The sequence below is a fragment of the Meleagris gallopavo genome, chromosome 1 (assembly GCF_905368555.1).
Source record: "Meleagris gallopavo chromosome 1, MGAL_WU_HG_1.1, whole genome shotgun sequence".
Classification (NCBI taxonomy): Eukaryota; Metazoa; Chordata; class Aves; order Galliformes; family Phasianidae; genus Meleagris; species Meleagris gallopavo.
The window spans coordinates 104,170,256-104,226,239 of record NC_139404.1 but is presented as its reverse complement, the minus strand read 5'-3'; the positions used below and the strand labels follow the sequence as shown (position 1 = coordinate 104,226,239).

The 55,984-nt window shown below is 38.8% G+C and overlaps 1 protein-coding gene across 2 annotated transcripts; it reads left to right on the top strand.

Annotated features, from left to right (window-relative positions):
* The first annotated feature begins 4,262 nt into the window (after nt 1-4,262).
* Nucleotides 4,263-45,013, top strand: RCAN1 (regulator of calcineurin 1). Of its 2 annotated transcripts, none has more exons than XM_085242587.1 (4): nt 4,263-4,686; nt 38,295-38,468; nt 39,408-39,567; nt 42,271-45,013. In XM_085242587.1, the coding sequence occupies exons 1-4, from the start codon at nt 4,456-4,458 to the stop codon at nt 42,432-42,434; spliced, it is 729 nt and encodes a 242-aa protein (XP_085098713.1). In that variant the 5' UTR covers nt 4,263-4,455; the 3' UTR covers nt 42,435-45,013. The 2 variants fall into 2 exon arrangements, with proteins under 2 accessions (XP_085098713.1, XP_085098722.1); XM_085242596.1 differs by lacking the exon at nt 4,263-4,686 and adding an exon at nt 35,971-36,196.
* The last annotated feature ends 10,971 nt before the right edge of the window (nt 45,014-55,984 follow it).

The window sequence follows — 55,984 nt, the reverse complement described above, 5'->3', positions numbered from 1 at the left end:
GGAAGGAAAGAAAACGTGCTGAGGAAAAAGAACGTGTCAAGGGTGAGACTACTTTCAACCACTCCAAGAGGAAAACATGCTATATCTTGAGAGATTTGCAGGACAGGATCTGCTTACCTGAGCAAGAAGAATAGTGAGGAGGGACTCCAATATAAAACACCAAGTACTGGGAGAGTTTTTTTATAACAGCAAAGAAAAACGTCACAAGAACAAATGTATGTGAGAGAGAATCAGGCAAAGTTAAGCTAGAAATTAAACATACCTCTAACAGCATTTAATATCAGGTCAAATTGTTATATGAGATTAGGGATTTTCTTTACGTCTGCTTTCTCTTTGAGGCGTATAGTTTGCTCAAGCTGAATTTAAAGTAAAAGCAATGATATTTTTTATTCTTTATATGTTCACTTTAAGATATCTGGTTTGCCTTAATGAGACCCAGACCTCACTCTGTCTGTGGGAGGCTGTTTTAAGGGGAACATGTCTATCTGTGATAAAGTAACTGAGAGGGGCTGCTCAGCAGATAAAAAGCACTTGAAAAAGGTAAATTAAAGTCTTCACTGGGGTAGATTCTATAGAAATCTAAAGAACATGTACTCCAAGATAGTTGTAGGAAATAACAGAGGCAAAGTTCTTTGAACAGTTGGATTTCCTTGATTTGGGGAGAAAACAGTAATGGGCTTTTCCGTTCTGGCAGAATAACTGGATTTGAAGCAAACTGACAGAAAAGTGACCGGCACACTTAAGTGAGTGAGTGAGAATTTCTTCCTTTGACATTGTTAATAAAGAAGACCTTCACAAGCCAGTTGGACTGCTGGGCTTTTATGAAGTTCATATGATCTAACAAGGAAGATTAATATCTAAAATAGCATACCGTACAGTGTGTCATACTTGATTGTGGGGAAAGTATGAATATGGATCAGGTTCTTTCGACTATATTTTTGATTCAAATAGATGGTTGGGTTTATTTGAGCTTTGAATCTATTGGATTGGATGTTCATTATTGTAAGTTTAGTTATCTGGATAATGCTTAAAATGCCAAGATTTACTCTTACAGATACAAGCAACTAACAGTACAAGTGTCAACGTAAGCAGGTAACGGAGGATACGCGCTTTTGTACTTGTGGTGCAAATTATCATATCACATGAAAATATAACTGTGTTATCGATATCCCAAAATTATCTTGATTACATATGTATGTACTAGATATGCACATACAGTGAATGAATGACTACAGCATCGAGTGAATAGGCTTCTCTTCAGGAAAAATAAAACTATCTTTTCTGAAGTACTGTCACCGACATCAGTGCCATGTGTTTGAACAGCTAACTATGCCTGCTTGCATGCGGCCACTGAATAGGTGCAATGAAAATCTATTTTGAAGAATATTGAGTAAACTTATGGTTTACATGAGTGTCCAGGAAGCAAAGTCACCCACAGGGACACAAGATCTTTCTACAAATATATTCCATTTTATTGTAATGAAGTTATATATAGTCTTGTATTCTTTTTTCTTTTTCCTTTTTTTGTTTTGTTTTGTTTTGTTAGATAACGGCTTTTCACTTGAGAAATGAGCATTGTGCGCAGATACGTGTAAGATGTAAAGGTTTTTTTTGAGATGCTTTCTTCCTTTCTTTCTACCACTAGATGGTAGTGTGCGTTGTTTAAAACATTTGAACGACAGTGGGTGTGCATTTAACGATTTATTCTATGAACGCTTTTTTCCTGAGTTCAGAGAAATCATTATCGTCAATTATTCTCATTCACATTAAAGATGCATTCCATTCTCAAGGCTGAGCATTGTGGTGATGTTGTGTTTCTCTTGGCTTAGCAACTCTTCCAGGCAAAAGCATAACTTGCATTCTATTCCATTCATACATAAAAAAAAGAAAGGAGGAAATCTGGTCTGAAACCTTTAAATAAGGGAAATTCCAGCTTAATTTTTCTTCTGAAATCCATGACTGAATAAAGCAGGGAGTGGTAGTGGTGAGAGTGTTTATTTCATATTAGTGTTGTTCACTATATTTCTAGAATGTCAGTAATGCTTTCTTTCTCTGAGTTGTCTGAACTTTACAGTTCTTGGGCAGATAGGTCCTTTGACATGAAGTACTACAGTGCTTGGTATAATATGATACTGATCTCATTTAAGCTTTGGGTGATGTTATCATACAAATAGCATTAAGAACTTATTTTCATCCATTAATCTGACACCTGGTTACCATGACCAAGTGGAGGTGGATTATGCCATCAGACTTGCAGAGGCCAGATTAATGTTTTTCAAGGGCTTTTATAATAGTAAGATGGTAGATGGCAGTCATAGAAATTTACTGCTGCCATGTTTTGCTTTTTCTCTGAAAGTTTTTAAGTAAGAGTAACAACAGATTTCCATTCAGGTTCCTCTGCTGAGGTTTCTGTAAAGGAGCAGAATTCTTGGTGTAGAGAATACAGTCAGCTTATCCTCAAAATAGCAAGTGTCACCACTCAAGTCAGGAAGCAACTGTGAGAGCAAAGAAAAAGATTGACATGGCATTAGCTTCTCTAGCTGTCTAAAAAACGTAGCACTAAAAAGTTTCAGCAAGTTCATATATGCACTTCTTTCTTTTTGTAAGATACCATTTGTCTGATTTTATTGTAAAAACCGATATGAGAATACGTCACTTACAGCAGTCATGAATATATCATTTATCTATGATGAGAGCTCTGAGGAAGACTCAAATGGTTCAAGGAAGACAGAGTACAAAGTCTGAAAACAATTGTAATAAAGAGGACAGAGAATCATAGAATCATAGAATACCCCCATTTGGAAGGGACTCCTAAGGATCAAGCCTGGCTCTGGGTTCCACACAGGACTGCCCAAAGATTAGATCATATGTCTGAAAGAAGGCAAAGAAACATGTATTCTGCAAGATGTCATTAAAATTAACTGAGACCAGTAATTCATCAGTGTAAAGTCTTTGATGTGTTGGGGGAAAAAAAGGCCAACAGTGATAAGTAAAGACAGAAGATAGATAACTGTGGTATTTCAAGTAGCGAGGCCATTGTCTCTGCTGTAAACCTTGTACAGTGCAAATCAGTAGGCAACACAAAATATCCAGCTATGAAAGTTGTTAGTTTTTTTTCGGATGTTCTTTCCTTCACCAAAACGTCGCTTTGTCTATATATATATATATATATATATATATATATATATAAAGCATTTGTCTAGATCAGCTATGTTGGAGAAAGCAGCTCAGCATGAGGTAAACTCTGTTTTTCTCTGTAGGAATATGACACAAGGAAAGGTGCAGTTGTCTTTTAGAGATTTCTGGCACCAGGAAAAAGAGAATGGTTTTAAGAAAATTCCTCCTGCAGGTCCAAAGTAAGGAGGAAAGGACACAGACACTGCTTAACTCTCTAAATATTTCTACAGCTTTCTTTTTTCCTCCCTCAACTTCCTTTCTTCTGCTTGTTCTGGGAACAGTTTGCAGCAAACAAAGGGCCAGTCAGCTTGTCCTTCAGGCAGGTGAGAGAACTATGAGGCACCACACAGTGGTGACTTTTGGCTGACTGACAAGTGTTTGAATAAGTGTTCTTTTCTTCATTTTTGTTGTGTAACACTCCTGCCCTCTACACCAAGTCAGCTTTGCCCTGGGGTGCTTGCAATTACCCCCAGCCTATGGATTTGAGTACTGTGTTGTTTTGGGCCCCTCATTACAATAAAGATGTTGAGGCTGTGGAGTGTGTCCAAAGAAGGGTAATTAAACTGTGAGGGGTCTAGAGCACAAGTTTGATGGGGAGCAGATGGGGAAACTAGGATTTTTCAGTCTGGAGGAGGATCAGGGGAGGTATCATTGCTCTCCACAGCCACCTGAAAGTAGATTGGATGTTAGGAAGAATGTTCTAGGAAAGAGCGGTGATGCAGTGGCACAGGCTGCTCAGGGAGGTCGTGCAGTCACCGTCCCTGGAAGTGTTCAGGAGCCGTGTGGATGTGGCACTGAGGGACGTGGGCAGTGGGCGTGGTGGGGGTGGACGGTTGAACTGGGTGAACTTAGTGGTCTTTTCCAACCTTAATGATTCCGTGATTCTAACACTAGGTCACAGACACTACGCTCCACACTACCCCTAATGCTCTGACCACCCACCCCTGTGCGCGCAGCTGCCCCACGCCGCAGGGCACGCAGAGTCCCTCACACACACGGCTGGGAGAATGAGGCGCGCCCCCTGCCCTCAGTCAAGATGGCGGCAGCGGCGCCCGGCTTGTGCAGGCCACCTGTTGCTGCGGCGCCGCGTCCTATTGGCTCAGGCGGCGCCGTGTGCCGTGCGCGCGGGGAGCAGGAAGAGCAGGAAGGAGACGGTTAAACGCGCGCAGGGGTTAAGAAACGCGAAGGTGGGGGGGAACGGCTGCCGGCGCGAGGCGCTCGAGGCTGCCTCAGCCGCCGCCGGGCCCCGCCCCGCGGGGGCTCCGCTCGCCCCCGGCCATGGAGAGCGGTGGCCGCGGCGGCGGGAGGGGCCCGGCAGGCCGGGAGGAGCCGCCGCTCGGGGAAACGAGGGAAGAGGAAGAGGAGGCGGAGGCGCTGCCGCCACCCGAGGCCGAACCGGACTGGAGCTTCGCCGGCGGCGAGATGGAGGCGGTGGTGCTGCAGGATCTGCCCACCGCCACCATCGCCTGCAACCTGGACCCGCGCGTCTTCCAGGACGGCCAGTGCCGGGTGAGAGCGGCGACGCGGGCGGCTCTGGGCCGGCTCCCTCTGCCGGCGAGGAGCCGCCGTTCGGCTCGGCCCGGCGCGGCCCGGCCCGCTCCCGCCCCTCCTTCCCTCCGTCGTGGCCGCCGCCTCGGGCTGTGCGGGCGGGGACGGGCGGGCGGGCGGCGGAGCTGGGAGGGGGGGGGGGGGAAGGACGGGCACCGTCACTGCTCTGGCCGCGACTCGGGGAGCGGGTGGTAAGCAGGGGGCTGGGGGGTCACGGAGCTTTCCTGCCAAGAAGGCAAGGATGCGAACAGAATGACGAATCGCTGCTCCGGAGCAGGGTGGCAGCAAGCTGTCAGAAGAATGGTGTAAACTCGTTTGCCTGAAGTCTAATGCAGCTCTAAGTGTAATAAATGGATGCAACTGTTTCAGGATTGCTCCTCATCTGCGTTTTTCTTGGTGGAAGACCAAGCCAAGCTTCGTTTTTCATTCTTCTTTTACTTGTTTCATTGGTGTCTAGGACTAAAGAATGACTGAAGTCTGCCTTGCTGTAGGCTTCTCTTATAGCTCATTTTGCCATCAAGATCATATTTTCTACTGCCTTTGATACTTAAGAACACGTTTACTTTTTAAGTAGACAGAAATTAACTGAAATACGCCGTTCCTGATTTTTAAAATACTGTTAAAATAATTGTCAGTCCCTTGGTGGAAGGCAGCTAAGAGCTGTTAGAGCAGTAGCTCAATATCTTAACCCTACCAACAGTCTCATATTAAAAAGGTTCCGGAAAGTGGAATACAATGTACCTCCATCACTACTGTTACTTTTTCAAGTTCTGTAACCTCCAGTGCCAACCTGATTTTTCTGTATCGCTTAGGGCACCTGCTGGTGTGACAGAAATGGCACTCTTGTACGGATTTATCCTACTTAAAATAAATTAACTCCAAACCTGCCTGGGAAAATATCAGTAATCAATTCTATGTAGTATCTTCAGCTGCAGGTAGTAATAGTATTTTCTTGGATGGATTCTGTAGTCTTAAAATGAATGGATTGAAAATGGTTAGATGCATGACAACACAGATGCATAGTTGCAAGCCAGACCGGGAGGTACTTACATATTTAAATGGTTTTTCCATCTGTTTTGGTTCCAAAGATTCTTGGTCTTGTGACACTCTTAATTTAGATCACAGCAAAGCCTTGTGTGTCCTTGAAATTGCAATAATTTTTCTATGCTTTCTACTTTTTTTTTCTTGCCAAGAGTTGCAGCAGGAAGGAATGCAGATTAATTAAAATAATGGCAAATTAATTGGAGACTGATCATCTCGCTGTGATCTTAACTATGGATGCCTGTATGTGTGGTTACTTCACCACCACTGTTGCTCTTCAAATTAAATTTCAAAGACAGACAATAGAAGAATTATTTTGAACCTGTGTAAAAGTGATATTTATGTCCAACAGGGAGGGATATTCTTACTTATAAAACTTCAGGAAAGATTTTTGTGGCACTTGGTAGGTGTGCTGTCTTCCAATAGACTAAAGAATAGCTTACTTTTTGGCTTGCTGAACCTCAGCCATGGAATGCATAAGTTACCCCCAATTAATGCAGAGGTGGCTGAAAACAGACCACTACTTTGTATGAGAACAGTAGGTTAATAATGGACTGGGTATGTTTTCATCATGCCCTGTTGACCACCTGTCACTTGCAAAGAGAAGAGGCGGGATGAGGCACTGAGGCTGCATCTCTGTTTGAGTAGGGAAGGGGTGGATTCAACATAGTGCTGGTGGGTGTTGTGGAGAGAATAAGGTTATACTGAAATGGGAAAGAGATCGGAGCCTCCCATGCGTTCCATCCAATTCTCCATTAGCAGTTACTGATTCTGCTATCTGGGAAATGAAGGTATTTTGGTCTAGAGCGATGACTTAGTGTTTGGAAATGGTCATAGTGTAATAACTTTAAAGACTGTGCTTTAAGGAGTAAACTTTAAGAAAATTTCCTTTTTTTTTTTTTTTTGGTACAATAAGCTTAAACTAGCAAGTCTTTGCAAATTCAGTAAGGGCATTTAATTTTATCTCTGTGCTAAAGGAATAAGTAAAGGTATTGTAAAATATAACATCACAAGACATGGTATTTTTATAAATATCTATGATTTTTGTTTGTGTAATGTGTTTTCATCTGTTCTGGAAAAGGTAGGAAATTGCGTGTATGTAACAGTCTTAAAATACCTTGTCTACATAGTTGTGGATTTTTTTTTTTCCGCTCTCGTAGGCCACTTAATAATCCTGGATTGCCCTATTTGAGGAGGGTGAGACAGGGCAGCTAGGAGATGACTGGCAGCATCTATTTCCATTTTGCCCTCCTGTTTCCAGTGATTTGTGCTTGTGTGAAAGTACTGAGGGTTAGGTTGGCATGTGGCTGCAGCATTTTTTTAGATTACTGTTGCCACCAAATCATGTGGGTAGAGATGTTTAAAAAAAAAAAAATAAAAAATGAGGCTGTTCAGAGTCGATTCTTTGAAATCAGTGATTTGTTTATGGAATATTTCATTGGAAATGCTTCATTTCACGTCACTGTCACTGCTACTGAAACGCACCACCCACCCCACACTGCACTCACATCCACTGTTTGGTCTCCATAAATATTCAGCAAGCATCAATGAATGTCAGTGGGTGCCATTTTTTCCATACAGAGGAATTCATTGACACACCTTTTCTCGTACACACTTCCGTATCAAGCACCATTGTGTCAGACAGCCCCTCTGCTGCCATCAGTCTCATGGCAACAAAATGTAATGGAATATGGGTGGGGAGGTCCAACCTCTACTGCCACACAGCTGCCTCTGATGTTGCAGGCCAACATAATAAGACAGTAGGCAGTACTTTCAGATCATCCCCTGTATAGTATCTTATCAAGTGAGTTAATAGTACTAGTAAATGACAATTTCTTTCCTGTATTCTTGTAAGAAAGAATTTAAATCTCCCATGGATGTTTTTTACAGTGTCATTTTTAGTATCTTTCAGAGAATGCTGCAATACTTATTCTCAAGTTTCTTCCAAAGTACAGTTGGAGAAATTCCTATAGACATTATACTTTTGTCTTTGCTTTCACAGAAGTGTCCAGTAAATGATCTCTGGTAGAAAGCCTTTATGTGATCTTCAGGTTAGCTGATTGCCTTGAAAAAGTGCTGGTTTGATGTTCTGATACATCTTCTACCACATTACTGCAAGCTGTTCGGTAATCTCGTGTTGGCTTTATGCTTGAGAATTTCTTTTTTTTTTTTTTTTTTTTTTTTTTTTTCCTTAAAGCAGCATTTATTCATACAGCATGCAAAAGGGTTTGGTTTAACTGCATCTGTATACTCACTTAAATAACAACAATAAAGTCAGTAGCTAATTACCAGGGCCAGCAATTATGTTTTTGCCCATTTCCATTTTCCTTATCTGGTATTCATTTTTTTTTAATCTTTTTTTTTTTTTTTTTTGTGTCAGTAGAGGACACTCTGTGTTTTAAATAGAACTTCTACTGTCAAATGGCAAGTGTGGGAGGTAATAGGCTTGCGTGTATCTTGTAATCCTGGAGGGATGTGGCATACTTCAGTGATGATTTTAAACTTCAGTGCGCAGCCACAAGGGGGGCTAAATAACTTCGTTTATACCCGGGCAGTCTCTTGCTAAGTAGGTTACCTGGGTCTGTTCTGACTGCTTTCTATTTTAGCTGAACTGTAGATGAGTATCACTCGTTTAACTTGTGAGGAGGGAGAGAAATGTAAAGAGTACTTAGAAAGAACTCAGCTTGGGGCTACTGATAAACTACTCTTGGTTGTGCTTTTTGCTGCTTCTTGTTGAGTTGATGGGCTTTTTTTGTTTCTTTTGGGGGGAGGAGTGAGTGCTAAGAAACTGGAAGGTTTTCCTTGCAGCTATTTTCCTTAGAATGGCTTGAATTCCTTGCATTACTTTAAGGTATCTATAATTGCCTTAATCTACTAAATCTTTCAAGTTACTGCAAACTAACAAATATAGGAGATTTTCCTTGATGGAAAACTTGCATTCATAGATAACATTTGGTTATATTGCAATAATAGGTTTTTCTCCAGAACCTGCTAGAAAAAAAACATCGCTGAAAGCTGAACTTTTAAAGGACCTTAGCTTGATCACTTTTAAGTGTATTAGTAGGAGTAAGCCAGTCTCCTGCAAGCATTACAGAGAATGTGTCCTCACGTAACCTCCAATAGCAAGCATGCATAAGCTGAGCTGTGATTGTTATTATTATTTTTATAAAAGACCATAATAGTGCATGAAGATAAGGTCTTCAAAATGAACAGAATTCTCTGCTGTAATATAACCAAGAGGAAAAGCACTAACGGCAGATAAACTGCATCTTGTTAATGATTATCATAGCTTTACAATTCTAGTCTTCCTTCAGCTTTGTATAGTTTTAATATGGAAAAAACTTGTTTGTGAATTGATCTGAAAATAAACTCATTGTTAAATGAGCCGTGCTTCTGGAAACTTTTAATTGACTTTCAGCCTGCTGAAATAATAATGAGATGCTGAATGTATTTTGTATTAAATGCTTAGAATTACTTCTGCTTTACAGGAACTTACTCAAATATCTCAGGAATACTTACAAAACCTTCCTTACAAATTAGTACTTGGGTTTTCTGGTAATCTCTTCCTGTTTTAGTCACATGCCTGTTAATCCTTTTACTTAGTGTGTTAAACCTCTTAAGTTACATTAAAAAAAAAAAAAAGTAAAAGTAAATTTCAAGAAGGTAAATGTTTTCTACGTGCTTACATTTTTGTGACCACAGGACTGCTTTTGGTGAAATGTTCCTTTAATGAAAACTGTATGGAATCCATACTTTCCTATGTGCTTTGAAGACTCATTCTTTCTCTGCCAGTGTTGTTTTTTTTTTTTTTTCCTCAAATAATCTTTGCAGCAATGTTTATAATTCTTTCTGTTCATTCAAAAAAAAATGCACTGGCTTAAGATTGTTAAAAATCATATCCCAGTGGCCCTGTTTTTGCATTCAACAATAAAATAACTAAGCATGATTCAGGTTCAATAATAGGATCCATTTTTTCTCAGCAAGAGCAGTGAGGCAGTGGCACAGGCTGCCCAGGGAGGTGGTGCAGTCACCGTCCCTGGAGGTGTTCAGGAGCCGTGTGGATGTGGCACTGAGAGAAGTGGTCATTGGGCGTGGTGGGGGTGGGCTGATGGTTGGACTGGGTGAGGTCTTTTTCAGCCTTAATGATTCTGTGATTAAAAAAAAAAAAATCTTCCAGGATGAAAGTTCTTGTGGTAAATTAAAGATCCAGAAGTATTTAGCTGCTCTACTTCCAGATGATACAAGTTTATTCTGCAGCTATTAACAATTTAAGACAGACTTCTGAGTGACTCCAAGTCTGGAGCCCATATAAATGCAGTGCTTTGGCTGATGTGATAATCTTTGATGTTACTGTAGAGCATAATATCATACTAATGCAGTTTTATGGCTCCTGGGATGCATCCAGTCTGCTAAGTGCACAAGCAGAACTCCTGAGAGTCATTGGGATATCTAATCACCTGGGAATCTTTGGAAAAACCTTGTCTTATAAGCTGGCGTACTTTATGAATAATGTGAGCATTTTGTACTGTATATACAGTTTATATGGAAATCTTGGTAATAGTCATCACGAGATGACTGTTTGGTTATAGATGATGTCTTCAGTCTTCTCACCTGAGTAGCTTTTTCTGGCCTTGTGAGCCCAGACAGACTTTTCTACTTGCTCTTCTCAGTGCCCATGTGGGATTCTGCTTTGGTTCCCATCACAAAGATGACTTGGAGAAATCGTCTTTTGAGCCAAATACTCTTTCTTCAGCTGGAGTAGAAGGGGCTGAAGAGACTGTACAGCACAAAGATGTTTGTTCAAGCAGTGCTAGACTGCTTTATCATATACTTGAATTTTGAACCATTGAACAGCAATTCAGATGGCTTCCTTTAAATATTACCCACATTTAGTTATCCTTGTGAGAGTACGGATAGTGCCGTGAAACAATAGTAGAGGTTGTGATTTCACAAGGGGAAGGCAAATTACTTCTGCTTCTACAGTTCTGGTTTATTCTGCTGTCTTCAAAGCATTTCAGAGTGCATCATACCTGAATACTGGTTGAAATTTTGATTGAAATAAGGTACTCACAAGAAACCTCATGCTGCAGCTTGCAGTGTCTTGATCTTGTTCAGAGGAGATATTTGGAGCAAATGAGGTTGATATCACACTTAGAGGCTTTGTAGGTCACCTAGGTCAGGGGAGAAATGTAAAATACTTATTTCTACATCTGATGCTCTGGTACAAGTGAAGTCCTTAAAGTGCAGCAGCCATCCATCCATCCTACTCCTCGAGCAGTGATGCAAGTCCCTCCGTATGTAGAAATAAAATGGAAGTATGTCACTTATGTAATATTTTAAGGAAAGCCATATCTGTAAGGTGAAAATAAGAGTAAGTGACATTCATATTTGGTGTGTTTGGCTATAAATGGGAAGTTTTTCAGCAGTGCTGCACAAGATGGTTTTTGGGTGGCTTAGAATTACTTTGCACAGAGTAAAAATAAGTATTTTAAAACGGTCATTAATAGCGTAGGTACTGCAAATATTAAAGAAAGAAGTTTAAAGAAACTTAAACTTTAGTTTTTCTTCAGAATCAAATGGAAGCCTTGAGGAGTTTTGTCTGGTTTAAATCACTGTGCTCCGATCGTACCAATAAGTTTAGTATACGTAGTAATGCTACAGAGTACATTTCCTTATGTTCTTTGTTATTGATGTATTTCAGGAACAAATTAAGATCTGTTCTCCAGAAATTTCCTGTAAAAGGAAAGTGTAAAAATAACTACAGAATATTAGGTGTGGTATGAACTTAAAATCATCCCAATTACCTCTCAGGAAGACGCCTTAAGATTTGCTGGTGTAAGCAATAATGTTTATGTTAATTGGTAACAACTAAACTCTCTTCTGCAGAGCAGGCTTAAAATTATAAATATGCTCTTTTTGACAGCAATCATAGGGAAAGCTTAGGTCTCCAGCAGTTTGTTACTGAAGATAATTGTTCAGTTGATGACACTGCAATGGAAAATGTTTGTAAATGTATATACTTTTAATAATGTTGTTCTTCAATAAAAGGCTTTCTGGTCATGGGTGAGTGTTAGAAAAGGTTGGAAAGAAACCCAGTAAAGCGTTTAAAAAAACAGGTAAACAAATTGTGAAGTTCAAATCGTGAAGTTGAAAGCATGTTCAGACTTCAGCACATGAAGTACTAAAAGAAAGCCTAAATTAATGTTATTTCCTGGATGTGAAAATATACTGTAAATCCTAGTGCATGATGTTTCTTTTCCTTTCTTTTTCTGAAATTGTATTCCAGTTATCAGATGTGTCACCTTCTTCAATAGGGATAATAGGTAGTTTTAGTTGGAATTGGTTTAGGTGTTTTCCTCTTCTTCTAAGTATGTTTCTGTACTTCAGACTTTGCATGGAGGTGCTTCTCAAGTTCTTGTCCTGTTATTGCCTCTTCTGATAAATAATCCACAAGCTGTTTGACATGGGTGTAGCAGGTAAGATACAATGTCAAAGAACAGTTTCTGAAGCTTGTTAATATTTTCCACAGACCGGTTGATAGAAACAAGGGAATTCAAAGCCCCTTTTATAGTGAGACTTCAACAAGGTGAAGTAATCTCAAAAGTGCAATTTATGGTTTGTTTGTGCTCTTCCCCCCCCCCTTCCCCCCATGCCCCTCACCCCCAAGACTTGATACAACAAATGATAATAGTACCTCATAAATGGAGTAACATAAGGACTTTGCTTTCCTTGTGACGGGAGCTTTATAGACACATCTGGCCTCAAAGGAACTAGGAATGGCTTTATAATTAGTTACGGGTTTTTCCATTCAGATAGCCAGAACCTGCTTGCACCTCCTAATGGAAACTGCATTTTTAAGTTTGAAGAGATCATTCATGCAGTATTAATTATTGTAACCTGGTATTTATGAAGGATTTGCAGACTTAAGGGGAAAAAAAAAAAAAGGGCTCCATCACATTCTACAGAATGTAAAGAGCAAAGAATTTTCATTCCCATGGGAGAGGGGAGGTGTGGGAGTAAGCCACCACACGAAAAATTTCCAGCATAGAACATACACTGGAAATAAATTAGTGAAGCTGAAATATCCAGCTGTCTTTAGTGAACCCGAAGTGGGAAATGAGGTCTCAAATACAATTATTTTGTGTGTGTAGTGCATAATTAAACCATTGATCTCATTGCCCTAGAATGTTAGAGGCCAAGAGCTTAGTATTAAGAAAGGAGTGGAACTGATTCATGAATAGTAGCCATCAAGCACAGTGATTAGGGTATAACCTGATCCTCAAAGTTTTTGATTTGCTATTGCAAGAATTAGTTGGGAGAAATCTGTTTACCTGCCTTTATACTTCTTTTCTCTACTTGCAAGCGTTTGTTACTGCCAGAGATAACTAGAAGGGCTTCTCACTTTGTTAGCTCTGTGAATCACTAGTACTGATAGCACACATAAAAGCAGAGCTTTTATCACTAGATTTCATTTATTAAAAAAAAAAAAAAAGTAACTTTGTCTAAGATAAACTTCTTTCACGTTGTTGCAGATTTTCAGATAGTTTTGAAGCTAATAATTGAATCTGACACTGATAATTGTTTTTCCTCTTTGGAAGTTTTCTTTTTTGCAGTTATTTTGATGTTGGCTGACTTCCTGGAAGGAAAATGTGCTTTCAGCTACTGTACTAAGAGTAGGTTGCTAGCCTCATGAGTTGGATTTTGGTTGCTTGTTGTTTGTGAAGTACAGAAGATATAACAGAAGAATGAAAGTCCCTATAAGATGTGAGATAATGTGTTTTTTGGGGAGATAATTGTGACCAATTCAAGAGAGTGCAATAGGAGAGATCTGAAAGTACTATGATTACTTCTTCCTATGTGTATTTAGCCTGACTGAAGGATGTTTTTGAATGTGTAAACTTTTGAGCCATTTAACAGAAGACTGGCGAGGAGAAGAATAACCTGCTTTTGACACTTCTGTCCTGAAAGTTATGTTAAGATGTTGCCCCATTGAGATGGTGGGAAGGGCTTTCCTGAGGAATACATAGAGGATGCAATAAAAGCTTAATGTCCTGTTTTTTTTAGCTGCAGATAGTTATGCTGGATTGTACTTGGAGCGAAGATAATGGCGAGATAAGTACTGTTTGAACGTTAGATTTGTGTGTGTATTCATTACGGTAATCATAATCTTGGTATCCTTAGGACAGGATGCCAAGAAATGCCTTTTCAGATGCTTTATAGGCGTGTCAAACAATAAGTTTGTTTTCTTTTGTTAATGGAATGCCATTCTGGAAGTTTCTGTGAAGGTTTGGGCTCGCTTTCAAAACAAAGGTTTGTCTGGATGGAAAGTACTTCTGAAAGTCAGTATGCTTTCCAAGGCTGAAAGGTGTGGGGAATAGTTCCTTCTTCTTTTGTACTGTTTCCTTTCTCTGTAGAGTTAGGAAGCTAGCACAACAGAGCTAGTGAACTGCCAGTAAATTCAAGCTGTATTGTAAGCAATTGGGTTCTGAATTTTGTAAGAGAAAAAGCCAGTCATAATCCAGTAGTTAGATAAAACACATCATTGATGGGATTACCAGTGAAGTTGTGGCTGCCCCATCCCTAGAAGTACTGAAGGCCAGGCTGGATGGGGCTTTGAGCAGCCTAGTATGGTGGGAAATGTCCCTGCCTATAGCAGGGGTGTTGGAACTGCCTGATCTTTTAGGTCCCTCCCAACCCAAACCATTCTGTGCTTCTGTGAAAATGAGAAAAGGAGCGCAACCTGACAGTTGTAGATGCTAAACCCTCCCAGAGGTGGGAGATAATTAGTAAGTTGTTCAGTGCTGGTGGTCCTGCTGGGAAGAGGCAATAGTAAGTTATCCATTACCCTGGAAAGCTGAGACTTCTTTACATCTAATAGTGGGAGTATGTATGTAGTAGACTAGACTGGTTTGCCCTGTTTGGAGGGTGTAATTAAGTATGGGCAAAGGGAGAGAAGATTTGGTAAGAATTAGAATGCGTATGTCCTGAAGATTGTGATCTTATTAAATGAGATGTTTTCTTCTGTCCAGTGGGAGATGCATACTTGTAAAGTATTGCACAGCAAACTTCTGTGTGTGGCTTGTGAAAGCTAAGGGGAATTGATGGGAGCCCATTCCTGGTACTTTTCCAGCTGCTGATAGATGTGGAAGCGTCTTTGCAGGATAGATTTATTTATTTATTTACTCGATTTCCTGTAGGTATGCTTCTTGGCACTTTGGCTGTATTGCTTCAAGCTGATAGCAAAGATCTGTTGGCTAATGGAAATAGTGATTAAGGGCTTGAATTTTCCTGAGGCTCCAGAGTGATAGTGAAGCAGCTGCTGTTGCAGTCAGTGGAAAGTATGAATAACTCCTGCTGGGGGTTGTATAACCAAAAGAATAAATTGGATTGGATCAGACTAGGTTAAATCATTGACTTCTGACTATTAAAAATGCTGTTAGCCTATGTGTTCACGCCTCATTACAACATATAATTTAAGGATGCTAAATAAAGCCCACCTATTAGGCATGAACAGATAAAGCCTTTGCATCAAGAGTCAGATACCTTTCTCTTGAGAAAGGGATCTGGGAGAAGGTCAGTTACCTGTAAGGTATATAATAACTTCAAACTAACTTTTAACAATTTTTAAAAGCAGTGTGTGTAACCTAAACCCTTAGCAGATGAAGTGCATCTGTTGATAGGTGTTTTTTGAAGAGATTGATCTTTAACTACTTGAGATGCAGCTATGTCTCTTGTTTCTTCCCTGGTGAGTTGCAATAAATAAATAAATAAAATCCAAAAAAGAAGCTTTGTTCGTTGTTCCTCTCTAATATCAATAAGAAGTGTTCATCTCCCCTGCTCCATGAAAGCCAGGCATTTCAGAAGGAAGAGGGAAACAGAAAATACAATGAAATCTGGAACCTTACACAGAGGAATGTTGCCCCATCCCTGGAGGCATTCAAGGCCAGGCTGGATGTGGCTCGGGGCAGCCTGGTCTGGTGGTTGGCAACCCTGCACATAGCAGGGGGTTGAAACTGGATGATCTTTGTGGCCCTTTTCAACCCAGGCTACTCTATGTTTCTATGAACCATACTTGTTTTTTCAGCAATATTAGTTGAAGCATAAGTTTATAAACAAATACTGTTGCTTTGAATATCCAGGAAGTTAAAGCAGTTTCAGGAGTTATTTTTTAAAGATGATCTTTTTTTCCCTTTACACAAAGCAGGTGTGTTCTTTCCATCTGAACAAGGAAAATGACTGCATTCTGAAAGCTCTATTGTTAAGTACTGCAAAAGCTTGAAATACCACTGCTTTTTTTTGTTGTTGTTACCAGTGGCGTTTCAATAGCAAAATTACCCTGAAGGATCTAGGATTAGGTCAGATGGTCATATGTTATTCTGCGTGTGAGAGCTATTGATGATGGGTGGATGTTTGGACTGGGTGATCTTGTGTGCCTTTTCCAACCTTGCCAATTCTAGGATTCTGTGTTTTTTAATGTCTCTGTTTCTGTAAATGGCTAAAATAATTGAGCCCTTGTGTGGCTGTTCTGTGCCTGCTGCAATGAAAGGGTTAGTTATGTAGGAAGCTTCACAAACTTGGCAGACAGATTAAATCTCTTTGCTGTTAAAAAGCCGTAATCAATATTATTTAGTAAGGTCGGAAATATAAGTTATATAATTTATCATACCTTGTACCATGTCATTAGCTTAATATGCCTGAGAAAATTACAGAATATTAGACATTAACCTTGGCAAAAATACATCTGATTTAAGATAAAATCCAGCCTCTTCTGTGGCTCATTTTATTCTCTTTATCAGAATATTTTAAAAATGCTTTTGAAACTTCTTGAGTATGCTTAGTGTGTTCTTAGAAACATGATCACTAATTGCAATTATATTGTTCTTCTGCTACCCACCCAGAACATTCTTGAAAAATATTTTGAAACCATCTCCCATTCTTCCTTCACTGACTCCAGTGGAAAATTTCATTCTTTAAAGTTCAAAAAATACCAGCCTGCTTCTCCACAGCCCTTGTGGTTTTCTAAAGACTCCTGAGTTATACTCTGCCTTCTTTTCCCCTTTATTTTTCCCTTGTTCACAGAGAGCACAAAAGAATGGTCAGAAGATGAATGCAGTAGAATAGAAAACTTGTACTTAGCTTTGATAATCTTGCATCTTTAAGTTATGCAAATGTTATAAAGAAATAGTCATTAAAAAAGCACCAGAATGTATGCTGCTTTCATACAGTTCAGTCCTCACCTTTCCCAACCTTCCTACTCCTTCAAGTAGTAGTTTTGGCATAATAATGATGCATTTTTCATGGTAATAAATCACAATAAGTAATCGCAAGCACTTCACTGAATTATTCATAATTATGGTTATATCTTCGGTCAGTATTACATAGCTGGTACCTGGCATAAATGAGGGAAGAAAGGAGGAGGGGGAAAAAAATTGCGGGAAAAGGTTTTGGGACAAATCCTGTTTTTACTTGTTGGAAGTGATGGCTTAACACCTAGAGAAAATACACATTCATGCTGCATTTAAATTAAACCCAAGGTAATATCTAGATTTAGCTTCATCCTTTAACAATAGTAGTCTTTCAAAGGACCAATTGTTTTACTTACATAAAATTTGGTGCATGAAGGTGACTGAATTTTAAATATAAAGTATGTTAAGTGCATCAGAATGGTACCATTCGGGTGAGTGGAAATGCCCCACACTCCTACTTTGCTTTTAGAAGCCACAGAAGCCACAGAACTGAAAGTGAGAGGAGAAGGTTACTCCTGATGACTGCTGTATGAGGGAAGTGCTGGTGAGTTAGGCTGCTCACTGTGGCTGCATTCCGGCACATGGACTTAAGAACTGTGGAAGAGGCCATTCTGTTCAAGCAGTTGTTCTGCTCACTGCTGCCCTCATCACTGAGGCAGAGACTTCACATTTGAAGACCCTGAAGTGGGCAAAGTAACAGGGCTGTAGCTGTTTATCTGTTGCAGGCTTTGAGGTTCAGGTTTGTGTTTTTTTTCTTTATTATTATTTGTTGTTGTTTTTTTTTTTTTTTTTTTGCTTAATTGCACAGCTTAGTTTCTAAGAAACACATAATAGAATTGTCATCAGATTTTTGCAGCATTCCTAGCATAAAAATTCTTAATTTTTAATCACTGCTGTGGATTCACTTTTTTTCTCCGTAATACATAAAAGTTCAGGAGTTATGTAACACTGCTAATTGAGGAGGTTTTCTCTCTGAAAATGTTCTGATCTAGCTGTTTATTTAAGTAGCGGACTTTTGCTAAATTAGGAATATTTTAGGGACCACCCTACCGTAGATTACTGCAGAAGTCAAGGCAAGAAGTAAATAGAAAAACTGGACAGTTGAAAACAGCCATAACTTGCAATATAGGCACTTGAAGTCTCGTGACATAGCTGGGACCTGAATTGATGGTGTTCACAATGTCCCTAGGTCTGGAAATCAGATTACAGCACTGATACCTGTTTTGGTGTTGGTGATGAGTTCTTTCCCACAGTTCATTTGTTCTTGAAGTTATTTGTATTAGACCTGTTCTCTTAAATGTCATGATAAGTAACGAAGCAGAAGGCATATGATGTTTTAAAAAGTAAAATCTAACCTAGTTTCTAAATGAAAATCCAAGGTGATGGAAGAACCAGACTAAATGATAATAATTAGCTTCTGATCTCTCAGTGGTTATTCATCAGCTGGAAAGTAGAAGTTTAAATCTCTGAATCTCTGTTCTCTTTGCTTCCGTATCCCCCTTCCATAGAGAAAGCCTAAGTTAAACTCCAGAAGCTCTCTGATGCCTATAGTTTAACCGTAAGTATTGTAAGTGTACTTGTTCTGTTACTTAATCCTGAAATATTGCCCAAGTATTATTGTGACAAATCTAAGCTTTAAATAGGAGGTAAAAGATCCCATGCAAGTGGAGCAAAAAGAAAACAAAGAACAGCTGCAGAACTTCACTGCTTCAAAACCATGCTGTAATAAGGCCGCTAAAAGATATAACCATCAGTGGCTTGTGCTAATGTAGCTCAGAAGTGCCGGGACTGTGTCAGTGAAGGAACCTTGGTCCCTTTCAGGCCCTTGTGCAGCAGGGCAGACCTCTGGCAGGAGAACCTGTGGCTTCTGGCACTGGGGAGTTGGCAGAGTGCTGGGTGCCAGTTATGCTGAATGGGGGTGTTGTTTGGGGAGGTCAGCTGTTTTCTTTATGAACAGCTGGGCATATCTAGTAGGAGTAAAGACTGGGAAAACTGAGAAGTTGTCTGTGATACCCCATAAGGGTTTAGGGGGAGAATAGTTCTTAGATCTGTGAATGTAAAAACAAAGTATGATCGGGGCAAATAAGGGCTTTAAAAGTCTTAACATGGGAACCCAAGCAGGTAGTTCTAATTCTCATTGTTGAAGTGGATAGTCTTATTTTTAACAGATTGTTGGTGGGATACCTAACCTTACTAATGAACAGAGAGACTCGATTGTATTTATTTTATTGGAGCCTCACCCATATCGAACAGTAAAGGAATTACTGTAATTGCTACATCCTGCACTTGTGATGTGATTGATGTGATTATAGGCAAAACAGCTTGCAGTGCAGTAATTTAAAAAAGAACTTTTCCCAAGTATTACTGTGAGTTACTGTGATTTATTTTTCCCTCTTTGCCAGAGGAAAAACATACCCTGGGAAGTTTTGTTACTGCATGCTGATTTATCTTTAATGTAACTGATAATTTCTGATGGAGCATTAAAGCAGACAGCTGATTCTTTCTTACAGTTGACAGTGCAACTTCTCTTGTAAATTCACAAGACTCTCATTTCTTAAGAGAATTTTTTTTTCCTCCCCACATCTTTTTTTTTTTCCCAACGCATCTTCACACATTATTGTTTAATCCCTCCCACTTCTGTTTTCACTGACTTCTATGGTTAATACTTTGCATTACATATTGTCTAATTTGAAGATTATGTAATTACTTTGTATTTAAATTTGCAAAACCTTTCTGACATTTAGGTTGCATGACGCAGAACTGGATATGCTTGTAAGATTTCTTGTTCGGGTTTGAAATGTCTGCTGAAATTTTCTCGGTTGGCTATACAAACAGCCAAGGTACTGCTTTTCTTAGAGGCCATCAAAACTAAGTGACTTTCAGAAAGGACCTTTGTGTAAAAATAGTGCTTATGAAACTGTAGCTCCTAGAAGAGTATGTATTAATTGCACACAAACTGTTCTTATGAAGAATATTTGAATACATCAGGGTTTTTCTCCTCATAGTAAAACTTTGTGAAATAAACCATTTAATCTCCAAGCTTTTTACAGAAGTAGTATAATCGAGACATAATTCATCTGGAAAAGCGATAACCCTTAACTGTTCACGTGGGAAGGATGTCTTCATTTCTGTAGTTATTTAAATGCTAAGTATACAATGGCAGTCTTTCCTTTGACTAAGGCTTTATTGTTGCAGTGACTTATTGAAGTTCCTCAGAAATATCTTGGAGAGTGGCAGTCATAGCAGACTAAGAATAGTCTAGGGCAGTGCCCTGGAGGGAGCTTTGTGCCTTTCTTCCTTGGCCCAAGAAAAGACTTCATGGTTGTGTTTTCCAGAAAAGTGCTCTGGGGAAACTATAAAGCAGGTAAACAAGAAGTTTTAAAGCAGTATGGAAGCCTGAGAAATTACATTCATGTTCAGTGTCCCATTGAAGTTCAATGTTGTTTAACCTCCAGAAGGAAATTGTTCCTATTTTGATAGAACTGTTTTACTTATATGTGAGCCAACATAGGTTTCTAAAACTGATAAAATACTTCTAATGAGTTCAGAGGGGAGCTTAATGGGAAGTCCAGTGAAGCCTGCCTGAAGCAAGGATTGTAAAGCTCGCATGGAAACGAAATTTGTAAGTCAAACTCAAGCAATGAGAAATGTGAGCAGTGCTACATCAGACTGTCTGGGAAAGGAAGAACTGGGTAATCAATTGTCATATTAAGCAGGAAGGAATGTCTGGTAAGAGAAACCAACCTGTTGCACAGCCACAGCAACCCACATATAAATGTGAAACACGATTACATGTAATTTCATTCTAACCAGAGCTTATCTGCATACTAAACAAACCTACGTTCCCTTAAATTTCTTAATGAAAATGAGAGGAGGTGAGGGTCCTGAGAACTCCTTTGAAGGCTCATTTGTTTAAGTAGTACCATCCTGACTCAGTCTCGATCAGAGTAGCCAGAACTTTGCCCAAGTACTAAAGACGGCCCCACTGGTGCATGCTGTGTTGAACTGACACCAGAAGGGATTTTAGAAACCAGTCTGGCAAGAAGTTTCTGGGAACTATTATTTTACAGTTCCTCTATGTAAACAAATTCTTGGTAATGTTTTGAGTTCCAAAAAAAGAACAGACTTACAATAGAGACATAGGTATTCCTTACAAAAAAAAAAAAAAAAAAAAAAAAGAATATAGCCACCATCCTGTTTTCTAGTGCATCTCTGACTGAAGTTCTAGTAAATGGGATTATAGAGGAAATGAAGTGGGAAAACACATATATTCTTCATTTTATTTCTGAGGAAGAATAAGCATTTAGATTTGCTTTTATAGTTTGTTTGTTTTTTAGCAATCAAATCATTGCCTTTTGCCCCTCAATCATTCCCAGTTTCTTGAGACATAAGTCTCAGGATTTGGTAGAAAATTTTTCAGAGGTGCTCCTCTTACAGGCCCACAGAAATTTAACTTCAAGTGCAACATAATTTTCATCTAAATATCGAATGAGGCCAGTGTTTGTAATTCTATAAAGAAGCAAGAAGAATTATTGGGCAAACTTTAATTCCTTTTATATGATTTTCTGTAGATTTAGGGTTCAAATGGATATACTTTTATTTTTCCCCTCTCATGTATATAATGATAGAGAATGATGTGTCCTGCTATTTAAACACAGTAGCCCTTGCTGGGTTAATGGAGTGGGCATTAGGTCTGCCAACAGCTCTGGTTGTCTTCGAGGGTTTTGTTTTTTTTTTTTGCAGAACTTAACAATCTTTAGCATCTGAGGTTGCCATGAAATCAGCTGTCAGCCTGTCCTCATAGTTTTATCTTCAGTTGTATTAAATAGTTAAATCCTTATTTGCTGGTAGTTTCAGACTTCTTCCCTGCCCCCATAATTTTGTTGGTGACATCTAAATAGTATAAAACCCTATTAAGAGGAGCTTACAGATAAAGACTTGATCCTCCTTTCGCTTGGAAAAGTGGCAATGTTATGGCATTAACTTCAACTGGGAACAGAATCAAGACATAAAATAGCGATGTCAGGATCAGGACAGGCAAGAGAGGATAAAATGTACTATTAAAGGATGTACTAAGTCTGTTTATATGTCTAAGTAGAACTGCATGTAAGCCTCAAGTAACATTTTGAGAAGAACAAGAGTGTGCATGTTTATCATGATAGCAGTCATCCTGAGTATAGGAGTGCTTGAGTTAACAAAAATGTGTTTTATAGAATGAACTTATTAAAAGAATGCTATTTGCTTTTAAAGAGAGAGACTCAAAGATCTACAGTTAGAAACTAGACAATGAAAATATTTCACTTTGCATCTTGTACAGACTTTGTGAAATGTTTTCCAGGAAAAAGCAGTACAGTACGTATGAATCACATATGGAAAACCCAGTGGAATGAATTAGTCAAATGAATGACCGGTCTTCGCCTTCTGCTATCAGGAAATAGTGCAACTTTCCATGATTTTATAAAACCATGGAAATACATAAGTAAGAAAAGTTATTGCTAGAATAGCAAGCAATTGCAATTGAGCTCTTCTACTTTCAAGCAGCATTTCTAAAAAATGCTTATTTTGAAACAAGTGAGAAATGTAGTATCAAGTAAATGGTATAGAATGGGGAATCTTCAAGTTTTTACGGTGTTCAGAGGATTTCTTTGCTTGCTTTCGTGAACTTTCCTCCTCTGCTTGCATTTCCCCATTGGCGTAATTTAAGATGGGAGTCTGTTTTGTTCTCTTTCAAAACTGTTACTCCCCTTTGGCTCTCAGACTTTTATTTTCAGTGTAACGACTGAGCAAATTCAGAGACTGTGCAGTTGAAACAATTGTAGAAAACAAAGGCTTACCCATCAGTACTCAATAACTTTAATGTATGTATGCTGCAGTGTTGATTACTCCTTATTGTTGAGAGAACTGACTCAAAATATTATCCTCATATTCAGCATGCTGGCCAAATATTCCTTTGTTAAGTGGTAGCAAATATTTCTTTTTGTGTTATCAGTGTAATTATCAGCCAAGTTCTACAACGTGTTTCACCTGTGTGAAGGCTTAGAGGTGCTTGAATTTTGATTTTTTTTTTTTGCTTTGACAAGCATGATCTGAACAGGGCTTGTGAATACACCATTATAGTGCTAAAAGGGTGTATCAGAAATGCCAGAAAAAGGACACGTGCTGAGGAAATCTGGCTTTCAAGCTTCCTTGCAGCAAATTCTGCAGTAGTTCTTGTGACTGCACCAGCTGATTCCAAAGCCTGGTGGTGGGGGCTGTTGTGCTCGGAGTTACCGGCATCTTTGTGTAGACATGAAGCTGTGAGTGTTGACTACATGTGAAGTCTCAATTCTTGCTGCTTTTTTTTTTTTCTCAAAGATGATTGCATTTAAACTTTCTAATATGAAAGCTTTTAAAATAAAAAATTGTTAGGATTACAAGGTAACATTGCATTAACACTGAAAATGAAATCCTCCCTGTCTGTATACAGAACCGATCTTGAACCCATTATTGCACTCCCTGCCCATTGGGATTCTTTTTCTCCCTAATTCTCATGCACTTTCACTGGATAGCTAATTATTTCTGTCCCTTCTGTCCTTAGCATGTGCACTCCTTGGCTTTAAGAAAGAGCTATGCTAAATACACTTATCAAGTTGCAAATTAGGATGTACCTTATAAGTCATCTGAGGTAAAGTGCCATCTCTAGCACTTTTAGTTCCATCGTTAGCACTTTTAGTTCATTCTTAAATTCTGTGCCGAAAATTCTCTGGAAATTCAACAGAAAATGAACATTTTCCTAAGGTAACTTTTTTTTCCCCTTGTTTCTTTTAAATAATAGTGTATGGATTAAATAAGGTCCTAAAGCTTAGAAATTCCTTTACGCACTAAGCATGTTGCACAGACTGCAAAACAATAATCTCTCTTTATTCTGCCATGTGTGTTCCTGACAGCCACCTTCTAAAAAAATTCTGAATTCTCCCTTCTTTATGTATGGTGACGTACACTGGTACTTGTTCTAGCTTGTCTGGAGGCTCACAAAACCTGACTGGCTGACTAATGCCAAACAGAATATCTTGCAATTGGGTTTTGCATGCCTTTTCCTTGATCATCTTTCTGCTCTGCCCCATCAGCATTTTCACACAACTATTTTTAATCACAAATTCTTTAAGTCTTTATCCCTGTGTCTTGATTGCTAAGACACTCAAGACAATCTTCTTTTTTTTTTTTTCTCTCTGATGACTTTGAAAAAAACTCTCCCTGTCTCTTTAAGGTACATTTTTCTTCTGGATTTATCCATATGTTATCCATATGTGAAGGAGCTATGAAGGGGGGGTGAAGGGGAGGGAAAGGGAATGCATTGTTTATTGTGGACTTCAAAAGTTTCTTCTTTAAAGGACTAAATAATGTCCCAAAGAGATTATTCAGAGATGGATATAGGGTTACAGGCCCATATTGAATGTACAGTGCTCCTAGGAAATTACTAGTCTTTTAAGGTGGTATTTGTAATGACTGTTTTCTGCTTTCCAGGTGAGAAAGCTTTGTGGACTTGCTGACATATTTCCTAGATGTACAGCAGTCACAAATATTTCTTGCTCTTCTCTTTTCTAAAGAGACAGAATGTAGTCCAGACTGAATTCTTCATAGCTCCGTAGTGCCAGATGGCTTTGATGTGTAGATGAGTGAGTTGAAATTCTAGTGCTGATCAGGAGAACTAGTGATAATTGTGTCATGGTCATGCAGTTTCAGATTAACATGTTCACTCAGTAAGCATCATTCCTTTAACAAAGGAGAAGGACTTGTTCTAGATTTTTCTGTAGGAAGATGTGTTCTCAGCCAATTTATTCAAGACCACTTTGGTGCTGGTTCTGCACAGGTGTTAGGCTGTTTGAACATCTGGTTTGTATAATCAATCCATGTATACTGACAGTGCAATGCAGATGTTATTTAGTCATTCTCATTTTGCTTCCTATTCTTTTAAAAAAAAATTTCTGAATGGAACAAACTTAATTGAACAGAAATTAATGATCTCTTCTAGAGTCCCTGGAACTGTTCAAGGCCGGGTTGGATGGGGCCATACGCAGCCTGGTCTAGTATTTGATATGGAGGTTGGTGGCCTTACCTGTGGTGAGGGGGTTGGAGCTTCATGATCCTTGAGGTCCCTTCCAACCCAAGCCATTCTATGATTCTAGGAGTACATGCACTATATAAGATTCTTATATCCCTTTTTCAGAATTCCACTGTTCTGTTCAGTCACTGCAATTTTGTGTATTTGGAATGCTACTTCTCAGCACTTCAAAGTCATTTTTCCAAGTGGAATGATATTTTTAATATGAATGGAAAAATAGTTGCCAGTAAATATACTGTATGAAAAACGTCTATTTCCATCAGAATACTTGAATGAGGGCAAAATTATGATCCATTTACTATGGATTGTTTGGGTAAATTCATTGCGGGAGTAAAAATAGGTTACAAAGAGCTTTTAAATTTGGAATTATAGTTGCTATATTAAAAATATCTCTAAAAGAGTGTAGTTGGTTACTCAAATATTCTCTTGTGGAATTTCCAAATTACCACTTTTATGTTACCAGTCAGTTAACAGGAATTTAATGTTTAATGCTTGGAAATGGAAGCGTAAGTCATGGATTTTTCCAAGGAAGGATTAAGCACACTGTAGGTATTTTTCTGATGGTTGGCTGGAAAACCGTCACACGTTTGATCTGTAAATAGCTCTTCTGTGATAGAGCACAGCTCTTTATATTCTGCTTGAACATAGTAGACTATGCAATGTAAGAATGAGAATTAGTGCATTTTAAGCTCCTATTAAAAAAAAAAAGTCTGTTCAATAAAACCCACTATTTTCCTCCTTGGCAATGCTTTTGGAATCTGTAAGTAAAAGAAATAATCAGTGGGTTATTTGAATTTTTATTTTTTATACACCAGTGGAGTAGTTGTAGAGAGGATAGGTTCTATGTGCAGACAAATGGCTGAGTTCAGCACTTGGCTTTGTAGAAACCTTACTGACGTCCATAGCTGATACACCACATAGGTTTTCAAAATCTTAGATGCCTTCTGCTGAAAGGACAGGCATCTTCAGGACATAATCTGTAGTTTCAGTCTTAATGGGATTACAAACTGTTTGAACTAATTTGAGCAGGTTTTCTTCTTTATTTTCCTTTTGAAACAATAGAAATAGACGCAGATAACCTCCTGTCAAGTTTTTTCCTTCTATAATGTTAAAAGTTATTGAGTTAAGATCAAGAAAAGCAGTAGGTTAACTGGCAGTTTCTGAAGCCAGTTTAGATTGCAATTCACATCTATTTGAAAGCTAAGTAATTTTAAATAAAGGGAAAAGAAATGGTAGCTTTAAAGAATTATTGATGAAACAAAACTTTTTTACATGTTTTGGTATCTCTTGAGGAAAGACTGATTAACTGTTCCAAACCAATACCTGTTTATTCAAACAAAAGCACTTTATAAAGTAATGGACCACAGGCAATCCAGTATGCTACTTCAACAAATGGCATCAAAGAATAATAATAGCTGTTGAAGATTTTGAGTCAGCTGTGCTTTATCTGTGAGGGGGAGTACATATAATGACATTGGTGTATTATGTCTGGTTGTAAGACTATACCCAAATTCTCAAATGTCCACAAGAATAGTGCTAAGAAACACCACAGGTTGAGTAAAAGTAGCATCTTGCTGTGTAGCAGAGTGGGACGGGAAGCAAAATTCTGCTTGCAGCAATGGTCCAAGCTGCCTTTTTTTCTTCTTCTTCCTTTTTTTTTTTTTTTTTTTTTTTTTTAACTTCTATTAACTTTAAGGAGTGTGTGTTGGTTTTGGAAGATTCTCCAGGCTGCTAAATTCCTAGTTGTTGGTTTGTTTTCACAGTAAGAAAGTATAGGTAGACTTGATGATAAAATGCTGTTGTTGAACCAGCCATAGTGGTTTGATTTGATTTCCCAAATGTGATAATGGAAGTTTCATTGCGTCTCAAAAACGCCAGTTCAATTTGAGTTGAGTCAGATTGGACTGACTGGGTTTTCTTTCCCCTACCAGGTTGTAGGGGCTGTACTTGTTTTGAAATTTTCACTTACTATATTGTAGGTTATGTTATATTTTACTGCATTCTGAAATTGAAGAGTAAGGTTAATGTTTTAAGTCATGCTGAAACAAGGACTAGCATGCTACTAACAGCAAAGTCATCAGCAGAAATGATAGCTGGGTTCAGAGTTTTCTAGCATTAAATAACTTTGGAATTCAATCTAACCTGTTGATGGGAAATAATTATTATGGAGATCATTGTTTGTAGATTCAGAAACCTTTGAAACACTATCTGGCTGTGCCAGAAACAATTTGAAAACTAGATTTTGCTTAGATTGCTCAAAAAAGTAGTTAGGCTGCTTAAACTGTGGATCTTTAATATGCAATGATTTGTGCTTTGTAATCATTGAATCATGGAATGGTTTGGGTTAGAAAGGACCTTTAGTATCACATACTTCCAACCTCCTTCTATAGGCAGGGACACCTGCCACTAGAACAGGTAGCTCAAAGCCCCATCCAGCCTACCCTTGAATGCTTATAGGGAAGTGGTATCCTCAACCTCACTAGGCTACTTGTTCCAGTGTCTCATGGTAACTTTTGATTTTGATGTTGAATAGGGAGAACAAATAAGTAGATGATGACACAAATGAGAATAACAGATCAATTTTTGTCTTTTTTCCTTCTCAAAATTGTCTTTTATGATCATCTCTGTTATCTCACGTTGTATGTTCTATATAAAAGTATCTTAGAAGCTTTGGTTTGTTTTAGAAAATATTCAGTTGATGCGGTGGCATTATCGTCCTTGTTATCCCGGAATTGGAGGGGTTGGAAGGGACCTCTGGAGACCATAGAGTCCAACCCCTTCTAAAGCAGGTTCCCTACAGCCGGTCGCACAGGAAAGTGTCCAGGTGGGTTTTGAATATCTCCAGAGAAGGAGACTCCACCACCTCTCTGGGCAGCCTGTTGCAGTGCTCTGTCATCCTCACAGTAAAGTTTTTCCTTATGTTTAGATGGAACTTACAACGTTCTACTTTGTGCCCGCTGCCCCTTGTGCTGTTGTCAGGCACCATCAAAGAGGGCCTGCCTCCATCTGCTTGATTCCCATCCTCTAGATATTTGTAAGTGTTGGTAAGATGCCTTCTCAGCCTTCTCTTCTCCATGCTGAATAGTCCCAGCACTCTCAGCCTTACCTCATAAGGGACACGCTCTAGGCCCTCATCATCTTTGAGGCCCTCCATTGGACTCTGTCTAGGAGATCCTTGTCTTTCTGTTCAAGATGATGAGCCCAGAACTGGACACAGTATTGCAGAAATGACCTTACCAGGGTAGAGTAGAGGGGAGCTATCACCTCCCTCAACCTTCTGGCCATGCTCTTTTTAATGCACCCCAGGATATCGTTGGCCTTCTTGGCCACATGCGATGCACATGTGCATCATGTGATGGTCAGTGCGTGTTTCGTAAAACTAGAGAACCAGACAATTTTTTTTTTCCTGAAGTGGTACTAAAAAGAATAAAGTGCTGATAGGAAAGTTTTATTCTGATGAATGTATTACACACAGGGGAAAAAAAAACAAAACAAAACCAAACAACTATTTAAAAGACAGCCTTTGATATTTAAATCTGGATCATAACCCTGCTCAATTAACTCAGAATTTTTTTTAAAAAAAAACTCCTATTTTACAAGATATATCTTACTGTATTTGTAAGACTCGTATAAAAACAGATTCCAACTTACTGGATTGTTTTTTAAAAATCATAAATTGAATTCAGGTTCAGTGCTCTGTTGGCAGTTTTCTTTTATGTTGTGCATGCTTCTTCCAACTCGTGGATGGAAGGCAGCAGTTCTGAAGGTGTGTACTTCCTAGCAAGACAGCTGGATGAACCGTACAGACTTCAGCTTGATAGGACTTGAATAAAATATTCTGAGTTGTGGGATTGAACTGTAATAGGGAAGATCCAGTAACAGATCCAGTAACAGCCTACTTTGAGAAATATCTGGAGAACTTTGTTCCTTTATATTTCTGTCTATATACTTTCTTTCTCATAAGCTCTACCTTCTTGATTATCTTTATGCGAGAACTTCTGTTCCTCATCACTTCATTTTCCAGCTGCTTAATACAGTCCTACTTGCGTCATTAAAAAATATGTATATCTTAAAGCTAGTATTAAAGGGTTCATTTCATCAAAATTTGGTCTCTGTTAAGTTCTTAAGCCTGTTTTTTTGTTTTGTTTTGTTTTTGTTTTTGTTTTTGTTTTAGATACCAGTGTAGAAGCCCAGCACCAAAATTTCCTTAATGCCCCTCAGCTCACTGTACTGCATGGGCAGTATGCAGAGGCAACGTCGCAGCACTCCAGCTGTGGTAACTGTTAGAGTATGTGTGACGTGCAAAGAATGCATGAATCCAACAGTAAGCATGTGCCCTGTCCCCTAGAGCTCTCCCTCTACTGAATCTAACTTATAAATAACTTTACAGCTGTTCCCTTTTTACAAAGCAAAGTGTTCATCTTCAGAAGGTGCCCCCACACTCGAAATAATTAACTGAGATGCCATTTTTGTTTTAGAAGCAGATTCGTATAGCTTGTCTGTCTCCTACTTTCTTGAATTGTTTCATCTTGTAAGTCCACCTATCCATTAATTAGTGTCTAGAATTTTTTTTTTTTTCTCACGCTAGTACTCAAATAAATAACCTTGAGGCAGTCTGTTGGTGACTTTTCCCAGTTATAGTGGCAGGAAGAATACGCTTCCTTTACTTCATGGTTGCCCAATGTTTAGGAGATAGCACTTTTTGATGGGGGAAGGGAGGGCTTTTTTTTTTTTTTTTTAATAGCTTCCTTCTGCTGTAAATAGTTTATAGATACTTTTTCTGTAATATGCAAACTTGATTTACTAATACACTTTGCTTTAAAAGTCCTTGTTCTTTTTCAGCTGAAATTCTCCAAAGATCATCTATATTTATTTCCTTTTTCCTGCTTTTTTTAGTCTCTGCTCTGAGGAAAAGATTTATATAGATACCTATATTTATAGAAGCCCTCAAAAAGTTTAAGGAAAAATGGATGAGTTGCTTAAGGATTTCCTGCCCTTCTCTTTCCATAGTTGGCTTCGTCTAGTGTGACATGCGCACTGATTCCATGACTTAGGTTGGATTGTCCCTCTTACTTTTTCTTCCCCTTTTCTAATTAAATATAAACAAATCAGCAATCCAGCATCTGACTGAGAATAATCCTATTGACACTTGTCTTGATTAAAGGTTCATTGTGTTGTTTTCACTTCTAGTTTAACGATTTTTTTTTTCTTGCATCTCCTTTTCTCCAAACACGTACTGGTTTGAACAGTCTTTTTCAGACACTTTAATTCATTTTTAAGCAACAGCTTATCTTTATGAAGGTTGGCTTTGACAGTTTGAAACCAAACTTTGTCCTATTTGGGAAGGGGGGGGATATAGGGCTGCCCAGGACCTCATCCAACCTGGCCTTGAGCACCTCCGGGGATGGGGCACCACAGCTTTTCTGAACAGCTGTGCCAGTGACTCACTGCCCTCTGAGGAAAGAATTTCTTCAAACAATTTCTTCCCCCTTTTCCTATCAGACCATACAAAAATTTGGTCCCCCTCCTGCTTCTAAGTTCCCTTCAAGTACTGGAACTTAACATCTTTAAAAATGGTCATTCAGTCTTCTGTTGTGTCTTCTATTTAGAAGAAAAGCTTTTCCCAGAACAGCTAAGTCCAAAACATAGGTGACGTTACACCCAGACAAGTGGCTTTTAGCCTTGTCTATATGCGATAAGTATCTGCTCTAACATGCCTAATGTGGTACTGATGCTTGTGCTGAATTAGTGCTCTGTGACAAGTATTCAAGGATTATTTCTGAAAAGTTGCTTTTTCTGTCTGAAAATACTGTCCAGCACTTCAGAGTTCTGTAGCCATTTCATACTTTTTTTTTATTTATTTAAGGCTTCCTCATATGGTGCTTGGCATAACTTGTAGTGAAGACAAATGGGTTTTTCCCTTGTGTACCCTACTATATGGCATGATATAGATGCCGTAATAGATGCTTAAATGTCGAAGCTGCACAAATTTTTGTCTCTGCTTTTATGGCTGGAAATTGTGACTATAATACTTATTCACATATGAAATAGTGAATGGTCATGTGTTTGCTGTTCCACAATAAAAACAAAGTTAATGAGAGGAGCTGATGATGAGTCTTAGCTCCATGCTTCATGCCTCTTTTTCCATTTTGTCACTGTGTGGGTGTTACCTTGATTTAATACACTTCACATAGCTCTGTGTAATTTGGAAAACCAGTCCGTGTACTTGTATTGCTCTGCTCTCTGTGATTTCTTTTCTGTAAATATATTTGCAAATACTTTTTGCAGTTTACAATACTGATTATTCTGGAGTTTTTGTTTCATTTTTGAGTATTTCTCTACTAATGTACTACTCGATGTATATACTTGCCTGTGATACCTTTCTGATAATGTCACAAATGAGTGGAACAATGAGTATGGTTTGTGGAATAACTTCAGGTTTTTCTTAATCACAAAGCAGAAGAAACTGTCTGTAATTTGTTGTATGATAAATCTAACTCCCTCCTTTTCCCTGCCTTTCTTGCACATTACATTTGTTTCTGATCTGGATTTGCCTCGTACAGCTGTGTCAAGGACTGGGTTAGTGCTTGATTACATAAGTAGGTGTGCGGCCATTTTAGTGTTCCGAATTAGACATCAAGGTTGTCAGTCTCCAGCATTCGGCCTCAAGTAAGGATTTTGGGGAGGATTATAGAGAAACAGAGTGATCTGCCAGTTATTTTTAGTTGATAACAAATCCTGTTGGACCTGCAAAAAGAAATCGTGCAGTTTTCCTTTCAGTCTTCACGTGTGGAAAATTTTTTGTTTAGGAGGAAGTGGGGTTGGCAGATTTCTTTTTTTTTTTTTTTTTTTTGTTATTTTTGGATAGCACAATGAGACTAAGAATGGTACAGATGTCTTAAGACAAGTGGATTAACTCACTACTCTCAATACTGGCTTTTCGGGTGGGCCAGCTGACCCTGTGCTCATCTGTGCTCTTGCTCATCAAGTAATTTTCCAAACAAAACTGTAACAAAAGATGAAGTGAGCAAACAAAAAAGCTTCCCTAGAATAATAACCTATTTCTCGAATCCTTAATTTTGGAAGGGCAGAGGGAAATGGAGGTTTTCTGACCATGGAGAATGTTAGCATTTCCTGACTGCTCTGTTAGTTTGAAGAGTATGCTTAGAGGGGGTTGGAAAAATACACTGTTGAGGACACACGCTCACCGGTAGTTTCAGTGGGTCTAATTTCTGGAGATCTCTCCTTTTTACCTGAATTTGTGTTCAAGCCAAGCTTTAGATTGCTGCTAAGTTATAGAAAGGAATGTTTATCAGCTTTTTAGGTTCTGTTGCACAGAGTTATATGGCCTTCCTATTCCTTCATTGGCAGAACAGTATAGGCTAGGTCTCTTGAATAACTTCTGACCCTAGACTTCTCTGTATAGGAAGTTTCTTGTTTACTGTCTGCCCATCATTCTCCTTTCCCAACTACTAGGAAGATGAAACCAGCAAGTATGATTATTCATCCTAAGTAACTTCAGGATGTTTATCCCTGCCCTAAATATGGGTGAAGACAAGATAATTAACATGAAGACAGAAATAGAAACTGTATGTTGATAGCAGGGGATCAGCAAGTATATATAGTGGGAGTACAGGGACTCCAAAAGGAGCAACCGCCAAGGGTAATTGAAGAAGTATGCCAGTGATGAGGGAAAAGCATGGTCTACATTCTGGTTTATAACCTGTGAGGTGGTTGTTTTGTTCACTTACAGTTACCAGTGTATTTCTTCTCATTTTAATTTTCTTTCTTGGATTGTTGCTTTGATGTATGTATCAGCAGCAACCAGTCATTTTTGTGACTTGCCTTTTTTCTATTTCTTTCGTCTCATTTCCTTCTTTGTCATGCCTTACCTACTTTATTTCAAGTGGAGGTTAAATTATAGAACTAATTACGACATTCAATCATTGTTTTTCCTTTCTCCCAGAAAACGAACCCAAAAACAAACTGTCAAATTTCTCTGCCTGGAATGTGCTACTAATGGAGCATCTGTCAGGAGCTATTGAGATTAGGGAATATTTCAGCGAGTTTCTCCTCTGCAGTTTTTAGAGACAGAGCTCAAATTTGAAGAATTAAGTTCCAAAGTCTGTACCCTTCAAAGGAAAGGTGAGCTGTGAGGCCAACTGTGCTGTCACTTCACCTTAATCTTACTCATTTCATTTCTCATCATTGAGTACGGCAGCATTCAGTTGCACCAGTGAAGTATCGAATATTTCATTTGTTACTTGGATGAAGGCATGTATCTTTAAGCAGGTGATCTTACCCTTGTTCTCTTTTCTGTATTATAGTCATGAGGTCAGTAGGGAATCTCAGAGAAGACAAAGTAGCAAGCTCTCTGAAGTTCAAGGAGGAAAAAAATACTACTCTGGCAGCATCAGAACAATAAATCCCCAAGCGCTGATAGTCTTGCAATGTTCTTGTTCCAGGTAATTTATTAGTATGTGGGTTTAGCAAATGTTACAGAACGTGAGCAACACAGAAGAAACATTGCAACACAGTCAGGATTTTGTAATGGTGGTTTTGTAACTTTGACTCTTGGCTTCTAGTGGACTCACAACTTACAGCTATAGTCCTATTTTAAATTATGAGGTTAGATTTGAAAAAATGGCTTTAGGAAGACTTGTAAAGTTGTTTTACTCATGCCTTAGTAGCATGTAGTTGATCTTGGATGTAGCAGTCTGCTTGTGGGTTGGTTTTTTTTTTGTTTTTTTTTTTTAATTCTTCATGGGATTTGGACTCAAATGTAAATCTGGAATTAAGAGGTGTACGTACCTAGAATCTACCTGTTCTACTTGAAGTAGCGTCCATGATAAGATTTCTAAAGAACTTTAACCACAGAACTGCTAGGAAGCTTTCACACTCTTTGCTATAAAGGTCTGCAGTGAGTTTCCTGGAGGCTTGCTTCTGTTGAGCAGCTTGATAACTGCATCATGTGTTGGTCCAGTGAGGTTCTTCAAAAGCAACATTCTTTCTACCCACCACCCACAAAATACACTCAGCTAGGTAGCCTCAGAGTGTGTCAAGTGACTCTGACTCCTCATCAGGTCACACGTGGACTTTCTTTATTTACTTATCAGACAGCATTCACCTCATGATGTGGAAAGCCTATTTTCAGTTTCCTTGTATGCCCAAATGATTCATGGCCATCTTTTCCCGTTGAGCATCCAGACCACTGGTCTATGGAGTCATGCTCGGTGCTTCCACTTGCAAAGTCTTCAGGACACTTAATGACCTAATTCCAGGGCAAGGGCAGGATTCAAGAAATGCTCTGCATAATTTTCTGTGTTACCTCAGGTAGTTCATATCTTGGTATGATGGCTCCTTATGAATCCTTACATATATGCATTTCTGAGTACAGGTGGTGATCTTGGGAACTCAAACCAGTTTTCCCTGTACGTGTGCCACATCCAAATCTCAGAATGGTTGGGTTGCATGTTAGACTCTGCATCCCATCTTCTAGTGAGCTTTGGGAAAGAATTGTTTATTCTTCCCCTCTTTCTGTCTATCAGGCAGCCAGTACATTAGGAGCTCAGGATCCTTGTTATTATCTATTACTTTCTTCTAGGATTTGAGTTTAATCTCCCTGATGGCATCTATGTTAGATGTTGCATTGTTCTTCTTAATGCCTCTTTCTGGAGCTGAGCTTATTTTAAACTATGGGTTTCTAAGGAAGCCCACTACCTTTCACACTAAGGTAGTTGATATGCCAGCTTATATACATTAGCAGATAATTTGACTGTTAAACAGGGGTTTTGGCCTATGGCACAGTAACCATCTTTAGCTTCAAGCAAGTAAGTAAAGCTTGAGGATGTCAAGAAGGCTATTTGTGTGAATAATTATGCGTTATTAAATATGTATAAAATAAGATCTAAAATTAACAACTGCTTATTGTTTGCAAGTATTTTATGAAAATATAGGATTCTGTGATAACCTCATTTTACAGTCAAATGAACTAAATGCACTTAAAACTTGATTTTATTATAAATTTTGACCTAAATCTATGTGGTAGGGTTCCAAACGGTTTGTAAAAACTTCAGTTTAAATGTAATGAACTAGTTCAGAATTGTAATGATTTTTTATAAGTTGTTCTTGCTACTTCTTGTGAAACATTCTGAAGCCAGGATGCAAATTCTTAAACCAGAAGATGTTTAGGAACTGCTGTGATGTAGCTCAGGTTGTCTTTTAAAACCCTGTCAGTAGATTTCTGATGAAGCTTTGGTTTTAAAAAAAAAAATAAACATCACTTCATGGGGCTCAGACTGAGTTTTTATTGAAGTGGGAGTGGAAACTAATCCACCTAGTTGCACTGGAGAAAGCTTCAAAACGAATTCTCATTGTAAAGGGGAAAAAATATTTTCCCAAATGAACCCCTCCTAATCTCTAAGTTTCAGCCTGTGTATTTTTTTCCAAAATTTACTAAAAGCTACTGACCTGAGGGATTTGTTTTCCATTCCGAAGTCTTGAAATTTTCCTCCTGGCTAATTACAGCCTATTACTCTAGACTTTGGTCCTTTAGCAGTAACATTTTCCATCTTAAGATGGGTTGTCCCATTCCAATGAAGAGCATGTTGTCTGAGTGCTGAATGGAATTACTACCAGTGGAAACTATGCTGCAAGAGGCTTGATAAAGCAGCTGCTGTGCAAACCTCAGCTGCTTTTTCCATCCTCCCGAGCGCTGATAATTAGCATAGGGAAGCTGACTAATGTGCTGACGTCACCTCTTTCCAGTAGAAGCTTACATTTTGTTCCTGACTGCCTCAAAGCATGCAGGACTTTGTTCAGGAATTCGCTGTCACATACAGGATGCTCTGAAACCTCTCCTTTTTTTTTTTTTTTTTTTTTTTCTTCAGAGGGGCTGGACTTGTTTCCCTTATAAACGCTGCCTGCAGAACCAACAGCTTCCTTAAAAGTAATTGGTTTCTGCTGAACAGCAAGGATCGCTTTAGCAAAGCACAGAATGCATTTTAGAAATTTTAACTACAGTTTTAGTTCTCTGATTGCCTGTGTGGCAGATAGCGATGTCTTCAATCAAGCAGAAACAAGGGTATGCTTTCTCTTTTGCTCTACTTATATAGACTACCACAGTGCTAAAGTCTGTAGGTACTGTTTCGTAATTGTTAGAATATAGCTTACCTTGAGAGGTTGTTTTTTTTTACTTACAAGAAAATGTTACATTGGTGCTATGGTATGCTTTGATATGAATGAATCTCGCTCTGGAAGTTATTAGATCTTAAGCTGTGTGGTTTTGAAAAAGATCAGAAGTTGAACTCCAGACATTTCTTGTCTGAATAGTGTATTCTTCACTTTCATGTGCTTGCAGCAATGCTTGGATTACGATCTTGGTAGTAAAGTTCTTATAACGTACAGTACATTCCACACTTTCTCATGTGTTCTTTTTTGTTTGGCACCATATTTGTTAATAATCTTAGAACTGTTAAGAACTTCTCTTGGATCTGTATTTCACTGATCAGAATGAATATAATGTAATACAGTCCTGATACAGAGAATTGTTGACTGCTAAGATACCTCAAGGACAAAAATAACATTTTGTTCAATGTCCTACTGCTTGTATGATATTTATGACCTATCGAATCCCCACACTTTAAGAAGCAAGATTTTGCAAAACTCTTATGGTTCTCTCTGAGGTAAAACATTGAATGTGTTGAAGTTGGGTTTGTTTTACTTGTTTTTTCTTTTTCTTTTTTTTTCTAAGTAACACATGAGTAAGTCTTTAGAAATGGAGAGCTAGTTTTCATGGTTCCTTCTAGCTGTCTTTCCAGTACAGGAAGCTAACTCATAGAGGCTTTCTCTACAAAGGATCTTGTAATCAGATCTCATTTTGAAGGATCTTAAATATGGCTCAACAAGAAGTAGGACAGCTCTAGTTTTAATATATCTTTGGAATATAGCGTTTATGTATTTAGCTGTGATGAGTTTGTGGAACAGAACTCTTTGGAAAGGAAAATGAAATTTTTGAAGAAATCACTGCCCCCTTATGTAATCTGTTGCTTTGCCTACTAATTCAAAATGAAACAGGAAAAAAAAAAAAAGAGGTAATGCAGTTCTATATATCTGCATATTTTAGCTTCATGTTCAACTTCCAGCAAGCTTTTATGAAGAGAAAATACCAGAAATACCAGCATACTCAATCCATCTCCACCACTGTAACTGATTGTGTTCTAATGTGAACACAAGCGCTTTCCAAGAGTATGCCAGCTTCAAAACATTCTGCACTTCTTCCTCCTTTGACTTGGCATCCTCAAATAAATAAATTTATTTAAAAAGTAAAATAATCTAAGTCAAGTTTGCACAGGTGCCCTAGAAGCACAAACATCCAATGCAACAAGGACATGACCAGCTGTTGGTCATCTTTAGCCTTTTCATGCAGTTAGGAGAGCAACGTCCTGTCAGCTGCAGTTCTGTAAAGGTATGAGATTTTGGTTTGACTCCTATACTTACAACGCAGTCAAAACTCAGAATGTGTCAGAGGACTTTCAGAAGCTCTGCGGTTAGTGCTTAGGTCTTTTTAGAAGATGTAGTTAGGAGCTTTTTTAGAATTGAGCTCCAGAAATAGAAGAGGCTATTAAATCTGTATTCAGTAATAATATATTTTCTTAACGTTCGTTTTCCTAAATGAAAGCAACAGCTGTTATAAGAGGCAACGTTCATGACCTTTATTATGTGTGCTGAGTCACTGAAGAAAATTACATTTAGTGTGCAAATAGGATTTTTTTCCTTTTTTTTTTTTCTGTTAAAAGTCTTGCATTGGTTTCCTTGAGAATTGCATACTGAGACAAAGATGTGCTTGGCAGACTCTTTCCAAGCCTTTCAATATTAATTTTGTAAGGCAAGCATTTCTTTTCAACACCTTAGCAGTACTACTGTTTCTGTTATGCTGCTAAATAAGACACTTATTGATAATAAGCTATTTTTTCATAAGGAATGGAAAAGCTACTACAAAAAGTGATAGGTTAGAAAAATTAATAATAAATAGATAATAAGAGAAAGAAACCTAAGCTATAACAATGATATTAATCTTAAAGAGCACTGGTATGTTCCTTCTAGCAATGCAGTTTATGTCTGTGTTTCTTCACAGAAATGCACAATGTTGCATGTTGACTTTTCTTGTCCTTTCTTTTCAGGCCAAATTTGAATCGCTGTTTAGAACATATGACAGAGATATCACCTTTCAGTATTTTAAGAGCTTCAAAAGAGTACGAATAAATTTCAGTAACCCTTTATCTGCGGCAGATGCAAGAGTCCAGCTGCACAAGACAGAGTTCCTTGGAAAGGAAATAAAACTGTATTTTGCTCAGGTATGTCTTTTTGTTATTATCCTTGCAGTGTACTGAAGCATAGCTAAATAGTGGTAAGCTTCCACAGGTCTCCAGTCATGTTAATGAACACTTAATTTTTGGTTTGATTAGGTTGTTCCAAAGCTACGTGTAGCATACTTTGCACTTATCTCTCTTTGTTGGTTTGATACCCTTGGGGAAAGAGAATAGATGATAGTAATCAACATAGTTAAAGATAGAACTCCATTGGGTGGGGGAAGCCGAGTGTATTTGGCAGCAGTACACACACAGTAAAATGCTCAAATAGTATGTAAGGGAATCCAAAGTGTAGAAGCACATGTTGAGGACTCCTACCTGTTGAGCTGGCTCTCACTACTGCAGATAGTTTGTACTTCAAGATTGCCTTCAGTGCAGCTCTAGGACTGGCTAGCATCTGCTGCTTAAGATGTGGTAATCTGGGTGCTTTTTGGTAGCTGCTATGTATTTTCCTCCGTAAATTTAATGGGAAAATTAACCTGTGTGTGTCTGTTTCAGATGTCCCTAGGGACAGTCCTGAAGGAGCCAGTTTATTTATATACCTTCTAGAATTCTCACCACTCTCACTTGTGGTAATAAGTTTCAACACCATTTGCCTTTAAAGCCCATATCCAGCTTCCTCCTACTTCAGTATTTTAAGGGCAGATACTTTCTGGTGAAAGTTTTATAAAACTTCATAATGAGAAGATGCAGATGCGCACACTTCATTGCATGTTCCATCAGAGTAAATGGATGTGATGACTTGTCTGTACTTTGTACACTGGGTCTTTCATATAGCTGTCTTCAATACTATTGTTACGTGCTGCCACCTTGAGTGCCTGTTACAGCATAACATCTAATCCAAACCTTAAAATTCCTCATTAATAATGAATTCATTGATGACGGTGGAATAGCTCTGGTCTTTTAACGCTTTTTTTTTTTCAGACTTTACACATTGGAAGCTCGCATTTGGCACCACCAAATCCAGACAAACAGTTCTTGATTTCACCTCCCGCCTCTCCACCTGTCGGTTGGAAGCAAGTAGAAGATGCTACCCCTGTGATTAACTATGACCTTTTATATGCTATTTCCAAGTTAGGACCAGGTAAGAAGCGTTAGAAGCACAAATATGTGCGTTTTAAAATGAATGTCTAGATTTTTTCCAAATGAATTACTGCATAGCAATTACATTAGTAATATCTGAAAAAGGAAGCTATAAACATCTTACACACACTGTAACTCCACAGGATCATTTGAAGGGCCTGGGCCTCAACAATGTGGTGTTTTGAGATTTACAAACAGCAGGAATGTCGCTTCAACAATATATTAGCTTGTTCATCACAATTTTCAAAAAGCAACTTCCTAAAACTAGAGGAAGCTGGGTAGTTGCACACCTTCTGCAGGGATAGGAAAATCCTCTATCAGACGAGGACAGTAAAACAGTTAACAGTTGTGTAGCTCTGCATCTGAATTGTTTACTACCATTTATTTCTATCTCATTAGTTGCTTTTCATTTCAACTATGTAAAAAGTTAATGCATCAATTTATTAAAAATACATAGCACCACAGATAGGTACCCATATTTTAAACCAAGTAGTCATGAGTTATACATAACATTCTGCTAAACTAATTCATTTTGAGGGTGGTTCAGGGATTAATATGATCACATTCCTTGATTTATATCTCAGTTAAAACAAGCTACGGAATGAGAGTTGGTACAAATCTAATTTCCGAAAACATACAAATCTGATTTGACCTGCTCACAACTGTCTTTTTGGGTTTAGGAGAGGGAACAAATGGCTACGGTTAGTTTGTATTGTATCTTTGATACTCCTACTATAGTTTATAGTATCACTTTACTGTAATATTCTTTATGCCTGTCAGCTTAGGGATCGCATCTTATTACATCAGTAGGAAGGAGAGGGAGAGGATGGGAAAGAAGCTGTAGCTCCTCATGCATCAACACTGCAGTCGTAACTTGTTTGTGTAGCAGTGTGACTGCATGCAGGTGAAATCTGCAGTTCCTAATGAAAATAATGTGACTCAGACCACAAGGGAATTTTTCTGAACTCTGAAAGTCTGTGGAGAGACAGATATCTATGTTTATACTGGGGTAAAAACTGATGGATTATTGCTGATCTTTAATAAGTACCACATTTTAAGTAATATATGAATTATAATGGCAAGAATGTTTTATAGGAGAAATATCACAGTTAGAAGTAAGGGTATCAAATACTGCCAAAAATCATTTGGTTATCCAGAAGCATATAAACGAAGCATGTGAGCCTTTATTATTTGTTATATGCTTATTTGAAACCATCCATCAAGAGTAGTTCTGACATCCTAAATTTTATTCTCATGAAATCTGTTTTTGAAACAGAAATCCCATAAGACAGTGCTCATGGGAATAAAAGTTGTTTTTGATGAAGCGCTTGGAATAAATAAATAGCACTACAGCTTGCTGATCTTATGAATGTTCAGAGCTTGCTTGATGCTTGCTGCTTTCAAGTTTTGGTAATACCAGGAAGAAATAGATATGTCTTAAATATTTAAAAGTTTGCTAATCTATAAAAAAAAAAAAAAAACTGGTTGTTTTTTCCCCTGCAAATTATGTTATTAACATGCATTACAGTAAGCTCACTGGCAGATCTGCGATCCCTTTCTCCATGAGGTTTTTCACATATATTGTGAATGTTGAGCCTTTTAAGGCTCTACGTCTCTTTCTCTATGGAACTGCTCTTCTTGCCACTTCCCCCTCCTACAGTCCTCCAGAAAACAGAGCAGAGGCCACTTTAGAGCCTTGGCACGCCACAGCCTGCAGCTTACATTAGCTCTCAAACAACTGATCACTGAAGTGGTCTTAAAGAAAATTATTTTCCCCACTGAGAGGTAATGAGTCTAAAGTAACAAGAAAAAAAAAAAAAATAAGGGGAGCTGATCAGGGAAATGGAGGAAAGAAATAGTTTGCTCTTTCTCTGATCTAAGCTTAAGACTAAACCTATTTAACATCTGTTCAGACGCAATTATTTATCTTGTAGCAAAAACAGATTTCAAATCAGCAGTCAAGCAAATTTATATCATAGCACATCTACACACTGGTTGTATTATATCTCAGTGTTTCACCTCTTATGATGCCTGCTATCTAGCTCTTGCTTCACAGAATGCCAGAACAGTATCAGAGCATCTCTGGGAGAAGTGGGCGAAAGTGCATTCAGCCTCATTAAGTGTAAAAGCTTTTGGGAGTAAGGAAGATTCTATGGTTTTGTCAGCACTAAGGAAAACTGTCTGCATGATACAGTGCTTTGTATGCTTTACTGTAAAAACAAACAAACAAAAAAAACCACAACACAAAACAGCAAACACTCCAATTAATCTCAAGACAGCTCATATAGAATACTTTCTTGAATGCCTGTACAGAGATATTTTCTTATATTTACTTTTATATATATATAAAAGGGAGTATATATACTTTTATATATATATAAAAGGGAGTGCATATATGTTATTTATATATATATATATATAAAATATATAAATATATAAAAATAACATATGCACTCCCTTTTTAAGAGAGCAGCTGAGTGCTGTTGCTTTGAAAACAGAACTTAAACACTTCTGGATGGTAAATATGGCAGTTAGTAGTATGCTTGTCTGCACCATCTAATGCTCTGTGGCATCAGACTTTTTGTTATCAATGTTTTACTTACACAAATAACATTTAAAGAATGAGTCCTTTTTGTTTTTAGCATGTCTTTCATACCTGTCTATAAAATTTCTTGACTAGTTTTGTTAACTTTCTAACTTTCAGGAGATAAGTATGAGCTACATGCTGCCACTGATACTACCCCTAGTGTTGTTGTCCACGTATGTGAAAGCGACCAGGAAAACGATGTGGAAGAAGAAATAAAGAAACCCAAACCAAAAATTATTCAAACAAGAAGACCGGATTATACTCCTTCCCATTTAAGCTGAACTGCTATGGGTTTTCAAGGGTTACAAGTAGGCATATTCAAGGGAAACATTTACTGTGGAAACAGCAGGTCACAGCTTTGGTGGCAACAGCAGCAGCTGTAGTAGGAGAAATTCCAAAGTAAGTTTGCTCTGAAAAAAAAAAAAAGGAAATTTCATCCTTATTTTTAATGCTGCAGGTTGAAAGATACCATGAGCGTGTTCCCAGATCTCTGGGAACGAAGGATAGGCAGAAAATGACATTTTGAGACCTAATAAGACAAACTTTGGGTTCATTTTGGGGGAGGGTACTGTAGGCTTTTCTGTTACAAAGCAGTGGGGGAAGATTTCTGTGTTCTGTCTCACATAAATCCTCAAACTAATAGGCTAGTCGTTGTGTGGTGTACATAGCGATAACAGAGGTGGTTTTAAAGGTAAAATATTTGGAATTGTAAATCTTTTTCATATAATAGATTTTGTGCATGTGTATTCTTGGTCTTCTAAAGTAACTTTGCATTATTTTCTATAGTTTCTCACATGCTTTTGGAGATCTGGGAAATTGTTTAAAGTATTTATTATCTCAGCATCCCGGACTTACTACTAGATGTGTACATACATATATATTTATATTTGTTTATATGGGCACTCATATTTCAGCAGGCATACAGTTTATTTGGCACCCTACTTTGGTGCTACGTAACTTGTGCTTTTAAAATTTGACTCTTTTAACTGCCTATGTAGGATTTTGTCAGGCAAAGCTGTAGAAAAAAATGTGCAATAGGAAAGCGGTTTAAATAAGTTGATTTAAAATTATTTAAGTTAAAATAATTTATATCTTCGATAACGTTTCTTCAGTGACTTTAACTTTCTCATTTGGATTAAAGAAAAGTATTCTGAAATGTGTAAACAAAGCTAATGTTGCGTGTTCACAGCAATGTACATTTTCAGTGAGAAGAATGGTACTGGAGAGAATGAGAGCATTATTCAGTAAGCAAATCTGCGTTGTTGGAACAGATTTAACAGGGATTGAAAAATTGCACACAGTGTGTAGAACAGCAAAGAGAGATGGAGTGCCTTTTCTTCATTCATTCCCGATGTGAACTGTTCTACAAGCTGCACACTTGTATCTTTTTCTACTGGCTTTGTATGTCCATAAATATATACTTTCTTAGCCTTGCTTCTAAAACAAGCTGGTATTTAGAAATGCTTAACGCCAAGTAATGATGCATACTTAAGTATTGGGTATACATGGGAAAAGCTTTAGGGTTTTTTAAAATATATTAGTGTGTAAAAACAATAGCTCATGACATACAAGTTTGGCAAAAGATGGCAGAAGTGTATTTTCTTATTTGTTTTTTTAAAATGGAAATCTTCACTTCAATGTGTTTTGTTTTTTTTTTTTTTTTTAAGAGATAGTAACTGCTATCTGTGGGAAAATATCACTGAACATTTTTAGAAAGGGGATGTTTGGAGCTTTTCAAAATGTTTCTAAAAATCAAAGCTGTTTGGTTCCGCGTTGATTCACTTTTGCCACACTTGGTCTGAGGATGACTTTTGTAGCTGGAGTTGATGTAAAGAAATCAATTCAGTGCCATTTGAAGCAAACGTAGACTTAAATGTTTGGACTCACATCTTGTTTTTTAAATGAAATATTAGTGAAGCAAGTTGTGTAACAAAGCCATTCCAAGCTGCGGTGCGGTGTGTAAGTGGTTTATTGAAGCAAATTACTAAGCAAAACCAGAGATTGATATCCTGTGACCAAAGAGAACAGGAATCTTTTAAAGGTCATTTACTTATGACCTTGTTCTGTTTGTTTCAGTTTACAGGGCATACCAAACACTGACAGTTGGTGTCTATCTTGGATCTAATTAAGTGGCACTCTCTCCAAGTTAAGGTGCTTAAGGTTATTTGCCTTATTAATGCGTAACAATCAGCTAAATACATCTACTGCTTCTTAACACCCCAAAATAAATAAAGCGGAGAGAAATCCTGTTAGTTTGCCACAACTGTCTTCAAGCCTTTCCAAAATTTTTTCCATGTTTCTCAAATTGCTACTGGACTTTAGTGTGTTGCTTCATGCAACTTGAAATTGTTGAAATATGTCTGTTTGATCCTTTTTCTGTCTGTTCACGATCACCAGTCAAAGCATTAGTTTTGCATTAGTCTTACATTAGCAACTTAGTTTCTGTTCTGCTTCCTGGCAATCCAAAGAAAGCAGTGCTAATACTCAATTAAAAATAAAGAATGTTAAAGAAATACCAATATGATCTTCCCAGACCATTATCCTAATATCTGCTTAATAAAGGTAGACACTGGAAACCATGGATGGAAGACTTGGGATGGCTGCAGTGTATTCTCCTTCTGATTGTAATTGTAAACAAAGATGGTGAGACAGTTATCAGCCTGTCTTTTCTGGTTGTGTATCTTGGCATGTGTCACCTTCTGTTATTATTACTACAATATATTGTTTGCCCTGTTTTTTTTCTTAAAAACAAACAAACAAAAACTGGTTAAATGAATGCTTAATTAATTGTATTGGTATTTTATACAATTGTATAGTATGGGGCATATTTAAATTAAAATATTTTATTGTCTTCTTGTAATGTTGTGGTATTTGTACATGCAACTATTCAAAGATTTTGCACCACAATCTGAACTTTAGATTTCTTAAACATTGCTGGTTTGAATAAGTAACAATTGATAAGAATATCGTTCCAGGTCACATCTTTATCAACTAAATAAATTTATGCATAGAGAAAGACTTCCCAACCTTCTGCTTAAGTGACTTACATGATCTTAGTGCAAGTATGAGAATCTTCTAATAAATGAAATAGTCCAAAATATTTCAGTTAAAAACTGATTGTTCTGTGTCAGAAGTTGATGTGCTTCTTAATAACAGTATCAACACTTTACCATTCTGTTATATCTTTTCTAGTTTTCTTCTACAGCATGAATAATTCTATTTTTAAAGCTCTCAGAGTATGAAAATGTCAGCATTTCTATGGCTTTATCCAGTAATCCAGTGTGCTGAGTTGCAAAGCATATGAACAAATGCTTTGAAAGTTTTACTCCTTAGGATGGAAGAAATCCTCTCGTGGCAGAAAGGATTTATTGATATTAATGCTCATCATTCTTCTCAGTACTTATGACTGAGAAGTATTGATATCTGTAATAAATTGCCCCATAAACAGAAGCTATTTGAAATAGCAAAGTTTTGCTGCTCGTCAGTAGCAGACCCATCCAAGGGAACTCCCTGCGTAGAGTAACCAGAATAACTTGATCCTTACATGACCTAATAAAATAAGGTAAGTTGTTCCATAATTTCAAACAATAGCAGTTTCAACTGAGCCATCCTGCTTTACACAGAATGCCTAGTTTCTTTTTCTTTTTTGGATATATTGTTCACAGTTTTATTATTTGCGTTCTGCTTAAGGATAGCATCTGCTGTCTCAAATCTTGGAAGATGCCACCTGTTATCATCTTGCAAGACTTGTCAGTTTAGTGATACACACTGCTATCATTGGGTTATGCTCGTATGCACGCATTACTACATCAATAACCTTATCAAAGGGAATTCAACAGTATGTAAGACTAAGGTTTGTTTCTAATCAGGGCGTTGCTTTTCAGAGCAGCAACAAGTATAGTAACTTTGATATTTAAAATACTAGACAAGTGTATTAGTTGTTCTTGTGTAGCCCAGACTTGTCAAGGGTGGGGAAGCAACTCTCTCATGCCATTTTAACAGTTAAAGCATGGATTTTGCTCTAAGCATAATCACCTGCCAAGTCAAGTTTAGTTTTGTCACACTAGAAAGAATGCCTTTGGGAAGACAAGTTCTTTAACATGAAGTTGTGATTTGTATCTGTGAAGTTTGCTTTATTGTTGTGATATGTCCAGAATCCTCTCGCATTTCCAAACGTGAAATAATAGCAAGAGATAGACTTGTACTCTAGGCATAAACTAAGTTTAGAAATTCATTCCTTAGACTTAGCTATTGCACTTCCTCTATCATCTCTGCTTTTATTCTGGATTATGTTCAATACATTCTGGAAACATTTTACAGAAAAAAAAAAAAAATTATCTACTTAACACCTTTAGTAATTCATGTTTGGATGTCTAGAAAGAAGAATACAGAACAACTGATAATATACAAGCAATAATAGTGAAGATAAAATATGCTCAAGGCATCCCCAGGACACTCTACCCGACTTTGGTAAAGCAAGACCAAAAAGGTGGCTCAGTTGACCATTAGTCAATACAGTGGATCTGGCAGGACTGGATTCATCTTCTCTTTGTATTTGAGTTTGCTGTATACCATCTACCAAGCAGAGCCTTTATCTCCTTGGATTTTATTTCTGACTTTGTGTAACCTACCTTCATTTTGAATGTGTGCATATTTTCCTGCCACTGATATGTGCCAGGAAATTGTTTTATTTTCAGCTCCATTAGTAGCATAGCTCAGCTGTATGAACTTTTCCTATATTCACCTATCACCCAAGATGTCTTGCCTTTGTTAATTCTCATGAAATTACATCTGCTTTACTATTTGCTTTGTGTTGAGCATCTATCACTGTCATTTACATGTTTAACCTTCATTTCTTTGACTGGTGGGTGCAAATCGTTGTGCTCTGTTCTAGTGCTGTCCATCTGTAATTCTGGCCAAGCTGTAATCAATTCCCTGTATCACAGAGTGTGTTGTGATACCTTCAATAAATGCACAGGCCTTGGAACAAATCAAATTCCCATGCGTGCTGCCATTGTCCAAATCTGGAAATACTGAAGTTGTTAGTTCTCCCTTGACTATTGCTATCCTCTCTCCCTTACTTTATATACTTGTTTCCCCTGGGTCTCGAGAGCTTTATAACCTTATATTTAATAGCTGGGGGAAGGATGAGCAGAGACTAGTGTGATCAGAGACTTAAGGTCTAAGTAAGTTGCTGTTTAATTCCGATGAATTGGAAGAGTTACATGCATGTGCCCAATAGGTGGAGCTAAATATCAAGCGATGCTGTTATATAGTACAGATAAAACTAAAATCTCAGCCTACAGCCTTCCGTATCGGTTACACTCTTTATGCTTTATAACCCATAGAAAGCGAACAGTGCACACACTGAGGATGTCATATATTACGGCAGGATTGCCTCCAGTACTTGAGTAACTGTGCATCTCTATATGGGTATCCCTGTGTGCAACTAAGCACGCATACTGTAAAATGTGATTAGTCCAGATGATAAAGCACTTTGTACAAGGACTGTACGTGCTGGGGTGTAGCAGCTCACAGAAAGAAGCTTTTCCTGGCAGGGAAAGAGTAGAAATAATCACTGCAATGCTCAATTAATGGGAAAAATAAGGCATGAAAAGTTAGCATGCTTTGCAAGCTTGCGGAGATGGTTAATGATTTTACCTTTGTATCCAGCCACTTTTCATTGTAAAAGGTGAAATCCAAATGCTTTTAATATATATATCAAGTGTTGCTAATTCACAGGATGGCTTTGGCTTAGACAAACTCATCCAAAAGCATTTCTCAGTGTGAGCTTTTGCTGTACTAATGCAAAGAGCAGCAGCTACATAATGTGCTTTTAACAGCGTCATGGGATTTTTTAAATTATTTTTATTGTTGGCCTTTACTAGTATTGGAGTTGAATGAGGTTTGTTTGGGCCTCTGCTGTGAAAAGTAAACGATCAATTTATCGATTTTATGAAGGCTGAGAAAAAAATATATGACTTGGCATCAAAAGCAGTTTCACAGCCTAGCCCTTTATACCTCTTTGTTTTCCACTCGTAAGATTTTGCCCGTACTGGAATAGAGAATTTGATCCTGCTGTACTTGTGTGGCTTGAAGCTGCAAGAAGTGACTGCAATGGTTCAGGTTCTGAAGTATTTCTGTTTAGTAAGCCAAGGGTATCCATTAGTTTATAATTGATACCCATTGCTCAGTGAGGACAAACAGTTCAACAGTCTGCCGGCATTGAACCAGACCAAACCTCTGTACGTAGTGCATCTGCTTCTGTGGAAAGTGACAGGTCTTCAGTGTTTTTAGTGTATTCTCCATGTCCCTCTATGTCTTGTAAGTATGTTTCTAAAAATGCTGCTTCTGATCTCATGAGTCTTGCAACTCGTGCAAGGAGATCTTTGTTTAGCCAAGTAATTACTTCTCAAAGTTGCCTTTAAAATGACTGGTGTGTACTTCGTACCTCATTCAAAGGTACGAAGAGCGTGCAAAGAGAATATACACGCTACTATATCTGTCCTGAGAGGGAAATGCAGTATCTTCCTTGTTCTGGTACTGAAGGTCAAGCCTATTGCATGCCATAACATGCATTATTCTGGCTGAAGGCAAATGGGCTTGTTTGTGATGAAGGACACTTGGAAGGAGTTCTATTTTTGTAAAGGAAAAAAAAATACAGTGCTACGGGGAAAAGGCTTGCCTCTGATTGCTTTTCCAGTCTGTGTAAGCAGACTCTTTCTGAAACCAAGTTGCTGCCCAAGATGCACTTCTTAGATATATTGGAGTTACAAAGACTGAAAGTGCCACGCTGGTGTCTCCTCAGCTATGCACAGTAATTCATTTAAAGAGATGAGAGAGCTTTACAAAAAAATTTTTTATACTGAAGTCCAGTTCTCCAGATGTTATTTTTTCATGAGATTTCCATGTTAAGATTTAGAGAAGAGCAGATAGCAGTGGGCCTGAAGAAGGGTTGGCCAAGGCTCAAGCATCTTGGGTTATATGCTGGCATCTGTCTGTCTCTCACTTCTGCCTGTGTTCTAAGCAGCATGGCCAGCACCAACTGCAGTTGTTTCTTTTGGTCATAAAAGCATTACCATAGCTTGGAGTGAAGCCTACGTGAAATCATTAGGAAAAGAGAAGTAAAAGAGGCTCCTGAGGCTTAGCTGAGGAGTGTGGGTACAAGGAGAGCCTGACCTGAGCATCAGGGCTCAGACTTCCTCTCTCTTTGCTTCACAGTGCCCTGACTTATGCCTCCACACTGGATGCAACAGTTCTCCAAGTTCTTCATACTCACTGGCACTATGTATGTTCCCACAGAGGCTGTCATGCTGAACCTTCTTGTAATGGCCCTGATTGCAGCTGGCACAAGCACATATCCTCTCCCAGAGCATGTACTCCACAGCACCAGTTCCACCATGCAACACCAAGTATCTCTCGGCTCCCTGCCCTGCTCATTTTTGAGCTTTGCAGAGAGCAAGCTTCCACTTCTTATGCTGCAGTTGCATATCTGTAATTTGCCGACCTTGCTTCACCACTTGAACATGAACCAAGTGGACAGGTCTAATTACCTTACCAGTCATCATGCTGATCTGTTTTTCAAGGTACAGCCATGGCATTCTTGTAAGAAGTGTAAGCAAACATAATTTCATAGCTTGCTTTCCAAGTTAAGGACTTGAGCATTGTACGGGATCTTCTCAAGTTTTATGGAGGAGACAATTCAGTCTGAAAGCAGGTACGTGTATGCACATGTTTTGTTTGGTTCAGCTAGGCCTGTCTGACGGACTGGATCAGAGAGTGCTGCATATGAGAAAATGTGCTTAAATGCAGCGTGCTCGCTGTAGGCTGGGGAAAGCTAACCTGTCTATGCTGAAGGACCGATAGGGTGAGTGGAGACCTATTGCCTTACATACCTTGAGGAAAGCTGAGATGACAACTCGTGAAAATAAAATAGCTTATGCTATGTGAAGACTGCAAGAAAGGAGAAGGAACTGCTGCACCTGACAGCGAGGTCTTGGATTCACTTGGGTGAGTCATGGCAAGTATTGAGTTTGAAGTCTCAGCTATACGAAATGATACCCTGAGCAATTTCATGTGTAACCACCAGTTTTCTAGGTAATTCTGTGTACTTTCTCCTTCTAGAGCAATATTACAGGATAGAAACTTTGATATAACCTTAATTACAGGCTAGAGCTGTTATAATAGAGCTCCTGTAGGTAGGTCAAAAATCTTTCCAAGCATGACATGGTGTTCCAGTAAGCATTTGCTGAGGAGCAGTTCTAATGGCAAGCTGCTGATTAAGCAGTGTTTTAGCAGCTAGAATTTTTACATGAGATTAAAAAGAAGGTGTGTTACATTACGCTGTTAATCTCTCTGCCAAATTGTGCTGTGTGGGAGAAATATTTAACAAGAACTTTCCATGCTTTGTCAGTCTATGGTATCATTCAGGAAAAAAATAGTACTGCGTTTGGGGGGAGAATTGTGTTGGTTGGTAGTAAATACCCAATCCTTCTCCGTAGAACATTTCAACGGACTAACTCATCCATGTGTCCTATGACTTCTCTCTGTTCCCAAAGGTTTCCACAATAGTACTGCTTAGTACTTAGCCTCTCTGCCCTTGTCTACCTTATACACCCAATTGCCAGAGCCATTTGGGACTCATTTTGTGTACACCCAGATCCTGTATTAGGGAATATCAGTAAGGAAGAATCATAGAATGACCTGGGCTGAAAAGGACCACAATGATCACCTAGTTTCAACCTTCCTGCTATGTGCAGGGTCGCCAACCACCAGACCGGGCTGCCCAGAGCCACATCCAGCCTGGCCTTGAATGCCTCCATTCTTGAAGAAGCAAAGTGTTGCTGTGTTTTTTTAGGGACGTTGCTCATCAGGATTCTTAAGAGCTGTAGGAGGTGTGTGGGCTGTGTGGAGGAGGAAAGAAGAACTGCTGAGATTAAAAGCTGTGATTAATTGTTCACGATGACGCATGTGCTTTACAAACACTAGACTCAAGGAAGTCTCTGCCTTGAGCAGCTTTGAGCTACAGTGTGAGCAGAGAAGATCGGACACCCAAGAATGAGAGAAGATATAGAGGAAGCCAAGAAGAATAGGTCACTGAGCACAAATAAGGTGTTGGTAGAAGTGGCCCCAGTTTGTACCCTGGCTCTGACTTACCCAGCGTGCAGGAAGCTCTTGAAGCAATTTAGAAACACTTAAGAATGAAGTCTACTGGAAATCAAGGGATGCAAAGTATATCTTAAATACTTAAGCAGAGGCCTACTGTGAGTGATATTGAACCTAGCAGTGCTGGTTTGGGCTTCCTTGGAGTGATGGCAATGCTGACTTTCTTCCAATTTGAGGTATATTTGCCATATAGGTAGCAGATGGGACAGCTCTCAGTTAGAGGACAAGTGCTAAACTAGAGGGCACACAACAGTAATGGCAGTAAAGAGCAGTTGTGTGTCTCTGTGACTGTGTAGAGGACAGGGCATTTACAGCCTCTTCATGAATGCTTGTCTAGTACCTATCGTGTTAATGAAGCTATTCGTTAGGCCTTTCCTAGCTAAACCTTTAAAAGTTTTTTTTTCCCCGGAGTCAGACTCCAGTTGAAAAAATAGGCCCTATTCTAATGTGCATTTGAATAAGTCTTGGCTTGAATTTCTTTTACCCTTGGGCAGATGAGAATTGTTCTAATCCCCTTCTATGTGCCACTTGTATGGCTGGGCTGTTTGAGGTAGTAGAAGCAGCAAGAAGCACAGCTAGGGCTGTGGGTGCCAGGGCCTCCATTTCCTCCCAGCAATTGCCTTCATCTAGTCAGCTGAGTCACGCGGCACAGCCTGTGCATCTAAATAGATGCTGACTGCTGGCAGAAAAGGAAATGCACCGAAGAGGAGAATTAGCTCTGTTGCCCACAGGGTTACACCAGGGGTGCTGTCACTTGGTACCTGGGGTGAAGGGAGTGAGAAGGCTACCATTTTGCAGTCATTAATCAAATCTTTCAGCACCAGTCGGCTTAAAAACAAGTATTTCCTCAGCTGACACTGCAAAATCTCCGAGCCTGACTCTGGAAATGGCAGGCTTCTGCCAATGACGCCCCAGCTTGGCTGGCGATGAGGCTGCCTGGTATCTGCAGATGCTAGCTGTTTTGCTTCCAGACTTCTCAATTTCCCTGCGCTCCACTTGATTACACAATGCCAGATGGTGCCGCGAATTCTGCACCAATGCCACAAACTCCAAAAAGAGGGCTGCAGACGGGAACCATGTGGGGAATTTAGGCAGCAGATAGTCCTGAGGTCTGGCCAGGTGTGTGGAACTTACAAGAGAAGATGATAGATGATAGTCAGATGTGAGAGAGATGCCTACAATGCCTCTAACGAGGACAAAGAAATAAAAGGCCTTTTCCTTATCCGTGCTCAGAAAACTGATGTGGAGCTGTGAAGAATATAAGGGAGAGAATTGTGAGAGAAAAATGTCCTGTCTTCCTGCAACGCTTCTGTCATTTACGGGGATTATTTTCATGTTCCAGAAATCCAGCTGTGGGGTGCATATCTGCAGGAAATTTCCTTCACTCTGTGCTTTGGTAACGGTTTAAAACATCTCTCGTAGGTAAAAATTATATTTAGCTGTGCTGAAGCTTTTAAAGTGCTTTTTAAACATAGAAAATATCAGATGATATTTTGATGCATCTGTAAGGTGTGTTCGCAGAGCTCCAAATTCTTTTCAGGCTCTGTGCCCCAGTCTGTCCATTTCAGCAGCAATATTTCCAGGGTATTACCTGAGCACCATAAATGCACTTGAAATCTGCCCGCATTAAACACCTGAGTTCATCTGCTGTTGAATCATATCAGCACCAGTTTTCATGGTGACACAGTTAGCCGGCTCCATCTTAGCTCAGCCTTTACATTTGGGTAAAGTCCAAACCTGCCATTGTGGGAGCCTCCTATGATCCTTCCCTTTACTGGCAAATCAGATGCTTGTGTTGTACATAGAACTTGGAACTGATGATCCCTATAGGTCCCTTTCAACTGTGGATGTTCTATGATTTTGTGATTCTGTTTGTTCTTCGGCAACTCAAAGGGTCAGGGCTAGATCCACAGAATTTATTCATCTGGTTTTTGGCTGGAGTGTCCTTGCTGCCAGGTGAAGGAGTGCAATGCAAGCATCTTAATGGTAATTACCCCTTTCTTTATTTCTTATATTCTTCTCCTTACAATTATTTGTCATTATAGAAAATGGAGCAGAAGAGATGCACATGGGCAACCACAGGAAGAGGTGATAGAGGCAGGCCTGAAGTCCTTTTGCTCCAGATAACATACTTGTATTAGAGCATAATAAGGACAAGTTGCCCAGAGAGGTGGTGGCTGCCCATCCCTGGAGACACTCAAGGTAAGGCTGGACAGGGCTCTGAGCACCTGATGGAGCTGTAGGTGTCCCTGCTCATTGCAGGGGACTTGGACCAGATGGCCTTTAAGGGTCTCTTCCACTCAAATGAGTCTACAATTTCCATTGTTTTAGCATTAGTTAATAGGAGCACTATCAAACAAACTGGAGCACCAGCGGATTTTTATTTTGTTGGCCAGGTTCTGGGTGAGGGGACTCTCTTTGTGGCAGCTGGCACAGGCACCTGGCCCTGGGGTTTGGAAAAAAAAAGAAAACACGATTTTGTATATTTTGCAGACAACTAGATTGGTTCATGCAAGTTTGAGGTTAAAGGGAGGTACTCCAGTACCTAGTGCCCTGCCTGGTGTTCCTCTTCTATAAATAAAGCCAAAGGGTCATGTCTGTCCAGAAAGTTTGCCCATGCAGTATTCCATTGGTTGGCGGTAGTAGTTGTCCATGACCTTTATTCCAGTGGTAGTCATGCCTACTAGCAGCAAGATATGCTGAATGCAGCAAATCATAAATGGAATGCATGTACAAATCTGCACTTTAAATGAACTTTTATAATCTGTAAAATTTAATGATGGCCATGCAGAAGAAAGGAAACCTTTAAACAGAAGGGCGGACTCACACAAAGGTGTTGTGACAGAATGGCAGCAGCACGTGGCAGCCGAGGCACCCAGCCCAGGGTGGGAGATAGTATGGGTGAGGTCCTTTCACCTCCACCCGCCTCCTCCAACACATAGCAGTTATTGTAAATGGAACATCAGTCCGTATTCCATCTTAGCATCTCTATAGCTGCCCCAAGCTGATGACCTAAGACCTATTTATTCCTTGGTTCCTCTAAGTGCTTGATGCTGCAGCATTCTTTAAAAGCATAGGTATCTTGGTTTGTTTACTACTGGCCAGGTATGAGTTTGTTCTGTTATCTTCATCAGGAGGGACAGGGTCAACTTGGGTTTTGTTTCTTGTTGGCTTGAAGCGATCTTGATGTCCTGGGTCATTCACACAGCAGCATCAGATTACAAGTACCTGATGGCTTTATTAAGCAGGTAAGATTAAAAGAAAACAAACCAGTGGAAGATTTTTCTCTCCTGTGGAAACCTGAAGGAGTTAATTTGAACTGGGTTTATAGTGTTAAGATGATATTGATGGTGATGGAGCAAGTGAAGGTATTGTTTTCACGCTGCTGCTTTGTCTTGGAAAGCTCTACTTTAAGGCACTCTTCTTTTTGATGCTGTCTCATCTACAAAATTAAGTCACGGCTGTCAATGTGTTTAATTTATTTGCCATCAGAAGCATTATTACTTTCTGTGAAGGATGAGAAACACTGAAAATATTAAAGATCAGCTTTGCTAGAGCAGAGCTGAGTGGAGGAGAGTTACAAACAACTGGTACCTTCTGTGGAAAGATTTCAGGCATTCATCTACCTCCCAGCCTTCTACTGCCCCATGGTGAGGATCCAGGAACCTAGATAATAGGAACCCAGTGTCAGGACATCTGGATGGGCTCTCTGATCCATGGGAATCCCTGAGACCTGCTGCTGCTAGGATGCCTCTGGCCTCCTGGGGGTTTTGTTTTGATTACTCATCAGTGGACCATTGAGGAAATCATCACAGAATCATAGAACACCTTGAGTTGGAAGGGACTTTAAAGACCACAGAGCTCCAACCCACTTCCATGGGCAGGGCTGCCACCCACCAGATCGGGCTGCCCGGGGGTGACTAGCATGATGTAGGAAGGGACAGAAGCTCAGGCAGCTGAGGACTCAGCATGCAATGCACCACAAAGCTCAAACCAAGCGCTTCAGATTCAGAAGAAGTACTTAGGACTGAAGTGCTAAAACATCTGAGTAGTTTCCCAAGGTCCTTACTGACCAAGGTCTCCATATGACACTTGAAGAAAGTGAATCACTGGCGGTTATAACTTCTGAGCAAACAAGAACCTCAATTATTTATTTATTTTTTAAAACATTTGAGATAGAAGATGACACTAACTGGAGCTTTTTGTCATGAGCAGAGCTGCTCTTAGCACCAGACAAAAAGAAACATCCTCTTGGTGAGATCTACTGGAAACTATTTGGATGGTACATTTGTTGCATTAATACAGTTTGAGTAACAGATACTGTTTGGAAACAAATTTTTCCAAATGAAAGGAATTATGGACTATATCTGGTGCAGGAGCTGAACAACAGGAATTCACATTTTCCATTTCCTGCTGTGGAATAAACAAAGTAGGCTTAAAATTAGTAAATCAGTTAGTCACTATATTATGAATGGCATGGTCAGCAATACCACTGCTCAAGGAAAATGCTGTTAGAACTACATCCAGTTTTCTAAATAAAATAGGCCTGCTGCTTGGCACGAGGGTCTCACCTTGGTATGATGGAGTGTTTGGCAGCTCATGTTTGAGCTTCTTTATGCGTGTGACTCTGAAATTCCATTTTTAGCTACCAGCTAAAAATTATTAG

Excerpts from the sequence above, each read along its gene's own strand:
- RCAN1 (XM_085242587.1), top strand. The coding sequence starts at position 4,456 with ATGGAGAGCGGTGGCCGCGGCGGCGGGAGGGGCCCGGCAGGCCGGGAG. Across the intron at positions 38,469-39,407 it reads TAAAACTGTATTTTGCTCAG|ACTTTACACATTGGAAGCTC; the intron begins GTATGTCTTTTT and ends TTTTTTTTTCAG. Across the intron at positions 39,568-42,270 it reads TATTTCCAAGTTAGGACCAG|GAGATAAGTATGAGCTACAT; the intron begins GTAAGAAGCGTT and ends TCTAACTTTCAG.